This window comes from Coenobita brevimanus, chromosome 46 (assembly GCF_032717465.1).
Source record: "Coenobita brevimanus isolate Jiangsu-jjx chromosome 46, ASM3271746v2, whole genome shotgun sequence".
Lineage (NCBI taxonomy): Eukaryota > Metazoa > Arthropoda > Malacostraca > Decapoda > Coenobitidae > Coenobita > Coenobita brevimanus.
The window spans coordinates 45,171,981-45,244,069 of record NC_136999.1 but is presented as its reverse complement, the minus strand read 5'-3'; positions in this window follow the sequence as shown (position 1 = coordinate 45,244,069).

The window sequence follows — 72,089 nt, the reverse complement described above, 5'->3', positions numbered from 1 at the left end:
TTCTCATTCAGTAAAATACATAGAGAGCCAAGGTTTCACGTTCACTGTCATAAGTTCAAGTATTTGTACTCATATTCTTATATTACTAATTATTTACATTTCTGTTTACATTTTCTATTGTGATTTCAATATTTGCACTTCTATTTTACTTACACTATGTTATGCACTGTCACTTGCAGTAACTTATAAAACTATATTACTCTGTTCCATCATATTTACATCCATTGCTTTCACTTGCTATTTACACGTTATTAACACATTATTTACATTTTTCACTTGCACTTTTAGAACTGCTTCAGGCTGTGGTAATCAAAAAAGCAGGTAACGCAGAGGGGAACCTAACCATCAGCGCACTGCCAAGAGGTGCGTTAGTGCTCAGGTGTGCGTGGGGTGGTATGTGCACACATCTGGCACCTGAAGATCGCAGCCTTCCTCTTGGTTGTGGCAGGCATTTGCACCAATCTGTGCAGATCCATGTACGCCCTCTGCTCAAGTCTGTCAGGAAGTCTTACAGCATGGCGCCTTGGAGCTGCTGCTGTCACCCTACCATATCTCTCAGGCAGCTGCTGAACACAAGTCCTGGCAAACAACCTCAGGGAGAAGAACTTGGGTGGCTTTACCTTCATCTTGTACAGGATAAAGGTGTTCAGCATCGTCATGTCAATGAGATGCAGAAAAACTTTCCTGTACCACCTAGTATTCTTTCTGAGGCAGTCGATCTCTTCAATCATCATGTCGGACTTGTCCACCAGCTGCATGTTGAACTGTGCTTCTGTGGTTACACCCTTCCTAGGCAAACTCTTTCGCCTTTGTCTATCCACTTGTACCTTTCCTTCTTGCTGGAAGGTTGCTCTCATTCAGCCAGTCCCAAACACGGGTGACCACTCCCAACCCTCCAACTATCGTCCAATTGATTTAACGTCCTGTATTTCAAAAGTTTTCGAGTCAATTCTCAATAGAAAAATTTTAAGGCATCTTTCCTATCACAAGCTTCTTTCAGACCATCAGTACGGGTTCCGTCAGGGACGTTCCACTGGCGATCTTCTCACCTACCTTTCAGACTCCTGGTCATCCTTCTTTCGGGACTTTGGCGAAAGCTTTGCCATTGCACTTGACATCTCAAAGGCTTTCGATCTAGTCTGGCATAAATCTTTAATTTCCTAACTGCCCTCTTACGGTTTCTATCCTTCTATCTGTGCCTTTATCACTGGCTTCCTTTTTGGTCGTTCTATAGCCGTTGTTGTAGACAGCAATCGTTCTTCTCCTAGATCTATCAACAGTGGTGTTCCTCAGGGCTGTGTCCTATCACCAACTCTCTTCCTTTTATTCATCAGTGACCTAAGCTGTACACATAACCCTATCCACTCATACGCTGATGACTCCACCCTTCACCTTTCCATTCGGTTCCCGCAATGCCCATCTCAGCAGTTACTTCAACAAACAAGGGATGAGGCTATGGGACACCTAATGTCTGACTTGGCTCGTATCTCTGACTGGGGTAAAAATAATCTGGTTGTTTTTCATTCATCTAAGACTCAGTTCTTACACCTATCAACCCAACAAAATCTTCCACAGGTATACCCACTAACATTTAATAATATTCAGCTTAATCCTGCATCATCCTTGAATATGCCTGGGATTTCAATTACTCGGGACTTATCTTGGAAAGATCATATTACATTTCTTGTAAAATCTGCTTCCAAGAGATTGGGTGTGCTAAGCCGACTCTGTTCTTTCTATACTCCTGCACAATTGTTGACTCTATACAGAGGATTTATCCGCCCCTGTGTAGAGTACAACTCTCATGTCTGAGGAGGCTCCCCACATACAGCTCTTCTCAATAGGGTGGAGACAAAGGGTTTTCGTCTCATTAACTTTCCTCCTCTTACTGACTCCCTTCAACCTCTGTGTCTTCACTGCACTGTTGCATCTTTATCTCTTTTCTATCGCTACTTCAATGGTCACTGCTTCTCTGAACTGTCTGCATGCATTCCTCCACTTCTACGACGGGCGGTACCACCCGTCTAGCAACAAACTCTCATCCCTTTTCTGTCCAACTCTCTAATGCATGAGTTAACTGTTACTCCCAGTCCTTCATTTATGCAACAAGTCAACTCGGGAACTATCTCCCTCTGTCTGTATTTCCTGCTGCCTATGATCTCCAGTCTTTCAAACGCAGTGTGTCCAGGCATCTCGTAATGATCGGATCTTGAATTTGGCTCTCTATTGTATTTTTTTTTTCTCTTGGGCTCATGGCCTTTGGTTCCTTCTTCCTCACATAAAAAAAAATATATAGTCTATGACAGCATCAGGTTTCCTCACAGGTTTGCCTGTCCTACGGTCGACCTTCCCACTGTCTTTCAGTTCCCCCTTGTGTATGGTGGTGAGCATGTGCACGACCCTCTTGTCATGCCACCGTATTGCCAGCATCTTCTCAGACTTGCGTAGGTGCACATCTCCTCGCTGCGAGTTTCCTGCCTCTGGGAATTTGGGGAAGTGAGCACGATTGCTCATCACAGTGCCGCAGGAGCTGATGCCGTGCTCTGAAAGGTATTTAGCAAGTTTCGGTGCTGTATAATAGTTGTCAGTGTACAGCACATGATTCCCACCAAAATACCTTTCAAGGAGCACTTTCACTACACAGCCTGAGAGGCCAAGGGGGTGTGTTTTGTCCAGATCGACAGTTCTGGCTGAATAGATGACGAAGTCAAGGATGTACCCCGTCTTACAGTCGCACAGTACAAAGAACTTGATTCCAAAGCGATGGTGTTTGCTTGGAATGTACTGTACAAACCTAAGACGTCCTCTGAACAAAACCAAGGATTCGTCTATGACAACCTTCTGAAAGGGGTGGAAGAATGACATAAACTTATCCTTCATTCTGCTCGGAATCTCCCGGATCTTCCTGAGTGGGTCGGTCTGGGAAGGTACATCGTTGTTGGCGAAGTGCAGGTTTCCCATGATGTTCCGGAAGTGATCTCTGGTCATGTACTTATTGAAGGTGGGTGAGGGTAATAAGGGGTCCATGGACCAGTATTCTTCCAACTAATGCTTCTTTGAGTGTGGCATGAGAAGCATGAGGGCGAAGAACACATACAGCTCCTGCACTCCCAGCACGGTCCACTGTTGCATCTTCATTGCACCTGCACCACTTGCAGCACGTTGTGATTCGTACCTGTTTGTCTCATCACATATGTGCTGCATGACTTCGTCATCAAGGAGGGCAAAAGGAAGTCCACATACTTAGCATTCTCGTCAAGAGTGAAGGCAGGCTGTATCCCTGAGGAACTCTCGTCGAAATGAAGATGTTCAGGGACGAAATCGGAATTCCACACGAAGGCGTCCAGGATTCCCTGTCGTGGCGGTGTAGCTTATGAAAAAACGAAAAGAAATGAAAGTGAAGACAAAGAAAGACGAAATAGAACGAGCAGAATTAAATAAGCTTATCAACAACAGACAAAGAGAAGAAAAAAGAAAAAGAAACATGGATCAGATCAAAGAAACCATCAAAAATGTAAAAAGCCTGAAACAGCTCCGAAGTAAAATGGCACTAGGAAAGCAACAAATGACATCACTGAAAGAAAAAAAATGGTGAAATCATTAAATGCAGAGATAAGATGGTGAAGAAAGTTGAAGAATTTTACAAAGAATTGTAAGCATCAAAGACAGTAGTACCAATAGCTAACTTTTCAGTTGACACAAGTGAAATACCTGAGGTAACACCAGACGAAGTAAATATTTGTCTTAAAAATATGAAAAGAGGGAAGGCTCCAGGAGAAGATGGAATAGTAACAGATTTACCTTTGGATGCCGGAGTAGAATTACAAATAGCTTGCTCACGTATTTACTCACTGCATAAAACAGAAGAAAATTCCCAAAACATGGTGTAATGCAATAGTTATTTTACTCTACAAAAAAGGTGACTCAAAAGATCTTAGTAACTATCGACCCATTAGCCTATTATCAGTCATTTACAAACTCTTCACTAAAGTCCTTACGAACAGAATAACAACAATTTTGGAGGAAAACCAACCTCGTGAACAGGCAGGATTCCGAAGCGGGTATTCGACCATTGATCATCTACATACAATGAACCAGCTAATTGAGAAAACTGTAGAATATAATAAAACACTGTGCTTAGGTTTTGTTGATTACGAAAAGGCTTTCGACTCAGTGGAGCACATAGCAATTATAAAGTCATTGCGAGAACAAGGAGTGAATGAGAACATTGTAAACCTGCTCAAAAACATATATAAAGAGGGAACTGCTACAGTTAAATTACATAAGGGCTCAGAAAAAATTAACATTAAGAAAGGCGTGGGTCAGGCAGATTAAATTTCACCAAAATTATTTACAGCATGCCTAGAAAGTATTTTCAAAAAGCTAGACTGGGAAAACAAAGGAGTGAACATTGATGAAGAAAAGCTAAACCATTTAAGATTTGCAGATGACATTGTCCTAATCTCAGAAACAGCGGATGCATTGCAAGAAATGTTAAATGACCTGTACAGAGAAAGTCTGAAAGTAGGACTGAAGATGAACCGAAGTAAAACTAAAGTAATGTTTAATCCACAAACACCAAAGAGCGTCATTAGAATAAGCGATGAAATTCTTGAAGAAGTTGAGTAGTACAACTACTTGGGACAAGTACTAAAACTGACCAAAGATCATGTTAGCAATATAAAAAGACGCATTACAATTGGATGGAAAGCTTTTTGTAAATATAGAGACATTATGAAAGGCAGCTTGCCAGTTTGTATGAAACGAAAAGTATATAACAAATGCATAATTCCAGCTGTGACGTATGGTTGTGAGACCTGGAAACTGACAAAATCAATGGAAAATAAATTAATTCGTTCTCAGAGAGCAATGGAAAGGTCAATTTTGGGAATATCTTTAAGAGACAGGAAAAGATCAACTTGGGTGAGAGAGTAGACTAAAGTCAAAGATTTTGTGGGGGTTATAAAGGAACAGAAATGGAGATGGGCAGGCCATATAGCAAGAATAAAGGATAACCGATGGAGCAAGAGGCTTACTGACTGGACACCAAGAGAATGTAAGCGTAGCAGAAAAAGGCCAGACAGGAGATTGAGAGATGAGATAGAGAACTTTGCAGGGAAAACGTGGCAAAGATTGGCTCAGTCAAGCAATTCGTGGAAAAGGTTGGGGGAGGCCTTTGTTCAGCAGTGTACTAGTTATGGCTGCTGCTGCTGTTGCTGTTGATATATATATATATATATATATATATATATATATATATATATATATATATATATATATATATATATATATATATATATATATATATATATATATATATATATATATGTTTGCCTTACAGTATTGCTGAAGGAGGTGTGGCTATCAAAAGTGCCCTTTGTCTTTTCCACCTGTATTTTTATTGTTCTGCTTGACCACAAGATATTGATTGACTAATCTTTCATATTTCTTCCACACGTTTGTCAAATATGCAGCAAATCTTCTCTTAGCAACTTAAATATAATGTTTTCTCTTTTTTTGTATATATTGTTATATATTCAAATACCATTTCTGTTGCTGTTGTTGTTGTTGCTGATTTTTCTCCATCATTGTACTCCTGGTCGCAGGTAAACAGTTTCACCTTTGAGGTCGTCCCACAGGTTCCTGTACATCGTTTACATTGTGTCTGCGTCTTAATGTGACATGTGCTGTGTTATGTTCCATTATGTGTGCAATGTTGTGTAAGCGTATTCTTCAAGTTGGGCGTGTGTCTTCTGTGATTCTGCCCAACCCAGATCTAAGCTGATAATTGAAGAGGGCTGCATGATACCCTGTACTAAGCCTAGCTAACTGTTCTCGATCACCTCATTTTAAGGATACCTGTGATCGGTGGATGACGGGATTGGAGCATATATTAGTGTCCGGACAGAGGTGTTCTACTGCCTTGCGTGTATAGTGAGAATATAGATGTTTCTTCGTTGCTAGTGTAGGAACTTCTGGAAATGAGACATCCTGTCCCATTGTTTTACAAATATATTCCTCGTAACCTAATAGGATTTCCTCATGTACAGCCGAATGCTCAACCACTTTTCATATCTTAACGTCAAGCTAGAGAATCACATTTTATCTCAACTGTTCTGAATTTTACAGGAAAATATTAACTAGGCCATTTACTAAACTGACACTGGCGTATTTATTCCTTCCAAAATTTATAAAGCGATATACTGACATTTCTATTCACGTACTTTGCCTCTGTCATTCTTAATTACATCTAGAAGATTAATATACTTTAATAGCCAAATACAGATTCAAAAATTGTCCATACAAATACGTGCAATGGCAGTAAGAATTATTGTCCTCGATGGAAGAAAAGGAAAATAGCACATCACCAGTAACATAGTATGTATCCCAGTTATATTGTTATAAAATTATATCCCAACGTTGAGATGCCTTGCCACAAAACTGGCAAGAAAATGTGTACTAGCACTGTCTCACATGACTGAGAATAAACTATGTGGAAACACGACATAAACAGATTTATAACAGAGTATGCAGTGGCACAGTGTCACATGACTAACAATAACGTGTATAGTAACAGGGTGCCGCTTGACTGACAATAAAGTGTGTTGTAACATGGAGCCACATGACTGACCACAAAGTGTGTAGTAATACAGTGCCACATGACTGACAACAAAGTGTGTAGTAACACGATGCTACATGACTCACGATAAAAGGTGTGGGGGCAGGTGAGGCCGGAGCGGGACCCTCACAGCCCGGAGCAGGAGATGAGTACTAAGTACTGACTCGCCCCCCTCCGCCTTTATATGAGCACACCCAGCCAGCTAACGCCTCCCCTCTCACCACACGACCCAGTGAACGCCTCCCCTTTCACCACTAGCCAGTGAACACCTCCCCTATTACCATACCACCCAGAGAACACTAATCTCACCACACCAGCCAATTAACACCTCCCCTATCTCCACACCAGCCAATGACCACCTTCCCTCTCTCCGCACCGACCAGTGAACACCTTCCCTCTCATCACACTAATCAGTGAGCACCTCCCCTTTCACCACTGGATCCAGTCACCACCAGCTTCTCCACAAACGCTCGTTGTTTCCACTCATGGTATGGTATGTCATGTGCCCCAGTGATCAAATGTAGGAAATACTCTAAATAAGCTTACATCGACAGAGAGGCAGAATGAGGCCTATAAGAACAAGAGGATGCATTGATATGGAAGTTCTAGGACCCATGAAGTTAACAGAAGACAAAAATGAAGCAGAGATGATGGAAAACAGAACTACATAAAAAAAAAAAAAAAAAAAAAAAGTGTTTCATTCCTATTTTATTCATGAAAAGTTACCTGCAAGTTTCGAATATAGGTTAGCAATACGATTTTAGCTTCTTTTCCTCTCAGTTTTATTTACATAGAACTCGCCATGGCTCTAGTTAATTAGAAGGCATCTAGGCAGTAAACACCACTAGCTACATGTCGGGCCTCAAGTATTTAGAGGACGAAAACCTCAGTGCTCCTTGACGTGTACCGCAGCTTTGTTTTCATGCGTTGATTTTAGATTCTGGAACTCCCCTGCAAGGCTATTTGATCCTTTCCCTGAGACATTAAGGTGAATATTAATCCTTTAGCATCTTAATAATTTACTGGCAATTCTTGTCGCTAATCCCAATCTAATATATCTTGTCAACTCCCAACCTACTCACCGTCCTTTTTGTTTTCAAGCTATTCTCAAGTGTCAGTGTTAATGTGACACACCTGTTACTGGCCAATGTCCGTATTCTCGTCCGTTAAGGAAGCTAGCTAACATCTCTTCCTTAGCGATTTATTTTTGGATATGGCTGGTTAATATCATTTTATACTTTATTTATGCAGAGTTTGGCGAAATTGGAGGGATATAGGTAACATGAAAGAGAACAGTAATGTGTAATAAATATAATAAAAAGCTTAGGAAAAGTGTTAGAGAGCTTCATTACCGAAGAGACTACGGACCTTAGTGTTTGTGGTGCCCTTACCAGCAGCGTCTGACCATGTCATACTCGTCACTGCACAGTCACCCCATCATTCACACATCCCATGTTTTCCCCATCTCATCTCCACCTTTCCTCCTCCCTCACCTCCTCTCTACTTTTCCTTCCTCACCTCCACTCCACCTCTCCTTTCTCAGCTCCTCTTCCACCTCCTCCTACCTCGCTTCTCCACCTCTCCTCCTCTTCCTTCACCTTCTCTCCACTTCTCCCGTTCACCTTCCTCTTCTCTCCTTTCTCTCAAGCTCAGCAGTGAATAACAGTTACCTAAATATTGTACACCCCTTAAAAGACTTAGGAGTTATAATACCAATTTTTTAAAGATAGTTATTAAATTAATCGGATTCACTGGTAGAACATTTGAATGTATATCTGAAAATTTCATCCTCATCTTGTGAAAATCTCTAGTATGACCACATTTAGAGTACTGCATCCACTTCTCGCCGTCTTAAGAAGGTAGGGAGAAATTTGAGAATACAACAGAGAGAAAAAAATCTTGTTTGAGAAATATACCAACCGCATACATCGAGGGGATTTAATGATATTCCCACAGAAAAAAAAAAAAAAACACGGAATAAGACAATATGGCTGTTAAAAAATTAGATCAACAATAGTAAAATCATCTTTCCCTCTCCAATTGCAGAATCTTCTCTACCGGAAATCTTAGTGCAAATAACTTATCAACATATTCTCTGCCCTCCCTGAATTCACCCTGCTCCCCACACATTTTTATGTATTGAAACTTAGGATCATGCCAGCTTCTGCCTCATTACAATATGCAAGACTTCTGTTCACGAAGAGCTGGCCCCTTAGTCACCTGCATAATCATTTGGCAGATTCATCTCTGTCACAGAGTCCACTTCCAAGACATTGGATGTACTAAGCAGTCTCCAGACTTTCTTTTTTTCTGCAAGACTATTAACTTCATTCAATGGACTTTTTTGTCCGTGTGTGTGGGGTATACTTCTCATGTGTGGAGGAGCTTGCCACATACAACTCCTCTCAGTAGATGGAATCAATCACGTACCTGGGGGGGGGGGGAAGGCTAGCAGGGTAACTACCCCAAGTGACACTTCATAGGGGGCAGCGAAATTGCATCAAGGTATTGTTAAAAATCGTTCCACATCACTCTTTGCCGTCAGGTTATTGGCAACTATTTAAAATGATGGAAAAAAACTAACACGAGAAGTACTTTTTTTATGCAAGGAAGAAGGAACCAAAGGCCAGGAGCCTGCAAACTGTTCCTTCCAAGAAAAAACAAAAACAATACAGCAGAGAGCCAAGAGTGAGAGAAGAGTTCTGGACAAATGTAGAAGTGTGCATGGAAAAGTTTGGAAGGAATGAGAGAGTGTTTTTGATCGGTGATATGAATGGTAAAGTTGGGAATGTGAAGGTGGATGGAATAGTTGGTGAGTGGGGTGTGCCTGCTGAGATAGATGAGAATGGGAGTGCGTTAGTGGACATTTGTGCTGGGAGGGGGTTGGTGATAGCCAATACCCTCTTGAGGCATAAAATGATCCACAGGTATACATGGCGAGTGATGAGAAGGGTGGGTGGTGAACTGAATGAAAGGAAGGCAATGATTGACTATGTGTGTGTGGATGAAAGGATGCAAAGAAGTGTAATGGATGCAAGAGTTTATAGAGGTTGGGGGAGTGGACTTTCTTACCACTACTTGGTGGTGGCCAGAATTAGAATTCAAGTAAGATGGAGGAATAGAAGAAGGGAAAGACGAGAGGAATGGGTAGTTGCAAGGAGAGTGGAAAGGTTACAAGAAGATGAGAAAAAGGCAGAGTATAAGAGAGAAGTGGTGGAACGATTGGGCAAATATGAATTGGAGCAGATGGGAGACGTGGAAGGTGTGTGTAGGATAATTACAGAAGAAATATGTGCAGCATGTGATGTGGTGTGTGGAAGGAAGAGAAGACGGAGGGGGGTGCAAGGAACAGCGTGGTGGACTGAAGAGGTGAAACAGGCTGTGGCACAAAAGAAGAAAGCATACAATGAATGGATGAGAAATAGGGGCGTGGAAGAAGTTGAGAGGCGGAAGAGAGAGTTATATGTAGAAAGAAAAAGAGAGGTGAAAAGATTAGTAAAAGAGAGTAAGAAGAGAGTGGATGAGGAATTTGGAAGGAATTTGAGTGTAAAGTGGAAGGCCTGTAAGAAAATGTTCTGGAAAGAGGTGAAAAAAGTAAGACAGGGTGGAAGTGAAGTTAGCAGGGGAGTGAAAGATAAAAATGGTACATTACTAGTGGAGAAGGGAGAAAAAGTGAGCAGATGGAGAGAACACTTTAAGGAATTGTTGAACATAGAGGATGGAAGTAATGCGAGTATAAGTGGCTGGGGAATGGCTGGGAGAAGGAGGGAGGTGAGACGACAGGAAGAAATCTGTAGGATAGAAGTTTTGGAAGCAATAAAGAAAGTTAAATCGGGGAAAGCCCCAGGAATTGATGGAGTGTGTGGTGAAATGCTGAAGCATAGGGGAGAGACAGTAGTAGAATGGATGTCGAAGATGTGCAGATTGGCCTGGGAGGAAGGTAGAGTCCCGGAGGATTGGAAGTCAGGTATAATTATTCCCTTGTACAAAGGAAAAGGGGAAAAAGAAGTGTGTGGTAATCATAGGGGCATTTGTCTTCTTAGTATAATAGGAAAAGTGTATGGTAGGATACTTATTGACAGAGTTAGAGAAAGAACAGAGAAATTAGTTGGAGAAGAACAGGGAGGCTTTAGGAAGGGAAGAGGTTGTGTAGATCAGATATTCATTCTTAGATCTTTAGTGGAAAAGTTTCTAGAGAAGGGAAAGAAGTTGTATGCGGCTTTCATGGATCTGGAGAAAGCATATGACAGGGTGGATAGACAAGGATTGTGGAAAGTGTTAAGAATATATGGAGTAGATGGGGAGTTGTTGAATGCTGTGAAGAGTATGTACGATGGTGCGAAGGCTGCAGTGCGTGTGGGTGGTGAACTAAGTGAATTTTTCTCTTTGAAAGTTGGGTTGAAACAGGGATGTGTCATGTCTCCATGGTTGTTCAATCTGTACATGGATGGGGTAATAAAAGAGGTAGATGGTAGAGTAGTGGATGTTGGAGTGGCCCTGGTGAGAGAGGATAGTGTTTGGAAACTCCCTGTACTGTTGTTTGCAGATGATACTGTGTTGTTGAGTGAAGACGAAGGGGAGCTGGAAGGCTTGGTGGATGAGTTTGGGAGAGTGTGTAGGAAACGGAATCTAAAGGTGAATGTAGGGAAGAGTAAAGTGATGGTCTTTGAGAGAGGTGAAGTCAGTGAATGTACAGCGAGGTTGGATGGTGAGGAATTGGAAAATGTGAGTACACTTAAGTACTTGGGTTAGTGTGATGAGTAAGGATGGAGGTTTGGAGGGTGAAGTGCTTGAAAGGGTACAGCAGGGAAGAAAGGTTGCTGGTTCTTTGAAAGCAGTGATAAGAAACAGGGAAGTGAGCATGGAAGTGAAAAAGTTACTACATGACAGTATTGTGATACCAACTCTAACGTACGGAAGTGAAGCTTGGACGTTATTGGAAGGACACAAGTCAAGAGTGAGAGCAGTGGAAATGAGTTATTTAAGAGGAGCCTGTGGAGTCACATGGAAAGACAAGCTGACGAATGAGGATATAAAGAAGCATTGTGGTGTGGATGTGGATGTGATAGGAAGCGTTACGAGGAACACACTGAGGTGGTTTGGCCATGTGGAGAGGATGGAGGGTGAAAGACTGACGAAGAGAGTGTATATGAGTGAGGTGGAGGGGGGAAGAGGGAGGGGGAGGCCGAGGATGAGATGAAGGGATGGGGTGAAGAGGTATATGAGAAAGGGGTGTGTGAGTTGGAAGCAGGGCAGTGAAATGGCGTGGGACAGGGCGACTTGGAGGCAATTTGTTTGTGGCCACCCCAAACGGGATTGAGGCGTCTGGCAATAGATAGATAGATAGAGAGCCAAATTTAAGATCCGTCCATTTCTAGATGCCTGGACATACTGCGTTTGAAAGGAAGACAGTTCCAAAGTTGACCTGCTGCATACATAGAGGACTGGGAGTAATGGTTAGCTTTTGCATGAGAGAATCTGACAGAAAACGAGAGTTTGTTGCTAGATTGGTGCTACGGGCACATCATAGTGGTGGAGGGATGCAAGCAGACAGTTCAGAGGAGCAGTTACCATTGAAGTAGCGATAGGAAAGAGATAAAGATGCAACAGTTTGGCAGAGACAGAGGTTGCAGGGAGCCAATAAAAGAAGTAGAGTTAATGAGACGAAAGGCTTTGACTCCACCTTGTTGAGAAAAACTGCGTGGGAAGCCTTCACACACCTAAGAGTTGTACTCTACATGGGTGAATAAAACCCGTATATAAAGTCAGCAACTGTGCAGGGGTAATGAAGGTGCGGAGTTGGCTTAGCACATGTAATCTCTTGGAAGCAAATTTTACAACAGATATAATATGATCTTTCCAAGATAAATCCCAAGAGAATGATACCTCAAGTATGTTTACGGATGATGCAGGATTGAGCTGGATATTATTATAGCAGTTCCACGTCCTGTCCTGTCTCATTGTAGGAACTAAAAAACAGGGGAGGTGGCCCCTAGTCCCCTCACCCCGTCCCTTTAAGTCGCCTTTTATGGTAAACAGGGAATACGGTGGCAAAATTCTTCCTAACACAACCTGGATGCAGAGTGGTAGTACCACCACATTGCACGGCCAGACTGTGTTCCCCCCGCCACAGGGGGGACACAATCTCCCCTTGGAGCTAAGATACGAGTAAATGTGTATGTGTGTGTGGATGAGTAAATTGGGAGTGTGTCGTCCTGTCACGGCTACCCACCTTTCCTTAGGGGAAGCAGCCTAGGTATATTGATACACGTCCAGTCATCCAGTGCCTCAACGATAGACAAGGGTTGAGAGGGCCGACAGGGGACAACTTGTTCTCGGGTGAGCTGTGGTGGCCATTCGATACAAAATAGTACTGTTGTCCGTGTTAGTCCTCTGATCACATTGATTTAATGAGCAATACTGATAGCCATACCTCGACTGTATACTGGTGTTTATTCGAGGGCTGGCAATTTTAAACGCTTGCGATATTTATTTGCAGCCATATGTAGTCCACTGTCGAAAGTGACTGACAGTGCGAAACATGGTCAGTCTGTCCATGATCTTGTAGTATTTTTATCATTAACTTTTGTCTCCAGTACGGCACTTGGTCTATGGATTATCCCTAAAACATTGTGTAAACTGAGATGCTAAATCAACGGCTAATGGAAGATTTGTGTCCAGATTCAGAAAATATGCGTAATCTATGCAGTGTTACCAATCGTAGGGCAATTCAGACTTTATTTTTAACCTGTCTTTTGCTGTTGTAAAAGTAATGAGCATGCCGTTTGGTCGTCCGCAAGTAAGAATTTATGACAACATCACTTAAAATTGCTAATGGTCCCTTAGATGATATACCAGGTTCAGGAAACATGTCATTTTTTATCTTTATTAAGGCTCGGTTTAGCTGTACAAATCATCACAGGTCTATTTCTTGCCATAACGGTTGTGTTATTTTAGTAAAATAGCACGAACTGTGGGGTAATCTTGAACATCTTTCAGAAACATGAGGCTAAATTTGTCAATGCAGTAAAAATTATAGAACCACCCATAGATTAAATAAGAATATTATAATTTTTTATCATTTCATATTATTACAGAATGATTTACAATGGACATGATTAAACTTGACATAATTGTTTTTATGTGTGCGTGGTCTCAACTTCATAATCTCCTGTTCGACTTAAATTTTCACACACACACACACACACAGACACACACTCTCTCTCTCTCTCTCTCTCTCTCTCTCTCATACATACATACATACATACATACATACATACACGCACACACACAGACACAGACACACACACACACACACAGTGCAGTACTAGCACAGGGGTCGGAAGTGTATCACTGAGCTCCGCTCTGAGGATACCTAAATTGTATCTGTTTATGGCTCAAGCTCGTATCAGGCAAATTAAGGTGATGCTCCAACATAGTAAAACAAGAAATAACAAAGACGTGTTGCTTAAAGCAAGTAAACATTTGTATCAGTGACTGTGATGAATTTCCTTACCGCAGCTGGACAACATTAAGGCTAGCAGACGACAGAGTGATGCAGAAACTGTAGAGATTTTTAACCCGCCACGTCCCGACAACGTATAGATACGTCACCACGTTTTGTCACGCCAACACCCGACGACATATCCATACGTTTTGCAATTGCGAGGTCTGTCATTTGCACATTTTTCAAGTTTCACGGGTGATTTTTGGTAGGCATATGTGGGAGACTTTCCTTTACCCAACATCAGGAAGGGATAATGCCTGGCCCCACCTGACCCTTTCTTCCCCTTGCATGCCATTTTCTTGGCAACTCACCTGTTAGCAGTGACCTGACCAGTAAAGACATGTCGCACCACGGTCTCTCCAATAACGAAATTCAAGGCAAAATTGATTCCTGAGGTCAGGGACAAAGGAAGAAATAAGCCAGAGGAAGAAACAAGCAGAAATGATGAGGCGGTAATGTCATAAAAGAAGGTGCCATATGTTGATGTTTTTGGTGAGTGAACAACGCTTATATCACCTATATTATTGTCTGAAAACCAATATACTCTTGTACTACATATAAATTTGTACCAAATAAATATTTACATAAAATGAGTGATTTGAAAGTGTTACACTTCCCAAGATGTCGTTTTCTCTGGAGCCTGGCATGAGGCAACACGGTACAAAGGTGGGGGCACTGTACCTGTATTTGGTATTTCTAAACTCAACTGAGCACTTTCTCTCTGAATTTTTGATGTTTCTCATAAAAAGTGGAAGTCTTAGCCAAAAAAACACTTCTAAAATCTGCCAGGATTAGGGGGGGGGTCAATGATGGAAAATCGACAGGGACACGGCGGGTTAAGATGGCTTCATATTTTGAAAAGAAGCCTTTAGAAGGTGTTAAGAAAAGAGTCTATCTATCTGTCTATTGCCAGACACCATAATCCCGTAAAGAGTGGCCATTTGACACTGAGTTAGTTGTTTTACAGGGAGGGGCACCAACCCTCCACCAACCCACTTGTTAACACGTAGGGAGCACGTATGGTTTGGTTATATGGTTACCACCCAGCATTGTAAATGGTTTCTTGGCTTACAGGAAACCATTTGGCTTGTCACTCAATGTAAAGCCACCTGTAAAGGAAAGAAAAGGAATAAGAAGTGACAGGAAAGATAGGAGAAATAGGAAGAGAGGAGGGCAGGCACAGAAAAAGAATGATAAAAGCTAAGGAAGTAGGCAGCACTACATCAAGTAAGTGGATGGTGGTCGCCACCACCTACCACAAAAGAAAAGAAACAAAGGTAAAAAAAACAGGATGATGACTTCTACCCAGAACTATTTGAAAAGGAAACTTACGATAAATTAGGTGAAAAAGTGAACAGACTAGAAAGCTCTTTTCAAATGAAAATTGAAGAAATCAAGAACGAGTTACGCAGACAGAAGGGAAAAATGAGGAATTTATAAAGGAATTAAACAGAGAAGCCACAAAAATAAATGAACTGCTAGCTGAGGAAAATTCGCTGAGAACAAAGGCCAGTGAAATGGGATGTACAGTCGCCAAACTTTCCACCTGGGCCACCTAGCCGCGAGAGGTGGGTAACGGGTGCTGGCAACAGTGTATATGTTTGTTCGTGTGTACATGCTTGACGAAAGTTCGGATCATCAACTCTCTTCGTCCATAGTGAACCTCTGTCAGAGTCAGAGTTCATCCCTTAGATGGCTGGGTACGGAGTTAGGTGGTGAGCAAAATGTCTCAAGAGTAAGGCGGCTCTCCCATCGGCTCAGCCAGTTGCATGAAACTGGTCGCATGGAAAATTGTTGTGTGCCACAGGTCGTGCTGACCAAGGCCAAAGATATATGACTATATAAATTTTATAATAAAGTAATATAAATAATATTCTTATATAAATATAAACTTTTATTTATAATACAATAATATATATTATACTATACATATTTGGCCTTGGTCCGTGCAACCTGTGACATGCAACAATTCCATGCGACCGGTTTCCTGCAACTGGTCGAGCCGGTGGGAGAGCTGCTTAAGAGGGGAGCTTGGCATAGTGAAGTCCAGGGCAGGTGCAGGACGTTGAGGGGAGGGGGTTACGTTATTCATACCGCCAGTGACAATAACTGCCGAACTAGTTTTTGAGATCCATTGCAATCTACCAAATATTTACATTTTTAACAATACTAAACATGTTATTTTCTATGTTGTTTTTACATTGTTACAATAACATGTTAATGCACTAAATACTGGAATCACTCCAAGCCTTTCTCTCACACTCTCATTATATCATTAATTCCATTTCATAGGGTTATCACTTGATACCATTATCAGTATAGGTTGAAGATGAATGCATTTACCTAACATCTACGTCCAGTTACAAGTAAGATTGCCTGCCATATTCACATCATGAATGACACTGACCAATAAACATTAGGATGATGTTCAGACACTGTTAACGGTTGCTTATTTCCTCGTCGGTAGTACTTCAGGCAGATGTTTTCAAGTGTTCTGTGGTGCACCACGAAGAGGTAGGAGATTAAAATACTGTCACCTCAGCAGGCAGAGAATTTATGCATACTTTTGCCGAATGTGGTTATTATATCAGCTATGATAATGATTTACCGTACCATTTTTCATATGACTATGATCATTACAGCACATCTTTATAGTCCATTCGTCTAACGTATGACTGAATTACACATTGCAAGGAAAACTGATTGTGAGCGGTGCCGCTTATGTGTGCGGTCACACATTTACATGCTCATCGATTATTCACCAAACAACATTATCTCACATTATAGCAAGATGAAGACACCATCTCTTCACCACAGGATGCAAAAGCTTCCAGTCATTTTAAGCTCAATTTTATTGATTCATGAATTGTTTGGACATTTATATCACCATTGCCTGTGATATTACTTATGTGATTGGAAAATGCAACATAACGAACATGAAATTATCATTACAGGCTGGAACACTTTTTTTTTTTTTTTTTTTTTTTTTTTATAAATCCCGCGAACCTCGCTTTAGCCCCCGTCACCGAGGTCCTGAGTGCGAGGATATGTGATGTTGGTTGTTGACTGGCTGCTACCAAGACCTAGGTCATAAGACAAGGGCTAGGTGTTTAATAGGAGAAACCTATCTCTCCTGACGGGGGTGGAACCACGCCACACGGATCGCCTGGCGGAAGCGTTAACTACCACGTCACCCACAGTACTGTTTCAAATATTTAATATATATCAACTATTAAAACAATTGCCGTGTTTGCACTGCAAGCACAGAGATCCACGTAATAATTAAGTGATGAGATGCTTAGGTTTTCTATTGTTAACGAAAGGTTGACTCATGACTAGCTGACTCAAGGCAGTATTCTGCCTCAACGAACGATTTTCAACCTCCGACATCTACAGCTCCTAACTCTTCTACTTAGTTTAAATTAATATCCTCCCAATGAGTAATCCTGTAACGATTAATGACCTAACTTGTCTAATCATGTCTCGGATCAAGAATGGTATTTCAATAGGTTTAATCGAGACCGGCCCAGGACTGGCTAAATGCAAAACGAACAGTCAGACACAGGTATCTACTTTTCAACCATAAGGGCCGGTCACACGACGGTTCTTCCCCCCCAGTATGCAGTAGACATTTTTTAGCCATGGGTTTATCATGTAATAATGAAAAAGAATACGTTTTTAAATATATAATATGTAAAGATGCGGTCTTTTGAATTAGTTTACTTATTGTTTTCAATACTTGCATTATCCAACACTTTCAAGAAGCTCCTTTGAAATCCTATCGCCTAAAAATTGTCGACTGATTACTGGGATGAACTTTGACTGAAGTTCACTAAGGAAAACGAGAGGTGATGATCCGAACTTTCATCAAGCATGTACACACGAACAAACAGATAGCCTACACTATTGCCAGCACCCCTTACCCACCTCTCGTGGCGGGGTGGCCCAGGTGGAAAGTTTGGCGACTGTACAGTTGTTAACCATGAGAGAATTATGGATGATTTCAGAAATTATACGGAGATAATCTGGCAAGAATGCAGTCTGATAGACCAAAGTAGTAACACTGAAGATAAAATAAGAGGTAAATGAAATGGTGACAAATTATCAAGATGAGGTATAAACTACGTATGCTGAAATGGTGAAAGTTAAGAATGATTTAGATACAAGGGTTGTAGAAAAAGGCACTGGAAAGGAAATGAAAGAAATTATAAAGAATTGCCCAACCTAGCCGGGGAAACTGTAGAGATTAACAAATCCATAGTAATCAGTGGCACAGGTGAAGAAATAAAAACAAGAATCTCAAGGGACAAAAAGGAGATAGAAAATGTTCATAGGAAATATAAAGAACATACTGCAGCAAGTATCAGAGGATATCTGTGAGAAAGATATAGAAGAACATAAAAGGCTAGAGAAATATGAAAGACGTAAGTCAAGGCCCCTGAAATTAACATTCTATAGTGCAGACACTGTAGAGGAAATACTAAAAAATGCCAATAAACTCATGGAAAGAGAGGAATTTAAAAAGTATGGATAAAAAGATGCCTAACTCAAGAGGAATTGAGTACACTAAAGGAGAAGAGGGAGGAAGCAAAAACAAAAAAAACGAGGAAAGATAGAGGAAAATAATTTTTTTTTTATTACAGAGTAATTGGATACCAGGTACAAAAGTCGTACATAACCAGAAGGGAATAAAAAAAAAGGAAGGTAATAGACTCAAGCTATGTCAATTATGTACTGTAAACAAGATGATTAAGCTGATGTACTCATATGTAGATGGAATGGTATCTAAATTATTAGAGATGAACGATTATACCAAAGAAAAGGAACCCTACATTATTTGCCTAACTGAAACAAAATTAACCCCAAGGATATCAAACAATACTCTAAACTTAGAGGAATACAATATATGGAGAAGAGATAGGAACTTAAAAAAAAGGAGGAGGAATTATTAACAAAGAAAAATCTGCAAGTCAAGGAAATAGAACTAGATTTATCCTCACAAGTAGAACTGATGGCAGTAAAGATTACTATATCTGCAGGGAAATTCATTGTGGCAAATTTATACATGCCTCCCAGAACAAACACTTGGGAAAGAGGCGAATATGAAGAGCTGGCAGAGGGTACAATTCAGAGTTTAAGAGCATTACTACATAGAATGGGAGAGAAATCTGAGAGAATTATATTAACCGGAGATTTCAATGCAAATATAAATTGGAATACTCTAGATGTAAGAAGCCATGAAAGTTGTTGGGACCAAAAGTTCCTACAGTTTCTCCTAACACATCATGTAAAACAAAAGACCAGAAAAAGAGGACTTGATGATCCATCGGTACTAGATCTTACATTTACTAGGCAAGAAAATGATATTGACAATATAATGTATCACCCTCTATTCAACAAAAACGTCCATGCAGTATTAAATTGCAACTTCGGGATTCCATATGACATGCTTAACAGTAATGAAAGTTACAAAAAGAGCCTAACTACAAAAATGGAAACAACCATGACCTAAAGATGTACTTCTTAGAAATATATTGGGAAAAGGATCTTAGAGGACAAGATTTAAATGTTATATATAGAAAACTCTGTGAACTTTATGAAATAGGAGTCCATTTTTTTTTATATATGAGGAAGAAGGAACCAAAGGCAACGAGCCAGCAAATCTGTTCCCTCCAAGAGAAAAACAAAATACAAGAGAGAGCCAAATTCAAGATTCATTCATTTCAAGATGCCTGGACACACTGTGTTTGAAAGACTGGAGATCATAGGAAGCAGGAAATACAGACAGAGGGAGACAGTTCCAGAGCTGACCTGTTGCATAAATGAAGGGCTGGGAGTAACGGTTAGCTCTTGCATTAGAGAGCTGGACAGAAAAGAAGTGAGTTTGCTGCTAGACGGGTGCTAGGCACCCGTCGTAGAGATAGAGGAAAGCATGCAGTTCAGAGGAACAGTGACCATTGAAGTAGTGATAAAAAAGAGATGCAGATGCAACAGTGCGACAAAGAGACAGAGGTTGAAGGGAGTCAGTAAGAGGGGGAGAGTTAATGAGACAAAAAGCCTTTGACTCCACTCTATTGAGAAGAGCTGTATGTGGGGAGCCTCCCCACACATGAGAGTTGTACTCCATGCAGGGACGGATAAAACCACTGCATAGAGTCAACAATTGTGCAGGGGTAAAAAAGGAACGAAGTCGGCTTAGCACACCCAATCTCTTGGAAGCAGATTTTACAAGAGATGTAATATGATCTTTCCAAGATAAGTCCCGAGTAAATGAAACCCCAAGCAGGTTCAACGATGATGTAGGATGAAGCTGAATATTATTAAACATTAGTGTGTATACCTGTGGAAGATTTTGTCGGGTTGATAGGTGTAAAACCTAAGTCTTTGAAGAATTAAAAACAACCAGATTATTGTTACCCCAGTCAGAGATACGAGCCAAGTCAGACATTAGGTGTGCCATAGCCTCATCCCTTGTTTGTTGAAGTAACTGCTGAGATGGACGTTGTGGGAATCGAATGGAAAGGTGAAGGGTGGAGTCATCAATGTATGAGTGGATAGGGTTAGATGTACAGCTTAGAAGGTCATTGATGAATAAAAGGAAGAGAGTTGGTGATAGGACAGAGCCCTGAGGAACACCACTGTTAATAGATCTAGGAGAAGAACGATGGCCGTCTACAACAGCGGCTATAGAACGACCAGAAAGGGAGCTAGAGATGAAGGCACAGAGAGAAGGATAGAAACCGTAAGAGGGCAGTTTGGAAATTAAAGATGCCAGACTCGATCGAAAGCCTTTGAGATGTCAAGTGCAATGGCAAAGCTTTCTCCAAAGTCCCGAAACGAGGATGACCAGGTGTCTGAAAGGTAGGTGAGAAGATAGCCTGTGGAGCGTCCCTGACGGAAATCATACCAACGATCAGAAAGAAGGTTGTGATAGGAAAGATTATTTAAAATTTTTCTATTAAGAATAGACTGGAAAACTTTTGAGATACAGGATTTTAAAGCATTGGACGATAGTTAGAGGGTTGGGAATGGTCACTCTTCTTTGGGACTGGCTGAATGAGAGCAAACTTCCAGCAAGAAGGAAAGGTACAAGTTGATAGACAAAGGCGAAGAGTTTGCCTAGACAGGGTGTAAGCACAGAAGCATAGTTCTTGAGAACAACAGGAGGGAATCCCACAGCACAAACAAGCAGAATAGAAAATAAAGAAATGATTTATTACAGAGTGTTTAAAAAATCCAAGGAAAAAAAAAAAAACTTGTTGTGGTATAGATACAGAAGACAAAATAGTGAGAGGGCATGAAAAGAGTATACAAGGATAAGAAGGGAAGCCCAAAGACAGTTTGAGGAAGACATTATAAATAAAAGTACTGATCAACCGATGCTATATTACAGCTACATCCGAAGCAAAACCAAAGTTAAGATAAAATATAGCCAATTACGGAGGAGGGGATCATCTATACACAAGAGAAAGATATTTGTGAAGCACTGAACAATAATTTCCAGTCAGTTTTTACAGAAGAAAATAATTTTGAGAGAGATGATATGGACCAAGCATGCCCACATATTTAACCAGATATACAAATATCAGAAAAAAAGATATACAGGAGTGCTTCATGAATGTGCAAAAGAGTTAAGTAGACCAATATATCTAATATTCAAGGAATCCTTGGATCGAGGAAAATTATCTTATATTTGGAAGAAAGCAAACATTGTTCCCTTATTCAAGACAGATAACAGAGAAAATCCACTCAGCTATAGACCACTATTATTAACAAGTGTTGTAAGATACTAGAAAAGCTGATAAGAAAAGTTTGGGTAAACCATCGAAAAGAGCACAATATGATAACAGAAAGTTAGTCTGGTTTTAGAAAGGGAAAATCATGTGTTACTTACCTATTAAGCTACTGTGATAGAGTTGCAGAAACATTAGAGAAAAGAGAAGGATGGGTGGACAGTATCTGTCTAGATTTCAAGAAAGCATTTGACACAGTACCACACCAAAGACTTTTATGAAAACTGTACCATCTAGGAGGAATTCAAGGCAACCTATACTGTTGGATGCAAGACATTCTCAGAAAAAGGAGACGAGAAGAGTACTAACGGGAAATTTCTTATCATGGAGGGAAGTGACCAGCAGATTTCCACAGGGCTCAATGCTGGCACCAATTAGGATTTTAGTGTATATAAATGATATAGTAAAATTGGCAATGAAAGTTATCTCAATATGTTTGCTGATGATGCAAAAAATACAGAGAAGAATTACTAACACAGACTCTTGTAGAGAGCTACAAAAAGAATTAAATAAACTTCATGAGTGGGGCGATAAATGGCAACTGGAATTCAATGTGGACAAGGTGTCATGCATTTAAGTTTGGTAAAAGTGGAAAAGAATAGATTTGGATTATAAGTTAGGAAGTAAAACCCTACACGTATCAGAAAAAGAGAAGGACCTACGAGTCATTATCAATAACAGACTATCTCTGGCTGACCACATCACTGAAATGGAATGGAACAAGTATACACTGCTTCTTAACATAAGAATAGCATTCACATACATAGGAAGATAAACATCATTTTTCAGACCAACTCTGGAGTATGCATCAGTAAATTGGAATCCTCATCTCAAGAAACACATAGATAATACTGAAAAAGTTCAAAGGGCTGCTGCAAGATGGGTACCAAGCCTAAGGGATCTAAGCTACGAAGAAAGACCAGAAAAACTGAATCTACCAACACTACATGAGAGAAAGAAAAGAAGAGACATGATTATGCAATGTAAATGTGTCTCAGGGAAAGAGAAAATAAACATAAATGAGTATATAATCTATGGGGAAGCATCACCAAGAGGACTTTGCAAAAAAAAAAAAACACTGCTTAAAAAGAGATGTGATAAAGATGTAAGGAAATTCAGTTTCCCTAATAGGGCAATTGATCTGTGGAATGCACTACCTAATGAAATAATGTGTGCCAAAGCAATTAATAAATTTAAGGATATTTATGATAAAAGTGATTTAATACAAGGGACAGCATGAGCTTGACTTATTCCTGTTAAGATACATTTAGGTAAGAACAATTAGGTAAGAATCTCTCTTTCTCTCTCTCTCTCACACAGCTGAGGCGCCGGAGAGGCAACACATACACCACATCGCTCCGTGCTCGGCCAACCTTAGCCACAACTGGCCATACCTAAAGATTATCTTTATGTGGGTCAGGCTCTGTACTAAATGGTGTTCTAAAATAAAAGATGAATTCTAAAAGTGTTGGTCAAATAACGAAATATAGCGAATTAGTACAGGAATGTGCTGAGTGCTCCAAGCAATGCATGCTTGTAAATAGAATTTTCTTTCTCTTAGTACCACAGGATGACCACCATCTTTAGTAAAGTGAATCTGGAAGGAGTCAAGAAACAGGATAAAGGCAGAAAAGAAGATGATGATTTCTACTAGAATCTGGTTGAAACGGAGACGTACAACAAGCTAATAGAGCGGGTACACAGATTAGAGAAAGCATTCCAGAGTGAAATGGATGAAATTAAGCAGCAATTGCATATGCAGAAGAATGAAAATGAAAAATTTGTAAAGGAAGTAAACAAGAAAGACACAACAATAGATGCTGTCAGTTGAGGTGGATTCACTTAGAAGGAAGATTACTGAAATGTCAGGCACAGATGTCAACCATGAGAGTATTATGAAAGAGTTCAGAAACAATACAGAGACAATTAGGCAAGCAAGCAGTCTGATAGATCAGAGCAGTGATATTCAGGAGAAGCTAACACAGGTGAATGAAGCGATGAAAAGCTACAAAAATATGAAAACTTCTTTATGCTGAAATGGTGAAAGTAAAGAAAGACTTAGAAACAAGAGTCGAAGAAAAAAACATTAAAGCAGAAGTGAAAATAACAATCCAAAATAATCCAAAATTGGTCAAAGACCCAGCAGATATCAACAGATCTACAGTATAGTAATCACTGGTATAGATAAGAAAGAAATAAAAAACAAGATTTCGAGAGACAAAAGGGAGATGGCAAATATAATGAGCATATTGAAGGAAGTATCAGAGGAAATCTGTAATAAAGACACAGAGGGACAGAAAATGCTGGGGAAATTTGAGAGAAATGTCAAGGCCCCTGAATGTAACCTTCCAGAATATAACCACCGTGGAGGAGATACTAAAAAATGCAAACTTATGTAAAAAGAGGAACTCAAAAACGTATGGATAAAAAGATGCTTAACTCAAGATGAACTCGGATTACTAAAAGGGAGGAGGGAGGAGGCAAAAACAAAGAACAAGGGAAGATCAGAGGTAAAGAAGAATACATTTTGTTACAAAGTAAATGGATTGAAGGTACGAAAGGAGTACATAACCAGAAGGGAATAAAATGGAGGAAGGTAGCAGACCCAACTCATGACAAGTATGTAAACAAGATGATTAAGTTGATGTACTCAAATGTAGATGGAATGGTATCTAAATTATTAGAGATGAATGATTATATCAAAGAAAAGGAACCACATATTATTATCCTAAATGAAACAAAAATAACACCAAGGATATCATATGTTACCCTAAACCTAGGGGAATACAATATATGGAGAAAAGATATGAACTTAAAAAACTGACGAGGAATTAAAATATTAACAAAGAAAAAACTACAAGTCACAGAAACAGACCTAGATATACCCTCACAAGCAGAACTGATTGCAGAAGAGATTAATATATCTGAAGGGAAGGTAATTGTGGCACATGGCTCAAACACTTGGGAAAGAGGAGAATATGAAGACCTGGCAGAAAGCACAATTCAGAGTTTAAGAGCATTACTACATAGAATGGAGGAGGAATTATATTAACTGGAGATTTCAGTGCAAATATAAACTGGAAAACTCTAGATATAAAAAGCCAGGAAAGCTGTTGGGATCAAAAGCTTTGGATCTTGTGCAGGAGTTTTTCCTAACACAACATGTAAAGGGAAACATCAGAAAAAGAGGACTTGATGTACAATCAGTATAATATCTTATATTTACTAGTCAAGAAAATGATATTGACAGGATAATATATCACCCTCCATTGGACAAAAGCGACCATGCAGTATTAAATTGCAACTGCAGGATTCCATATGGCATAGTTAACAGTAATGAAAGTTACAAAAAGAGCCTAAACTACGGAAAGGACAACTATCATGCCCTAAAGAAGTACTTCTTAGAAATAGATTGGGAGAAAGTGCTTAGAGGACAGGATTTAAATATTGTGTAAATAGAAAATTCTGTGAACTTTATGAAATAGGAGTCTGAAATTACATCCCACAGCACAAAGAAGCAGAAATGAAAATAAATAAACGGTTTAATAAAGAATGTAAAAAACAAAATAAACAAGAGACTTGTTGTGGAATAGATACAGAAGACACGATAGTGAGAGGGCATTGAATAACTATAAACAAGCAAAAACCAATTATACAAGAATAAGGAGAGAAACCCAAGAGTTTGAGGAAGACACTATAAATAAAAGCAGTGATCAACCGAAGCAATTTTACAGCTAAATCCGAAGCAAAACCAAAGTAAAAGATGAAGTACAATCCATTACGGACGAGGGGATCATCTATACACAAGAGAAAAATATTTCTGAAGCACTGAATAAAAATTTCCAATAGTTTTTACAGAAGAAAATAATTTTGAGAGGGATGATATGAAACATGCATGCCCACACATATTACCAGATATACAAATATCAGAAAAAGAAGTACAGGAGGAGTTAATTAAATCAGACAAAGGAAAAGCAAATGATCATGGGGAAATTTCATGCTGGGTACTACATGAATGTGCAAAGAAGTTAAGTAGACCAATATCTTTAATACTCAAGGAATCCTTGGGTCAAGGTAAACTATCTGATATTTGGAAGAAAGCAAACATTGTTTCTCTGTTCAAGAAAGGGATTCAAAATCCATTCAACTACCGACCAGTATCACTAACCAGTGTTGTTAGTAAGATACTGGAAAAGCTGATAAGAAAAGTTTGGCTAAACCGTCTAAAACACAATATGATAACAGAAAAGCAGTTTGATTTCAGAATATCATGTGTTTCTAATGTAATAAGCTGTTATGACAGAGTTGCAGAAACAATACAGATAAGAGAAGGGTTGGTGGACAGTACTGTATCTACGTACATTTCAAGAAAGCACTTGACAGACTACCGCACCAGAGACTTTTATGGAAACTGCACCATCAAGGAGGAATCCGAGGCAGACTGTACCGCTGTATGCAAGATTTTCTCAGAAAAAGGGAAGTGAGAACAGTACTAAGGGGAAATTACTCATCATGGAGGGAAGTGACCAGCAGAGCTCCACAGGGCTCAGTACTGGCGCCAATTATGTTTTCAGTCTATAAAAATGACAGTACCACGGGAATTAAAAGCTATCTAAATATGTTTGCTGGTGATGCAAAAAATACAAAGGAGGATTACTAACACAGACTCTTGTAAAGAGCTACAAGAAGTAATCGATTAAATAACCTTCATGAATGTAGTAATATTTGGCAAATGGAATTCAATGTGGGCAAGTGTCATGTAATTATGTTTCGTAAAAGTGGAAAAAGATCAGATTGCGTTTATAACTTAGGAAGTAAAACCCTACACATATCAGAAGGAGAGAAGGACATAGGTTTGATTATCAATAACAGACTATCTCCGGCTGACCACATCAGTGAGAAGGAACAGAACATGTATACACTGCTTGGTAATATGAGAACAACATTCAGATACATAAATGAAGACATGCTGAAAAAGATAATAACATCATTCATCAGATCAACCTTTGAGTGTCAGTAGTCTGGAATCCTCATCTCAAGAAACACATGGATAAGATCGAAAAAGTTTAAAGGGCCGCTACAAGATGGGTACCAAGCTTAAAGTATCTAAGCTATGAAGAATGACTTTAAAAACTGAATCTGCCAACTCTACAGGAGAGAAAGAAAAATGGAGACATGATTATGCAATATAAATGCATATCAGGGAAGGAGATGATAGACATAAATGAGTATATAACCTATGGGGAAACATCAGCAAGAGGACACTACAAAAAACTGCATAAAAGGAGAGGTTATATAGACCTAAGAAAATTTTGTTTCCCAAATTGGGCAACTGATCAGTGGAATGCTCTATCAAAGGAAATAGCGTGTGCCAAAACAATTCATAAATTTAAGGATATGTATGGTATAAATGGTGTAATACATGGGACAGTACAAGCGTGACTCATTCCTGTAAAGATGCAATATACATACACACATACACACTCTCTCTCTCTCTCTCTCTCTCTCTCTCTCTCTCACACACACACACACACTTTTCCCAAGTAGTCAGACACACCCCAAATGCTTACATGTTATCTTAGCAGGTATAATGTAACTAGTTAACCTGCAGCATCCCATCGATGTGAATTAACGTCCACACGTTTTGTCACTGCCAATCCCGTCGATGTACATAAACGCGAATCAATTGCAAGATCCCTAATTTGCACAATTTTCAGTTTTCGCAAGTGATTTTTGGCACGTATACACGGGACACCTTCTACAAGATGCCAGGCAGGGACAATGCCTTACCCAGCATGACCTCCTCCCCCCCCTGCATGCCCTTTTCTCAGCATTTCACCTGTTATTAGTGACCTGGCCAGTAAAGCCATGTCATGCCACGGTACGAACTTCAGGGCCAGAGTGATTCCCCAGTTGATGACAATGTGGAGGACAAACATTAGAGGAAGAAACAGTCAGAAATGATGATCAGGTAATGTGGCAAAAAAAGGTCAAGTATGGTGATGAGTTAGTGAGTGAAACAACACTTATAATGCCTATATTACAATTTGAAAACCAATATACTGTTGTACTACATATAAATTCGTACGAAATAAATAAATAAATACCGTTTATGAGTGGTGTGGAATAGTTATCCTCCCATAGAACTCGTTTTCTTTGCAGCCAGCCTGATAGAAAACCCTGTAAGGTAAGGAGGTACTCCTACCTGTATCGAGTATTTTAAACCTCAGGTGAGCGATTTCTCTATGAATTTTCGATGTTTCTCACCAAAAGCGGAGGTTTGAGCCAAAACAAATTTTTTCCAAAAATGGTCGGGATTGGGGGAGTCAGTGGTGGAAAAGTGGTCGGGATGGGGCGGGTTAAGGAGCGATGTCCTTGGAAGCTTAGGTAATTTCAGACACAATTAATGCCACCCAGAAACAGAAGAATAGTCCGACAGTGGTAGATCAAGTAATGACATCAGCTAAGGGTATCAGTGTACAATCAAATGCAAATGATGTTCACTTTTATCGCCACTCTCATCCCTGGAATCACTGATGCTTGAATGATACATAGCTGACAAAGATATATATTATCACCCATAGATGGATGATGATATGCAGCTCTGTCCACGGTGTCACATTAAAACTTCATTAATCCGGCCATGAAAGAGGAGTTGGACAGGCTTACGTACTTTGCATTTAACTGCACATCGTGTTGCTGCTGGTATACCTGGGCGGCTGCACTGCCTGGTTATACAAGCATTCTTTATCTCCTTCCCTCATCCTGAAAGGAGGGTGGTGGACTGCAGGAGGGCGGTAACGTAAACCTAACGTCCATCGGGTCACGTTTCAGACAAGCCTGAGGCAGCAGCAACAGCAACAGCAACATCATCTATATCAGCATCAATATCTTGATCATCATTTACAGCATCACCATCATGAATACCATCGACATAAACGTAGCCATCAGCAACAACAACCTTGACATAGCTGGTTATAAAAATGGCCTGATGTCACGGGTCACCAATTCCCACCCACCTCTCAAAACAGAAGGTTAATCTCTTCAATGGTCACTGTTCCTCTGAACTGTCTGCATGCTTTCCTCCACCTCTACGACGGGTGCGTAGCACCCGTCTAGCAGCAAACTCTCACCTCTTTTCTGTCAAGCTCTCTAATGCAAGAGTTAACCGTTACTCCCAGCCCTTCATTTATGCAACAGGTCAGCTCTGGAACTGTCTCCCTCTGTCTGTATTTCCTGCTTCCTATGATCTCCAGTCTTTCAAACACAGTGTGTCCAGGCATCTTGAAATAAATGGATCTTGAATTTGGCTATCTCTTGTATTTTGTTTTTCTCTTGGAGGGAACAGTTTTGCGGGCTCGTTGTCTTTGGTTCCTTCTTCCTCATCAAAAAAAAAAAAAAATGGACTTCTATTTCATAAAGTTCACAGAGTTTTCTATAAATAACATTTAAATCTTGTCCTCCAAGATCCTTTTCCCAATATATTTCTAAGAAGTACATCTTTAGGTCATGGTTGTTTCCATTTTTGTAGTTAGGCTCTTTTTGTAACTTTCATTACTGTTAAGTATGTCATATGGAATCCCGAAGTTGCAATTTAATACTGCATGGACGCTTTTGATGAATAGAGGGTGATACATTATATTGTCAATATCATTTTCTTGCCTAGTAAATGTAAGATCTAGTACCGATGGATCATCAAGTCCTCTTTTTCTGGTCTTTTGTTTTACATGATGTGTTAGGAGAAACTGTAGGAACTTTTGGTCCCAACAACTTTCATCGCTTCTTACATCTAGAGTATTCCAATTTCTATTTGTATTGAAATCTCCGGTTAATATAATTCTCTCAGATTTCTCTCCCATTCTATGTAGTAATGCTCTTAAACTCTGAATTGTACCCTCTGCCAGCTCTTCATATTCGCCTCTTTCCCAAGTCTTTGTTCTGGGAGGCATGTATAAATTAGCCACAATGAATTTCCCTGCAGATATAGTAATCTTTACTGCCATCAGTTCTACTTGTGAGGATAAATCTAGTTCTATTTCCTTGACTTGCAGATTTTTCTTTGTTAATAATTCCTCCTCCTTTTTTTTTAAGTTCCTATCTCTTCTCCATATATTGTATTCCTCTAAGTTTAGAGTATTGTTTGATATCCTTGGGGTTAATTTTCTTTCAGTTAGGCAAATAATGTAGGGTTCCTTTTCTTTGGTATAATCGTTCATCTCTAATAATTTAGATACCATTCCATCTACATATGAGTACATCAGCTTAATCATCTTGTTTACAGTACATAATTGACATAGCTTGAGTCTATTACCTTCCCTTTTTTTTTATTCCCTTCTGGTTATGTACGACTTTTGTACATGGTATCCAATTACTCTGAAAAAAAAAAAAAAAAAATTCTCTTCCTCTATCTTTCCCCTTTTTTTTGTTTTTGCTTCCTCCTTCTTCTCCTTTAGTGTACTCAATTCCTCTTGAGTTAGGCATCTTTTTATCCATACCTTTTAAATTCCTCTCTTTCCATGAGTTTATTGGCATTTTTTAGTATTTCCTCTACAGCGTCTGCACTATAGAATGTTACTTTCAGGGGCCTTGACTTACGTCTTTCATATTTCCCTAGCCTTTTATGTTCTTCTATATCTTTCTCACAGATATCCTCTGATACTTGCTGCAGTATGTTCTTTATAATATTTTCAATGAACATTTTCTATCTCCTTTTTGTCCCTTGAGATTCTTGTTTTTATTTCTTCACCTGTGCCACTGATTACTATGGATTTGTTAATCTCTACAGTTTCCTCGGCTAGGTTGGGCAATTCTTTATAATTTCTTTCATTTCCTTTCCAGTGCTTTTTTCTACAACCCTTGTATCTAAATCATTCTTTACTTTCACCATTTCAGCATACGTAGTTTATACTTCATCTTGATAATTTGTCACCATTTCATTTACCTCTTATTTTATCTTCAGTGTTACTACTTTGGTCTATCAGACTGCATTTTTGCCAGATTTTCTCCGTATAATTTCTGAAATCATCCAGAATTCTCTCATGGTTAACAACTGTACATCCCATTTCACTGGCCTTTGTTCTCAGCGAATTTTCCTCAGCTAGCAGTTCATTTATTTTTGTGGCTTCTCTGTTTAATTCCTTTATTAATTCCTCATTTTTTCCCTTCTGTCTGCGTAACTTGTTCTTGATTTCTTCCATTTTCATTTGAAAAGAGCTTTCTAGTCTGTTCACTTTTTCACCTAATTTATCGTAAGTTTCCTTTTCAAATAGTTCTGGGTAGAAGTCATCATCATGTTTTTTTTACCTTTGTTTCTTTTCTTTTGTGGTAGGTGGTGGCGACCACCATCCACTTACTTGATGTAGTGCTGCCTACTTCCTTAGCTTTTATCATTCTATTTCTGTGCCTGCCCTCCTCTCTTCCTATTTCTCATATCTTTCCTGTCACTTCTTATTCCTTTTCTTTCCTTTACGGGTGGCTTTACATTGAGTGGCAAGCCAAATGGTTTCCTGTAAGCCAAGAAACCATTTACAACGCTGGGTGGTAACTATATAACCAAACCATACGTGTCAACAAGTGGGTTGGTGGAGGGTTGGTGCCCCTCCCTATAAAACAACTAACTCAGTTTCAAATGGCCACCCTTTACGGGATTATGGTGTCTGGCAATAGATAGATAGATAGACTCTTTTCTTAACACCTTCTAAAGGCATCTTTTCAAAATATGAAGCCATCTTAACCCGCCGTGTCCCTGTCGATATTCCATCATTGACCCCCCCCCCTAATCCTGGCAGATTTTAGAAAAGTGTTTTTTTGGCTAAGACCTCCACTTTTTATGAGAAACATCGAAAAGTCAGAGAGAAAATGCTCAGTTGAGTTTAGAAATACCAAATACAGGTACAGTGCCCCCACCTTGGTACCGCATTGCCTCATGCCAGGCTCCAGAGAAAACGACATCTTGGGAGGGGTAACACTTTCAAATCACTCATTTTATGTAAATATTTATTTGGTACAAATTTATATGTAGTACAAGAGTATATTGGTTTTCGGACAATAATATAGGTGATATAAGCGTTGTTCACTCACCAAAAACATCAACATATGGCACCTTCTTTTATGACATTACCACCTCATCATTTCTGCTTGTTTCTTCCTCTGGCTTATTTCTTCCTTTGTCCTGACCTCAGGAATCAATTTTGCCTTGAATTTCGTCATTGGAGAGACGATGATGCGACATGTCTTTTCTGGTCAGGTCACTGCTAACAGGTGAGTTGCCAAGACAATGGCGTGCAGGGGGAAGGAGGGGTCAGGTGGGGCCAGGCATTATCCCTTCCTGGCGTTGGGTAAAGGAAAGTCTCCCACATATGCCTACCAAAAAGCACCCGTGAAACTTGAAAAATGTGCAAATGACTGACCTTGCAATTGCAAAACATATGGATACGTCGTCGGGTGTTGGCATGACAAAACATGGTGACGTATCTCTCATCACCTACCAGGTCTCATCATCAGCGATTCCTTCCCCCCCAGTGCCCCTCCCCTATCTTCGCCTCCCTCTACTCCCACCTCCACCAGGCTCATGCTCTTGGTCTCAGGGTTTATTTTATTTGGATACCAGCCCATGTTGGTCACATTCGCCACGACAAGGCAGATCACCTGGCCTGAGCTGCCTGTAGCCTTCCTCTAGCTGCCATCTGCCTCTCTGGGTCCACGTCAATTGTCCGGAGAATCCTTCTTGAGGAGTCCAGGTAGGATGTAGCCCTGTGTACCGATGCTGAACATCCCATTAGTGTCACCATCCAGCACAATGACACCTACCGTGGTCTGAGAGACGCCTATGGCAAGCACCCCACCCTCACCCGCTGCCGTGATGTGGTCGATGCCCGCATTCGCCTGGGGTATTGCTCCCCAGGGTTAATCTCCAGACAACCGACTGCCAACAGGTCATATCAACTCTGGCACAATCCCATGGGTAAAGTATTATCCCATCTCATCGTTAACTGTTCAGTTATTGTCCCCTTCAGAACCCCGGGACTCTTCTTTTCAGCTTTGTGTACCTATTTCATAATCCATCTTGATGTACTAGAAGATATTCTCACCTTTCACCCTGACTTCCTCTCACTGTAATGACCTAGCACTAGGACAATGATTGGACAATTTGGTATATTCTCGTGTTTATATATATATATATATATATATATATATATATATATATATATATATATATATATATATATATATATATGTGTGTGTGTGTGTGTGTGTGTGTGTGTGTGTGTGTATGTATATATGTAAATGTATGTATATTTGTATAGATGTATATGTGCCTGTATATATCACATACATACAAGCCCGTGTGTGTGTGTGTGTGTGTGTGTGTGTGTGTGTGTGTGTGTGTGTGTGTTCTTACCTCTTACCTAATCGTATCTTTACAGGAATGAGTCATGCTCGTACTGTCCCGTGTCTTAAATCATGTTTATCGTACATATCCTTAAATTTGTGAATTGTTTTGGCACACACTATTTCATTCGGTAGTGCATTCCATTGATCAATTGCTCTGTTTGGAAAACTGAATTTCCTTACGTCTTTATCACCTCTCTTCTTATGCAGTTTTTTGCAGTGTCCTCTTGCTGATGTTTCTCCATATGTTAAGTAATCATTTATGTCTATTTTCTCCTTCCCTGATATGGTCTTATATAGCATTATCATGTCACCTGTTTTCCATCTCTCCTGTAGTGTTGGTAGATTCAGTTTATTTAGTCTTTCTTCGTAGCTTAGGCCCCTTAAGCTTGGTATCCATCTTGTAGCGGCCCTTTGAACTTTTTCAATCTTGTCTATGTGTTTTTTGAGATGAGGACTCCAGACTACTGATGCATATTCCAGGGTTGGCCTGATGAATGATGTTATTATCCTTCTTAGCATGTCTTCATTTATGTATGTGAATGCTATTCTCATATTTGCAAGCAGTGTATACGTGTTCCATACCTTCTCGCTGATGTGGTCAGCCGGACATAGTCTGTTATTGATAATCACACCTAGGTGTCCTTCTCTCTTTCCGATCTGTATAGAGTTTTATTTCCTAACTTATAATCCCAATCAGGTCTTTTTCCACTTTTACCAAACTTGATTACATGACACTTGTCCACATTGAATTCCATTTGCCATGTATTACTCCACTCATGAAGTTTATTTAATTCTTCTTGTAGCTCTTTACAAGAGTCTGTGTTAGTAATTCTCCTTTGTATTTTTGCATCATCTGCAAACATATTCAGATAGCTCTCATTTCCAGTGTTACTGTCTATATCATTTATATACACTAAAAACATGATTGGTGCCAGCACTGAACCCTGTGGTACTCCACTAGTCACTTCTTTCCATGATAAGTAGTTTCCTCTTAGTACTGTTCTCATTTCTCTTTTTATGAGAAAATCTTGCATCCAACACAACAGTTTGCCTCGAATTCCTCCTTGATGGTACAGTTTCCACAAAAGTCTTTGGTGTGGTACTGTGTCAAAAGCTTTCTTGAAATCTAAATAGATACTGTCCACCCATCCTTCTCTCCTGTATTGTGTTTGTTACTCTGTCATAGTAGCTCAACAGATTAGTTACACATGATTTTCCTTTTCTGAAACCAAACTGTCTTTCTGTTATCATACTGTGTTCTAGATGATTTACCCAAGCTTTTCTTACAAGCTTTTCTAATACCTTGCTTACAACACTGATCAGTGATACTGGTCGGTAGTTGAGTGGATTTTGTCTATTTCCTTTCTTGAATAAGGGGACAATATTTGCCTTCTTCCAAATATCAGGTAGTTTACCTTGACTCAAGGATTTCTTGAAAATTAAAAATAATGGTTTACTTAACTCCTTTGCACATTCTCGTAGTACCCAACATGAAATTTCATCAGGACCACTTGCTTTTCCTCTGTCTAATCTACTTAACTCCTCCTGTATTACTTTTTCTGCTATTTGTATATCTGGTAGTATGTGTGGACATGCATGTTCCACATAGCCCCTCTCAAAATTTTTTTCTTCTGTAAAAACTAATTGGAAATTCTTATTTAGTGCTTCACAAATATCTTCCTCTTGTGTATAAGTGATTCCCTCGTCCGTAATGGATTGTATTATATCTTTTACTTTGGTTTTGCTTCTGATGTAGCTGTAAAACAGCTTTGGTTGATCACTACTTTTATTTATTATATCCTCCTCAAACTGTTTTTGGGCTTCCTTCCTTATTCGTGTATAATCGTTTCTTGCCTGTTTGTAATTATTATACGCCCTTTCACTATTGCGTCTTCTGTATCTATTCCACAACAAATCTCTTCGTTCCTTTGATTTTTTACATTCTGTATTGAACCATTTCTGTATTTTCTTATCTGCTTCTTTGTGCTGTGGAACTTACTTCTGGACTCCTATTTCATAAAATTCAGAATTTTTTATATACAGCATTTAAATCTTGTCCTCTAAGCTCATTTTCCCAATCAACTTCTAAGAAATACTTCTTTAGGTCATGATAATTTCCCTTTTTATAGTTTATGCTCTTTTTGTAACTTTCATTGCTGTTAACTATGTCATATGCTATCCTGAAATTGTAATTTAGTACTGCATGATCGCTTTTGCCGAGTGGAGGGTGATATATTAAACTGTCAATATCATTTTCTTGCCTAGTAAATATTAGATCTAGCACTGAAGGTACATCGAGTCCTCTTTTTCTGGTGGTTTCCCTCACATGTTGCGTTAGGAAAAACTCTTGCACGAGGTCCAGGAGCTTTTGGTCCGAACAGCTTTCTTGGCTAATTATATCTAGAGTATTTCAATTTATATTTGTATTTAAATCTCCAGTTAGTATAATTCTTTCCGATTTCTCTTCTATTTTATGTAGTAATGATCTTAAACTCTGAATTGTACTCTCTGCCAGTTCCTCATATTCGTCTCTTTCCCATGTGTTTGATCTGGGTGGCATGTACAAATTGGCTACAATTACCTTCCCTTCAGATGTGTTGATCTCTACTGCAATCAGTTCTACTTGTGATGGTATATCTAGTTTTATTTCATTGACTTTTAGATTTTTCTTAGTTAATATTATAATTCCTCCTCCTCTTTTTTAAATTTCTGTCTCTTCTCCATATATCGTATTCCTCTAAGTTTAGTATGTAATTGGATATCCTTGGTGTTAATTCTGTTTCAGTTAGGCATATTATTTGTGGTTCATTTTCTCTAACATAGTCATTCATCTCTAGTAATTTAGATACCATTCCATCCACATTTGAGTACATCAACTTTATCATTTTGTTTATATACTTGTCATGACATGGTTTTACTATCTTCCTCCTTTTTATTCCATCCTGTTTGTGTACCACTTTCGTACCTGCAATCCTATTACTTTGTAAAAAATATTCTTCTTCTCCTCTTCTGATCTTCCCTCATTTTTTTTTTTTTTTTGCTTCCTCCCTTTTCTCTTTCAGTAATTCCAGTTCCTCTTGTGGTAGGCATCTTTTTATCCATACATTTTTGAATTCCTCTTTTTCCATAAGATTCTTTGCATTTTTTAGTATCTCCTCCACAGTGTTTACACTCTGGAAAGTTACCTTTAGAGGTCTTGTCCTGCTTTTCTCGTATTTCCCTAACCTTTTGTGTTCCTCTATGTCTTTACTACAGATTTCCTCCGATACTTCTTTCAGTCAGATTTCCTCCGATACTTCTTTCAGTAAGCTCATTACACTTGCCATCTCCTTTTTGTCTCTTGTGATCTTGTTTTTTTTACTTCTTCCTCTTCTATACCAATGATTGCTGTAGATTTGTTTATATCTACTGAATCTCTGACTAACTTTGGATTGTTTGGATTATTCTTTTCACTTCCTGTTTGATGCTTTTTTCCTCCACCCTTGTTTCTAAGTCTTTCTTTACTTTCACCATTTCAGCATACGTGGTTTCCACATCATTTTTGTAGGTTTGTACAGCTTCATTCACCTGTGTTATCTTCTCCTCAGTATCATTGCTTTGGTCTATCAGACTGCTTACTTGCCTAATTGTCTCTGTGTCATTTTTGAATTCTTCCATAACACTCTCGTGATTAATTACTGTACTTGCCATTTCACTCATTTTCTTCCTAAATGTACTCAATTCCACTGTTAGTTCACTGATAGTTGTGTCTTTCTTGTTGGCCTCCCTTCCTAGTTTTTCAATTTCTTCCTTTTGCAAGTGCATCTGCTTCTTTATTTCATCAATTTCATTTTTGAAAGCCATTTCTAGTTTGTGTACACGTTCAACCAGTCTGTTGTGAGTCTCCACTTCAACGAGTTCTTGGTAGAAATCATCATTTTGCTTTCTACCTGTATCCCTTTTCTTTTCCAGATTTGCTTTACTAAAGTATGTATCCATTTTGCAATACTAGAAGTACAGAGTATGTGCTTACATTCCCCGTGCTGCTGTAAACAAATCTCAGCTGACTGAGTATGTGTGTGTTTGTGTGTGTGTGTGTATGTGTGTGTGTGCATGCGTGTGTGTGTGTGTTTGTATGTGTGTGTGTGTGTTGCGCACACACGCACACATTAGGTGCATGTGCATGTATTGTCCTAATGCTTGGATTTTGAATCGAGAGGTAATTATATAAAGCATATCGTTTATGTCTATCTATCTAGCTGTGTATGTGAAGATGTATATGTATCTGCTTAGGGTGTAGATGTACATATGTGTCTCCTTTTCTTTGTATATTTGAATATATCAGATATATATGTGCATATTGCATATGTATCTGTATGCACGCCTGTATACATACCCATATCTTTATACATGTATATCTATCCTATGCATGCAGTATGTCTATGGCTACATGTGTCTGAATATACACATATATGTATAGATATATACGTATATGTATGTGTGCCGTGCCTCTCTCTTCATACATATATACATACGTGTGTATCTATGTACCACTGTTCTCATCTCAGAACATGTAATGATAATTACTATAACATCTTTGTACCATGTATGTGCCATTGTATGTCTTTCTTCATTATTGTGAGTGTAATGATAATTACTTCTGTACCTTCTATGCCCTAGGATACCGATTTACTTTCTTTTCACATGCTCTCATGCACCCCTCCCTGCTTGGCCTTCAGGGACAGTGTTCCCAGAGTGTTGAGGCTTGTACTGAATGGTAAATAAAGAACCTAAATAGAAAAAATAATGAAAATGGTCATGTTTTAAAACAAAAAATTTCCTGCCACATCTGCAGACTCCAGCATTGTGGCATGGAATTTAACTGGTGGGAAGCTTAACGATTCAACAACTGCTTTCTAATTCACCTATAATTCCCCCCCCCCTTTTTTTTTCTTTTTTGCATTTTCGGAAGACTCTCAAGACCTTGCTTGCATTTGTATGTGTTCCTAGCAACTGTATTAAAAAATCACCCAAATGTATTTCACAAAAGAGTTATTAGTTGTAATAATCGTAATGAAGATTTTTAATAATACGATTGAAGACTGAGGATCGTATTATATTGTTTTTTTCGAGGTTAATTAATTATAAATTACTCCATGTCATTGCAGAAAACAAATATTTAAAACTTTACTTCAGAGAAAATTTAATGGATACAAAATTTTGGGGTAAGCCTAAAAATAAATACAGGTATATTGTCACACCAGTGCCACAGTTGTACCTCAGCATGAAGACCTAATGTAGAATCGACAGTTGTGCAAAGAATATTTTTTAAGCTTACGACCGATATTGTGGTCACATCTTTATAAATTTTGGTGGAACATGGGCAGACAGGTTTAATAAAGTCATCCTTGTTCTCTTTTTATGTGAAAGGTACTGTAGTAAACAGTGCAGGTTTTGGCGTACCCTGTTTTATAAGGATATAACAATATATAGATAATATGGAGCCTCTGTGGTACAGTGATACAGTGTGTGTTTTCGTACACTCAAGAACGAGGGTTTGCGCCCCGGCAGGGTAATAAATTTTGTGAGCATTCTTCTGGCTACATACTGCTTGGCAGACATAAGGGGTGTTGTGGTTGAACCAGTGTCACATACTACAGTATAAAATATGCTTGCACCCAGTCGGCTTGTGCGGGCCAATTACACTTGGATCACAGACTATACACACATCCAAAGTCACTCCAACATTACAATTACACTTTCATGCACTTCCCACCCTTACATACAATCTCAATCAGACAGCCTAAGCCACTTGGTAGAGATACATTGGCTGTATCGTCCCCACTTCTGTTGGGATAGGCCGGTCCTGCGGTGGATACTCAAACGGCTGATGAGATGAGATGAGATGTATATATATACAGTATATATATATATATATATATATATATATATATATATATATATATATATATATATATATGCTTAATATTTCAGTTCAATGATATATTTTGTACTTTGTTCTTAAAACCACTAGATTCTTTTGTTTCTGATCAGAGAAAAGCTGTTAAATTGAAAGCTGAAACAAAAACAATAACCTCTATTGCGAAGGTATTTACCATGAGCTAAATAAAATTAAGTCGTATTAAAACTAATACAGTGGTCCCTCACATTCAGCGATGTTTGTGTTTAGCGATAGGTGAGAAATGGTACCAATCACGCACATTTAGCGATTGTCTTACGGATTTAGTGATGTGGGGCGTGAAAAACCTTGCCCGTCCGCCACCGGACCACCATTGTTATCATTATTGTGAGCGTCTGGCGACCTTGGGTGCTTTCTTTCAAAGTGTCGAGCATTTGGCGTTTTTAGCTGGTTAGTAAAATATAACCATACAGTACTGTATCCAGATAATGTATTGCTAATACACCGTGTTTCATTTTCAGCACTTAAAGTAGTAAATCATGGGTCAAAAGGATGACTTGGAAGATGGGTGCGGACTAATTGATATTTTTCCCATATAAAGTACACGTCGCATTTGGCGATTTCGCGTTTAATGATGGTTTCGCCGGAAGAATTAAATCACTAAACGTGAGGGACCACTGTATACTCACACCATCTTCGTAGCCAAAAGGCAAAAGGAATAATCACATTATACCCTAATCCTCTGCCAACAAAAGAAAAAAACACACACAAATATGTTGATAATTTTATTGACATCTGGCCTGCTACAATAAAAAAAATACATCAGATAAAACAAGAGTGTATATATATATATATATATATAGATAGATAGATAGATAGATACATACATACATAGATATATGTACACTAATAACTGCAATAACTTCTATTCTACTGTCATGATCTTTTTATTTCAGTCTGATAACTGTAAAAAAAAAAAAAAAAAAATGGCAGCAAAAGATATTTTTAATAATATTGAAAGATAACTGAGCCTCGTATCGAATCTATAAATGCAAAACGGTGCAAGAACAGTGTAAGAGAGAGAGAGAGAGAGAGAGAGAGAGAGAGAGAGAGAGAGAGAGGGAGAGGGAGAGCATATCTCACAATTACTGATGCATCGTCTTTAAATACCTCAGTCTATTTCTGTCAACAGCTTTGTACTGGACACAATCTTCTCGAAGAGGAAAACAAGGCATGATATCCCACAGCCTAAGCCAAGCACCACGAACGTGCCCTGTGTAATACTAGATGAAAAAGGCCCGACTACTCGGTCCTAGAACTCCTAACGTGTAGCGGGGTCCTCTTTCAAGACCGGGGCTTAGTGCAAATAAGAGAGAGGCAGGACACAAAAACTCCAGGCAATAACCTTTACACGTGTATTCCTTCAGTCAGACACAAGACAAACTGCAGATAATACAACACAGTACTTGATGAATTATAATCCTTAACTACATAGTCAGTATCTCGCAGGATACTAGTTCAACAGGCACTGAAGATAACACTCTAGGTTTAGTGTACAGGTTTACTCAGAACACAGGGTCTCGGTGCACGTGGGGGAGTTGGGGGGGAGTCTCACACTGGGGGGGGGGGGAGAGGGGCGACACGCTGAGGAACTGACTATAATTATAGTAATATAAAGTGGGAGTTAATGTTAGAGGGTTTGACTTGTTATATTCTGGTAGCAAGAGGGTTTTGGTAATTTATTATAACACGATTCTACGTTTTCACGTACGTGGGGAAAACCGAGAGAAGATTCAAGAAGGGAGGGCGTAAGGCACTGAGAGTCTTGTTATATTTATAGCAATATGAGGGGGAAGGTATTACTAACACTTTCTCTTCACTATTTTTTGGTAGCAAGGGGCATTTGGGTATTTTACTAATATGAATCCCTCGGGTTGAATGTCTTACTGATTTCATATAAGGGCGTCACTCCGTGAGTCTGGTTCACCAACACTTAGACTTTGCACTTGTTACTATTATTCTGCCCCTTAGTATAATTCATTCCCCTTGTAACTTATCGTGAACTCTTGATCTGTTATTCGGGGTGCACTATGTCACTACAGGACTGGTACACTAACTTGGGGCAATATCACACTTAACATGAGTCACTTATACGGTGGGGGTGGCGGGGAGACATGCCGGCGCAATTCTGCTGGGACTGGGACACCGCCAGGGGAGGACGTGCCGAGAGGGCACGGGACGACTCACAGGGGCGTCTTCTCTCGTCTGGGTCTGCAGGTGGCAGAGGGGTCCGTATTCTCCAGGTTGGGTACAGGGGTGTGGCCCTCAGGACTGGGGCCAAACGGGTCCAGAAATCTCTGGCTCAGGTTTCGGCCGGAGGTGGAGGTCTTCCACCGTCAGGGAGTAGGGAGGTCTAGCCCGGGCATCCTGGGGAGGGCCTGGAGTGCCCTAGGTCTGCGGTCCCCAGAATCAAGTGGTGCTGTCAGGGAGGGACAGCGGCAATGATGCAAATCAGGGTCCATCAGGTGGGTCTTCTCCAGGGCCAGGCATAGGGAGCAGAGGCCAGGGTAGGCGTTAGGGCCTCTCTGGAATTCTCCTGCATCCTCTGCGTCGGGAGTCTGGACCCTCGTCTCACGCTGGGACGGGGGGACTGCTCTCGCCTGTCTCCGGCCGTGAGGCTCAGCTACTGGCCGTGGCTTCCCAATGGCATGACTATGAGGCATCAAGGCCCGTCTACTGGCCGTGGCCTGGGAGTTCACACTCGATTCTTGTAGTAGGTATTAAAGATGAATACAGTGAGTTGATCTTAATTTATTATCTTCAGAAAAAATCTAAGTTGAGCAGGGTATGTCTTACAGAGACTTAATATAATGAGTAAATCTAGTTGGGCCTCTCTTCTTGTTCACTCTCTCCACTACCTGCCAGTTCTATAGCCAGCCTCCTTCTGAGCTCTGCTTCCTAAATTCTGGTGTAGCAGGGGTCGTGTCACGTGTGTTACACTGTGGTTGGAAAGTTCTAGAAACCTGTGTATGAGTATGTGTGTGCATGGTCACTAGGCTTTGTTTGTATGCTATCTCGCTGACACTCTACCTATATCATCCCCTGACTTGCTACTTCCTGTGTATTGTCAACATTTCCTCAGTTAACTTGCAAGATCATTTCCCTTTCCCAGGCTTGCCTGGAGCTTTGTCTATCTATCTATTTATCTATCTATTATGATTTGTAATTATAATATGGAGTCCTGACATTGCTCGGCCGCACTGCTGAAGGTCCTCCAACAGCAATCATCATTGACATATGCTAATCTATTAGTACATAATATTGACTATAATATTGTATACATATAATATTCATAGTAAATTGCAATGATCCAGTAATATTACATTTTACACAAGTTGTATACATATTTGAATAAATGCAATGGTTGTTGTATGACATATTGTAAGATGTGTATGTATATCAGACATTCGCATGTAATTGTACAATGGTAATACTGCTAGGTTATTACATTACATATTGAGTTATCCCTTTAGTAATGTCTAATATTTCACCTAACTTGTATGATGATTCTGGTAATACAGAATTGTGGTAAAATTGTATGACTTTACATAATATTGTAGTAACATTGTGGTAATACATAATTGTAACATTGTGAATTGTTACATAATATTGTGGTAATGCATAATTGTGTTGGCCTTATAACTGTAGTTACATTTTGTTAATGCAATTGTTACATAACTGTGTTGGCCTTATAATTGTAGTTAAAGTTACATAAAAGTTACGTCTTGTTAATGCAACTGTTACATAATTGTTATATATTGTTTGTAGTTACATATCGTTTGTAGTTACATAATTGAAATAATTGCAGTCCTGACACTGAATCCGGTCATGCTGCGGTCGATAATAGTGATGATGTGACATGCCACTGGCTCGTGGAGACAACAATTTGCTTTTTATTTCACTTATAGAAGGAGTTTATGTGATGATGTGCCATGCCACATCCTTGTGGAGACAACAATTTCCTTTTTTTTGTTTCACTTATAGAAGGAGTTTATGTGGTATTTTGGCATTTGTAGGAACACTTACGTTTATTTTCATTTGTTTGTAATGTGATCTTACTCTATTTCTTTTTCTTTCTTTCTTTTTTTTTTGTGTGTGTGTATGTACTGATTTTCTATAGTTTGTTTTTCTTCGTTTGTCTACGCTTTTTCTGTGTTGTTCATGGTTGCATAATTGCTGGTTAAAACCCTTGGGACCCTTTTCTAAGGTTTAGTTTATCTTGCATAGATATTACTGAAAATGATATTATATAGCCCCATATTTTTTTATTTTGTATATAAAAAAAATATATATATACATTATATACAGGATTAACTATATACACTGACTTGTTGTTCACTTGCACCTATCGTGGGCAACGTATGTGTCAGCACTGTGTGGAAATCTTTGTCTTCACGATTGTGTGGAAGATCTTCATTCTTGCAAACGTCATTTGTGTTGGCCATTTTTTTTTTCCTTGTAACTTAATTTATCTGTTTCCACAAGGTAGCTTTAATTAATAAATGTTTATTACAGTTCTTTTAATCGATCACTGAGTAACTGTGATGGTATATTTTCTTTATTACTTTGTAGATGTAATAATGCATAGCTGTATGTATACAACACGTATTTTCTGTAGGTATAAATGGTAACACTCGTTGGTAGTAAATAAACGCTATAATAAATGAATGAATATACACAGTGTAGAATATTTATTGTTGGTGCAAGTATTTAATGATTGAATTATGAAGATAATTGAAGTAGGTATATGTATTTAAGTTGTAACTATACAGCATGTCTTATATGTTTGTGCAGAAGTTTTTTGTCTATCACTGTGTATTGTATAAATGAAGTAACTATGTAACTCACTAATTTTTACCGTGGTGGAAATGGTGTGAGAGGTGTTGCACGTGGTGATAGCGTTGTTCTTCACGGGTTGATTGACATGTTGTGGGGTGTCAGACACACGGCTTGGCGTCGTCTCAGCACACGTGTGGTGACGTCGACTTCCCACACTGGTAGCTGTGGTGAGTAAATGAGTAGTGATGAGTAACTTGAGTGAAGATGAGTGAGTAAGATGAGTTGTGAATATGGGCTTGGTATTTGCTTTGTCGTCTTGACCTCTTCACTCCTGCGTCAGCGGTGGAGGTTGGGTGGATGTAGCAGCGAGAGGAGGGTAAGGTCTGGTGGTTGTGAGTTGTGAGTCGTGTCTCATTCTTCGCTTGTTTTTGTTTTTCTTTCTCGATGCATTCACGGTCCTTTTTTCTTGTGATTTACTGGTTGTGGGATGAAGACTGCCACTACATGTAGGTGCGTGTAGAAGATTATACAGATGACTCGTGGAGTTGTTACTTGTAGTTGATTGTAGATGGTTGTAGTTCGTTGGTTCGTCGTAGAAATTGCAAGATTGTTTGTATCAATATTATGTTAAACTACTGGCAAGACGTCGTGTGATCACTTCTAAATCAGCGTGATGATCGTGGAGACCGAGGGGGGGTTGGTTGGATAGAATACTGTCAGGAGCTGGTTGTGAGTTGTTGCTTGTGACAGGTATTTTTTGTTTTCAATCTTGATATTTTGTAGGAATTCACTGTAGATTCGTAGACGAGGTTCGTATCCCACCGCTGCCACCAAATGTCACACTCAATTCTTGTAGTAGGAATTAAAGATGAATACAGTGAGTTGATCTTAATTTATTATCTTCAGAGGAAATCTAAGTTAAGCAGGGTATGTCTTACAGAGACTTAATATAATAAGTAAGTCTAGTTGGGCCCCTCTTCTTGGTCACTCTCTCCACTACCTGCCGGTTCTATAGCCAGCCTCCTTCTGAGCTCTGCTTCCTAAATTCTGGTGTAGCAGGGGTCGTGTCACATGTATTACACTGTGGTTGGAAAGTTCTAGAAACCTGTGTGTGAGTATGTGTGTGTATGGTCACTAGGCTTTGTTCGTATGCTATCTCGCTGACACACTACTTATATCATCCCCTGACTTGCTACTTCCTGTGTATTGTCAACATTTCCTCAGTTAACTTGCAAGATCATTTCCCTTTTCGTAATTATAATATGAAGTCCTGACATTCTCCAGGGCCAGGCATAGGGAGCAGAGGCCAGGGGAGGCGTTAGGGCCTCTCTGGAATTCTCCTGCATCCTCTGCGTCGGGAGTCTGGACCCTCGTCTCACGCTGGGGCGGCGGGACTGCTCTCGCCTGTCTCCGGCCGTGAGGCTCAGCTACTGGCCGTGGCTTCCCAATGGCACGACTATGAGGCATCAAGGCCCGTCTACTGGCCGTGGCCTGGGAGTTCACACTCGATTCTTGTAGTAGAAATTAAAGATGAATACAGTGAGTTGATCTTAATTTATCATCTTCAGAGAAAATCTAAGTTGAGCAGGGTATGTCTTAAAGAGACTTAATATAATGAGTAAGTCTAGTTGGGCCTCTCTTCTTGTTCACTCTCTCCACTACCTGCCAGTTCTATAGCCAGCCTCCTTCTGAGCTCTGCTTCCTAAATTCTGGTGTAGCAGGGGTCGTGTCATGTGTGTTACACTGTGTTTGGAAAGTTCTAGAAACCTGTGTGTGAGTATGTGTGTGTATGGTCACTAGGCTTTGTTCGTATGCTATCTCGCTGACACACTACCTATATCATCCCCTGACTTGCTACTTCCTGTGTATTGTCAACATTTCCTCAGTTAACTTGCAAGATCATTTCCCTTTCCCAGGCTTGCCTGGAGCTCTGTCTATCTATCTATTTATCTATCTATCTATTATGATTTGTAATTATAATATGGAGTCCTGACATTCTCCAGGGCCAGGCGTAGGGAGCAGAGGCCAGGGGAGGCGTTAGGGCCTCTCTGGAATTCTCCTGCATCCTCTGCGTCGGGAGTCTGGACCCTCGTCTCACACTGGGGCAACAGGACTGCTCTCGCCTGTCTCCAGCCGTGGGGCCCAGCTACTGGCCGTGGCTTCCCAAGGGCACAACTATGAGGCATCAAGGCCCGGCTACTGGTCGTGGCCTGGGAGAGGGAATCAGCAAGCCTCTGGACACCTTTGGAGTGGCTACCGGCCATCTGACGAAGGCAGGAGTGGCTACAGGCCGACTCCTGCGGGAGGGGTGGGGAGCAGCTACAGGCCGACTCCTGCGGGAGGGGTGGGGAGCAGCTACAGGCCGACTCCTGCGGGAGGGGTGGGGAGCAGCTACAGGCCGACTTGAGGGCAGCACCTTCGGAGCGGCTACCGGCCGTCTGACGAAGGCAGGAGTGACTACAGGCTGTCTCCTTTTGCCGGAGGGAGGAGCGGCTACAGGCTGACTCAGGGGCAATGCCTTCGGACTGGCTACCGGCCGTCTGGCGAAGGTGGGAGCGGCTACAGACTGACTTCTGCAGGAGGGGGTGTAGGGCAGCTACCGGCCGTCCCTGGAAGGACATCTTCTGACAAAGGTGGGAGCGACTACAGGCCGTCTCCTGACTACCCTCAGGTTGGTTGTTTACTGATTCCCTTACAAGGGGAGGGTGGCTACCGGCTGTCCCAAAGAGGAAGACACCTTCGGAGAGGCTGCAGGCACACTCCTGTTGAAGGTGGGAGTGGCTACAGGCCAACTCCTGAGGGGCGCTGTTTGGAGCTGGAGAGGCAGCTCCACCCCAATCTGATCTGGCAGTACCTCTCCCTGAAGGTAGTTTCAGATTCCTGCTAAGACGACGGTGAGGTGGCTGCATTTCATAGAGGCGCACGGCCCGGGCTGTCTTGTGCCGTTGTCACACTGAGTCTCGCGGTTCGGCTGCAGCTCCTCTGTGGGGTCCTGGCAGGGGTGTCGGGGAGTTTCCGAGGGCAGTATGCTGCAGTTCATGCATTTTACCACCTTCCTCCTGGAAAAAGTCACGTCCCCATGACTGGAGGTGATACATGTGAGTGTCATGGGTGGCAAAAAATGATTGGAGGTCCTTGAGAAGGGCCTGCCAGGCAGTGGTGGCGTGGTTCACCTCTTGCTCCACATCACAGGTGAGGAAGAGTGTGGAGGTGGTGGGGGAAGAGCGAAGGAGATGGAGTAGGTGGTGTGGCCCTCGGAGCCAGCGGTTTCTGCCGAGGGTAGGTGCCCATAATGCCCGTCGTACTTTCATCTTGGTAGTTGTTGCTGCTAGTGTGGTGTGGTGCTGTATGCAGGACACCGAGGGTAGGAGCCGGGTTTTGTGTCGTGGTAATGCGGCGTAGGGTCTCTGGGGAGTATAGGTGGTGGGGATCTGGGCCTGATGTAGCATGACAATGTGAAGTTCGGGGGAGACGGGTGGCGTGGGGGAATGGATGTATAGGGTGGGTGGGCGCGAGAGGCGGCCTGAGTGGGTGGTTGTGGTCTTGAGGGTGGGAGTGGGTGGGGAGGTGGGCATGCGAGGTGGGTGCAGTTGGGCAGTATGTGCCTTTCGGCATGGGGTGGGCGTGGTTGAGTGTGATGACGTTGGAGTGGGTGTAGGTAAGGGTGGTGGGCGGGAGGTGGTGGTAGTTGGGTGTGGTGCTGGAGTGGTGGTGTGGGCGGGACACATGGGGCTGGGCAGCAAGGATGGGGTGGCGGGAGGAAGTGGTGAGGGAGAGCGGTGGGAGGTTGGTGTGGCTGGTGAGATGTCATGAGAGGTGCGGGGTGGGGTGGCGGCTGGGGAGGCTGAGGTGGTAAGGGGGGTGGAGGGGGAGGGGGAGGAGGAAATGCAGCACTCATATGCGGAAGTGAGGGGTGGCGCCGGGACAGGAGGAGGGCTGGGGTGTGGGGCTGGGGCAGCAGGGGTAGGGCACGGAAGGGACGCACATGGCGTTTCTGGAGGTGCTGGGGCACCGTGATAGTTGATGACAACTTGATAGGGGTCGGGGACGCGGGTGATTGTGTGGGGCCCCGTGAAGCGGGGGGCGAGTTTGTGTGGGGTGGGGAGTTGGGCGATTACGACAGTGTTGCCAAGGCAGAAAGGGTTGGGTGCTGTGTCGGGGCTGAGGTCTAGGTTTTTCTGTACGTGGACCAGTCGGCCCTTCAGGTGGTGTAATGGGTGTGTGGTTGGAGCAGAGGTGGGTGGCTGTAGGTGTTGGCGGAGGGGCAGTAGGAGGGGGGCCTCACCGAATATCCTCTCATAGGGGGAAACCCTGTCTTCTCGGGGGCAGGAATTTATGCCCCACTGGACAATTTTCACATGAGCAGGCCAGTCATCGACTTTTGTGGCCTCGATGCGTATATGCAATTGATTCATGTGCGATGGCTACGTTCGCACACTGCATTTCCCTGTGGCCAGTAAGGAGAGGAGTGGGAGATCCTGTATCCAAATATTTTGGCCAGTTCTTCCCAGACTTTTCCAGTAAACTCTGGGGCATTATCCGATTGGATGGCCTGGGGAATGCCAAAATAAGAGAACACGTGTCGGAGGAGGGTGTCGGTGATAGCAACGGCATGACAAATTCTGAATATGTGTCCACGAATGTGATCACGTACTTGTACCCTGATTTTGGAGGGAGGGGTCCCACTGCATCAATTGCTAAGAGTTGCCAGGGTTTGTGGGCGGTGATGTGGCCCGAGGGTCCTGCGGTTCGTGTGATGTCTTTCCCCAGTGCACAGGTGCGACAACTTTGAATGATTTCCTTGGCGAGGGTGGAGGGGTTTGGTGCCCAGTATGTGTCATTGAACACCAGTAGCAGTTTCTTGGTGCCCAGATGGATGCTGTAATGGGCATGAAGGTGGCGTAAGGTGTCAAGCGCAGTTTCGGGGGCCAGGAGGATATGACCGGTTGGGGTTAGGAGGTGGTCGCCCTGCCGGTATAGCTTGTTGAACAGGTGGGAAGGGATCCAAAGGGGTCGCTCCTTGCGGAGCCATTGCTGCAGGAGGTCTGTCTCCAGCTGAAGGGTGTGGATGGGGAGGCGGGAAAGGGCAACCGCGTTGGTGTGGAGTTATCTGGGCCTGTAGGATATCTCGTAATTAAATTCCTCCAAGGTCTCGCGCCACCTGATGAGTTGGGCATTATGGGAATCAGATTAGCGTAACCACTGGAGAGACTGGTGGTCCGTGATGATAGTAACCTGAGTCCCGGAAAGGTATGCCCTGAAGTGCTGGAGAGCCCATACTATGCTGAGGCATTCCCACTTGGTTGCGGCATAGTTCTTTCTGGCTTGATTCAGGGTGCGGCTGGTGCAGACGATGATGTGTTCCTGGCCTGCCTGAATCTGGGCTAACATGGCGCCTATGGCGGAGAGGGAAACATCGGTGTAGAGGCGGAAGGGAAGGGCGTAATCGGGAAAGGCCACAATGGGGGCAGAGACGAGCTTGTCGTTGAGTTGTTGAAAAGCAGCTCGCCTTTCTTCCGTCCAGAGGAACGGTTCCCCCTTCCTGGTCAAATCGTGAAGGGGCTTTGTGATGTGGGCAAATCCCTTCACAAAGCGGTGGTAATAGGACGTTAGTCCTAGGAAGGCACGGATGCCATGGACGTCCTGTGGTGGAGGTATGTCTGCTATGGCGCAGAGCTTGTCGGTGTCGGGGGAGATTCCTGCCTGGGAAATAACGTGTCCCAGGAATGAGACAGTCTGAGCGACCAGGATGCACTTAGAGTTTGAGGCCTGCCTGGCGAATCCTGGTGAAGACTCGGTGGAGGACTGCAGATGGTCTGCCCAGGTCTAGCTAAAGATGATGACATCGTCTAAGTACGCCAGGCATATTTCCCAGGCGAGACCGCTAAGGACAGATTCCATTAACCTGGAGAAGGTGGCGGGGGCATTGGAGAGTCCGAACGGCAGGACATTAAATTCGTGATGTCTGCCATTACTTGTCGAAAAGGCCGTTTTGCCTGGGTCTTCTTGGCACACGGGGACCTGCCAATATCCTGACTGGAGGTCGAGGGTGGAAAACCAAGACGCCCCATAAAGGAAATCTAAGGAATCGTCGATTCGTGGGAGGGGGGAGGCATCTTTGATGGTGACGTCGTTCAGGCGGCGGTAATCGATGCCGAATCACATCGTGCCATCCTTCTTTTTCACTCTTTTTCACTAGAACGACGGGGGAGGACCAGGGGCTGGTGGAGAAATGACGCCAGCCTGTATCATTTCTTGTACTTGGCGGTCCTCTTCCTCCCACTGTCTGGGGGTTTTCCATCAGGATGGTTGTCTAATGGGTGGGCCTGTCATATGAATTTCGTGCGACAGGTATGTGGTGTGTCCTATGTCTGCCGGTCCTGCCACGAACAGATCCTGAAAATCCAAGAGAAGGCGGCGTAGGGTGTCTGACTGCTGGGCGGAGAGATGGTCAGGGATGGGTGGCAGGGGGACGGGGGAGTGGGAGGAGGGTGGGGCACAGGTCTCGGTTTCCTCCATCTCTCCGATGATGAGCCCTTTTGGGAGAGTGAGGGGGGAAAAGGCAAGGTTAGTGATGCGGACAGCGGTGTGATGTGGGGGAAGGAAAGTGGGAGATAAAAGGCAGGCAGAGAGGACTCCTGGCAGGAGGAGAGGGGAGAACAAGACAGAGGGACCAGAGGGCCGGTTGAGGGGCACCCAGGCCTCATGATGGGGGGGGATGGTAACAGCCGCAGAGATGGTGGTGGGGAAAGAGGGAGGAGGGGTGGTGAGGGGAGGGACGGGGGCAGAAGGAGGGGGGTGAGGAAGGGGAGGAGGGGGCGAATCTTCCAGCCGGGGCTGTGGCTTACAGGTGCAAACAGCCTGGATGGGGTTGGGTGGGGTACGGAACTGGAGCTGCCGGTAGCGGTAGTCTATGGTAGCTCCGAGCTTCTGGAGTAGGTCCAGTCCCAAGTACCCATCATAGCTCTGGCAGGAGGAGTGAAAAATAATGAATTGGTGTTGAGTTGACACCGGCTGGTGGGTGTCGACCCGTAGGGCCCGTATCTCCCCCCGGATGGGTAGGGGGCAATCCCCCGCATCCACAAGGTGAGTGGCAGTGGGGCAGAACGGGCCAAAGGTCGATTTATGGTGGGAGAAATAGTGGCTGTAAAGGCAGGATCTGGCCGCTCCCATATCAACTAATAGTCTGGCCTTCATGCTGTTCAATTTCATCTTGTGGTACACTGGGGGGCAATATTTTGGGGTGATGGCCCCCGCCACCGTGGGTTGGTGCGGGGGCGAGCCAAAAAATCCAGCTGTCTGGGGCTTCCATCTTCCTGCTCATGCCCCTGTTTCCCAGGATGGGGCTCCTCTATGGGTGCCAGTTCGTCCTCCGGGGCCTCGTCCTCCAGAGAGGACATCTTACGCGAACTGGGGCTGTGGGCTTGTGGCGTGCAGCCTTAAGCTGGTCCTGTATGTCATGTAGGGGACACCGGGAGCTGCAGGCTGTGAATTCCCATGAATTCACTAGGATCAGGTTAGGGTTTTCCCGGGGGGCGGGGCGCCGGCCGGAGTGTGCCCTAGGTGGTCTCGGCGCCGGGGTGGGGTTGGTGTGAGGCAAGGGTGGACGTGGCATGATCAGGGGAGCCGGTGGGTTGAGTGGGAAATTTCTTCAACACATTAATTTGCTGGGGTGTAGGGCAGGGGGTCAGGAGGCGCCGTATGAGCTGGATATCTCAATCCATGTCTCCAGTCGGGTCATGGATGGTAGTGTAGTATGACAACACTCAGAAGCACTCTGAGATGAGTGTTGAAAGTGTGCTGATCCCGGGTTTCCTCATCTGCCTCCGGGTAGGCAGCAGTAACTAGGCGTCTTGCCTGTATCAGGGTATTATATAGATCCCCGTCAAATGAAAAACTATCCAATTGGGATAGAGCCACCACTTTCCCTAATGATGGGGTGATGGCCTGAACAACGAACTTCGTAAAGTTCAGGTGAGCTCCGGGATGACTTTCGGTGCTATGTTCGCCGCCACATTGCCCAATAGTGGAAGTGTGACTGCGACTTTTTGCTGCTTATTATGAAAGCCAATATCCAGTAAGGGTTTAATAATTGCCAGATTTGTGTGTATATCGTACTGGTCGGGGTCAAACTTGAGTAATTGCATGTGTGGTTTTGTTGCCATTTTGCCAAATATTTCTTCACTACCTCCCTAGTATGCCCGGGTCAAGAACCACTGCTGTCCACCAGTGTAATGCTAGGTGAAAATGGCCCAACTACTCGATCCTAGAACACTTAACGTGTAGCGGGGTCCTCTTTCGAGACTGGGGCTTAGTGGAAATAAGAGAGAGGAAGGACACAAAAACTCCAGGCAATAACCTTTACACGTGTATTCCTTCAGTCAGACACAAGCCAAACTGCATATAATACAACACAGTATTTGGTGAATTATAATCCTTAACTACATAGTCAGTATCTCGCAGGATAGTAGTTCAACAGGCACTGAGGATTAAACTCTAAGTTTAGTGTACAGGTTTACTCAGAACACAGGGTCTCGGTGCACGTGGGGGAGTTGGGGGTGAGTCTCACACAGAGGGGGGGAGAGGGGCGACACGCTGAGGAACTGATTATAGTTATAGTAATATAAAGTGGGAGTTAATGTTAGAGAATTTGACTTGTTATATTCTGGTAGCAAGAGGATTTTGGTAATTTATTATAACACGATTCTAGGTTTTCACGTACGTGGGGAATACCGAGAGGAGATTCAAGAAGGGAGGGCGTAAGGCACTGAGGGTCTCGTTATATAGTAATATGAGGGGGGGGTATTACTAACACTTTCTCTTCACTATTTTTTGGTAGCAAGGGGCATTTGGGTATTTTACTAATATGAATCCCTCGGGTTGAGTGTCCTACTGATTTCATATAAGGGCGTCACTCCGTGAGTCTGGTTTACCAACACTTAGACTCTGCACTTGTTACTATTATTCCGCCCCGTGGTATAATTCATTCCCCTTGTAACTTATCGTGAATGCTTGACCAGTTATTCGGGGTGCACTATGTCACTACAGCACTGGTACACTAACTTGGGGCAATATCACAATTAACATGAGTCACTTATATGGCTGGGGCAGTGAGGAGACATGCTGGCGACAATTCTGCCGGGACTGGGGCACCGCCAGGGGGGGGCATGCCGAGAGGGCACGGGACGACTCGCAGGGGCGTCTTCTCTCCTCTGGGGCTGCAGGTGGTGGAGAGGCCCGTATTCTCTGGGTTGGGGACAGGGATGTGGCCCTCAGGACTGGGGCCAAACAGGTCCAGAAATCTCTGGCTCAGGTTTCGGCCGGAGGTGGAGGTCTTCCGCCATTGGGGCGTCGGGAGGTCTCGCCCAGGTGTCCTGGGGAGGGCCTGGAGTGCCCTAGGGCTGCGGTCCCCAGAACCAAGTGGCGCCGTCAGGGAGGGACTGCTGCACCAACCCAAATCAGAGTCCGTCAGGTGGGTCTTCTCCAGGGTGAGGTGTGGGGAGCAGAGGCCAGGGGAGGCGTTGGGGCCTCTCTGGAAATCTCCTGCATCAGGAGTCTGGCCCCTCATCTCATGCTGGGGCGGCGGGACTGCTCTCACCTGTCTCCAGCCGTGGGGCCCAGCTACTGGTCATGGCTTCCTAAGGGCGCGACTATGAGGCGCCAAGGCCCGGCTACTGGCCATGGCCTGGGAGGGGGAATCAGCGCCCCTCTAGACACATTCGGAGTGGCTACCGGCCGTCTGACGAAGGCAGGAGCGGCTACAGGCCGACTCCTGCAGGAGGGGTGGGGAGCAGCTACAGGCCGACTCGAGTGCAGCACCATCAGAGTGGCTATCGGCCATCTGACGAAGGCAGGACTAACTACAGGCCGTCTCCTTCTGCCGGAGGGAGGAGCGGCTACAGGCCAACTCGGAGGGCAATGCCTTCAGAGCGGCTACCAGCTGTCTGGCGAAGGTGGGAGCGGCTACAGGCCGACTCCTGCAGGAGGGGGTATAGGGCGGCTACCGGCCGTCCCTGGAAGGACACCTTCTGACAAAGGTGGGAGCGACTACAGGCCGTCTCCTGATTACCCTCAGGTCGGTGGTTTACCGATTCCCTTACGAGGGGCGGGCGGCTACAGGCCGTCCTAAAGAGGAAGACACCTTCGGAGAGGCTACAGGCACGCTCCTGTTGAAGGCGGGATAGGTTACAGACCAACTCCTTAGGGGCGCTGTTTGGAGCTGGATAGGCAGCTCCACCCCGATCTCGTCCGGCAGTAACTCTCCCCAAAGGTAGTATCGGATTCCTGCTAAGGCGACGGTGAAGCGGCTGCATGTCATAGGGGCTCACGGTCCAGGCTGTCCTGTGCTGTTGTCACAATGAGTCTTGCGGTTCAGCTGCGGCTCCTCTGTGGTGTCCTGGTGGGGGTGTTGGGGAGTTTCCGGGGGCATTATGCTGCAGTTCACACATTTTAATAATAATAATAATAATATTGTCACTCGACAGAAGACATTCTCAAATTTCCTTGCCCTTCCCAACATTTGCCAAAAAATCTTCGATCCTCCCCTTACTCCCAAAGGGGGTATTTTTGACACCCCCACCTTATAGTAAGTCATTTTAATTAACTCTAGATTTTGGCCTTTTTTACCTAAGTTCAGAAGGATTGTTTGATGTGTAACAGTAAGAAAACCAGTAGTACTATTTATGTTTGTTTAAAAGTTTTAGGAATATTTTAGAGTTTTTGTAATTTTATGTGCCATGCTAGTTATATGAGGACTAAAATTCTCACCGTAGGTAGGCGGACTGATAGAAAGATATCTGTAGATAACCCATTTGCACTGAAACATTTTATGAACGTTGTATATATTTCATTAATATAATCTTTTGAAGACTGCAAACATAAATTTCTGTGATGTCTCCACATTAAATTTTGTCCAGCAAGTATACTAGGTAAGTATGGTAGGTGGAGGTGCCCATCATCCATCCACTTAGTGTAGCAGTACTCTTGTTTTTAGGGTAGATCTACATTGAGTGGCAAGCCAAATGATTTCCTGTAAACCAGAAAATCATTTACCCTCTCAGGCACAGGTGGTTTGAGTCGTTAGATTGTTTAACATCCTGTAAAGTGCACCATGACACGAAATGAGTAAAAAAAATATATATATGACACACATTGGCAGGAGACTTGTGTCCTCCTTTCTTTGACATGATGTGCATTATGGTGAGTTGTACAGGATAGTATTTAATGACTTTGGAGTCCGTGCACGAAAAGGTTTATAACGCTGGGTAGTAACCTTGTAACTAACCAACACGCATTCCCTGCGTAACAAGAAGTGAGTTGGCGGAGGGTTAGTGCCCATCCATGTAAAACAGTAAACTAAAAATACAAACCAGAATCCTCGTACAAGGACTGACCAAAAGGTGATGACTAAGGACCATTCAAAGGAGATAGTACGGATTGCAATATGGAATGGAAGGGGTGCAAATGACGAGGTGATAGAGAGGGAGAATGACCAGTTGCTTGAAGGTGCAAAAGTTGATTTATAAGGATTAACTGAAAATAAATGGTGGGGTGAGTGTGACAGAATGGGAGTATGGATGGGGTGTATGTGTGAAGGAGGAGTGTGTATCCTTATATGTAAAAGATGGAAGGAGAATATAGGAGAGTTTCACGGGGTTTTTGAGAATTAATATATTAAATAATATTTTAAAATGTTACTTGAAAATATGGACAATGAATTGACTTGTGAAAATCAAGCAAAAAGTTTACTTTATGCCGGCTTACTTCAACGATTTTATAAACTTTCTCAACAGTAAACAGCAGAGACCAATTATTCACACGTGCTGTTTGTTAGTACTGTTAGCCTCTAGAGAAAGTGACTCCACCCCTGACAATCAATAACTAATGCTATTAATGATAACGGATTCTTGCCGGTGCATTAACTCCGAGCTGGCACAAAGGATTTAAGCTTAATACAAGAGGACTGGCCTAAGTACCAGTTATGAATAATACAAAGCGTTTATGCGAACTAGGAGCAGCAAGTAAGATAAGCTTAACGTGGAGAAATAAAACACGAGTTTATATTACATTAAGCTCAAGAGAAAAGAACTGTAAATTTATTATTTACAATGGGATAAATTTATGTTACATGTTTCAAAATGAATTCAAAATAACAAAGAGAATACACTCACTCGCTCACTCACAAGCTAAACTAAACTCTTAAGCCTAGGAAAAATGAAAAGAAATACTGGTCAGAAAAGGGGGGCTAGGCAGGATGAACTGGGTGTTGTTACGTAGGATGGACGCTGCTACCATGCTGAACCTCTATGCAGGATCACACTGAGTGGAGATTTTAGGAACTCACTGAGGAACGACCTGCTCTCACAGCGCACAAAGTCTGACTGACTTCAAATTATGAGAGGCGAGTGCCGGCCACTCTTGCTAACGGCCAACAGAATTAGTGTGAGCGATACACACCCACAATAAATCACTCAGCAGAGGTGCTAACATCGCGCACAAGGACGATCACTTATGAAACAATGAAAAATGTTCTGAAAAGACTCCCGATCGGGTCAATACTGGGACGGTTAAACTGAGTGATAAACAGTGGAAATTCCACTAGAATTAGTGGTTTTCCACCAAAGTTCAATATCACGAGTTTGTTTAGATACAGAATCACACCAATTCGTGACATTATGCCCCATCAAAATCATAGTTTTTTTTCCCTCGGGAAAAAAACAAATTTCAATTTACATACATATAAATCCTAACTAAGTCACACAAGATTCACACTGTGGTGTGTGTGTTATCCTGCTACAGGAGAAAGTCACAGTCGCCAGTAAGTGAAAAAACCTCGTATTTACGTTAATAGAAGCAAGCTTGAGGAAAAAATTCCATGACGATGGTGGAAAATCCTGTACTCAGGTCAAACTGAGCGAAAAGTTCGCTACATTTACATTGACAACTAATTGTTATGTAGTGTGATGTATGTAATACATGGTGTGGGTGTGACAGTTGTGGTGTAACTGTACCTACGTGTAATATTATGTAGTACAATAGTAAATAATGACGACAAGGCAGAAGAGAAGAAGTGGCAGCATGTGACAGGGACGACCAGCTGATCTGCACAACAATGCTGCACTATGCCAACTGCACCTGCAAAAGGAATCAAGGTGGAGCATCAACAGTGTCATTTCTCTCTCTCTCTCTGCCTAACAATCAGTACTTATGTTTATTATTAACCAGGAAACATAGTCATTGGATTTACAAATCTCTCAGAAAGCTTGTAGTTTACTGGTTAACCTAGCATTATTAACCAGGAAACGTAGTCTTTGAATTTACAAATCTCTCAGAACCCTTGTAGTTTACTGGTTAACCTGACTTATTAACCAGGAAACATGCCAGTTCTTGAATTACTCAAATTTCTCAGAACGGACAGTTTACTGGTTAACCTAACTCTACACTTACAATTAACATTAGGAAGCTGAGAATCCCTATGTAATTTCGGGCAGGTCACATTTTAACACCCACCGTGGGTGTGAACACTCATGTGGATAATGTGCATTCTCTGGGAATCCTATCGAGAAGGCCCACAGCTCAAGACACCACAAGGTAATTCATACGCAGCCTCAGATTGTCCTTACTGGGGTCTCAAATTTTGCCTTAACCTATGGTATACATGTATATACAGATCCTGGACGTAACGTGTCCTGTGGGACCAACGGGCGAGACGTCAGCAATTACTGGTACACTTTTAACTGGGAACCAGGCTGGTCATTGGATTGCTCAAATCTCTGAGGACACCTGTCTTACAGAACCCAGCATACAACAGTTGCCCGTGTTAGTCAGAAGTCAGCAGGCGAGACATCAGGTCTGTGCCTACATTATCACTTCCCTTGATGTATCTCACAACAAGGTTAAACTGCTGCAAATTCAGTGTCCAGTGTGTCAATCTTGCATTAGCTGTCTTAGTCGTGCTGAGACTAGTGAGTAGCATATGATCAGTTTCCAGAGTGAATGGTGCTCCATATAAATAATAGTAATATTTCTTAACATTATCAACCATGGCCAAGAGTTCCTTCTAAACAGTACTGTAATTCCTCTCGGCGGGTTTTAGCTTACAGCTGTGGTATGCCATTGGGAAGATTCCACCTTCCGATTCCTGCATTAATACGGCAGCTACTCTATCTTGTGAAGCATCAGTGTGCAATATGAAAGGTTTGTTGGAATCAGGCAACTGCAAGATAGGCTTCTTACACAGCATATTCTTAAGGGCGACAAAAGATCTGTCTTGCGCTTCTCCCCATTCAGCGGTGTTTGGAGCATATTTCCGTAGCACCTTGTACAACGGTTGGGCAATGAGAGCAAAGTTGGGGATAAAACTCCTTAAATACCCGACTAGGTCAAGGAATGGAGGTTTGGAGGGTGAAGTGCTTGAAAGGGTACAGCAGGGAAGAAAGGTTGCTGGTTCTTTGAAAGCAGTGATAAGAAACAGGGAAGTGAGCATGGAAGTGAAAAAGTTACTACATGACAGTATTGTGATACCAACTCTAACGTATGGAAGTAAAGCTTGGACGTTGCTGGAAGGACACAAGTCAAGAGTGAGAGCAGTGGAAATGAGTTATTTAGTAGGAGCCTGTGGAGTCACATGGAGAGACAGGCTGAAGAATGAGGATATAAAGGAGCGTTGTGGTGTGGATGTGGATGTGATAGGAAGCGTTATGAGGAACACACTGAGGTGGTTTGGCCATGTGGAGAGGATGGAGGGTGAAAGACTGACGAAGAGAGTGTATGTGAGTGAGGTGGAGGGGGGAAGAGGGAAAGGGAGGCCGAGGATGAGATGGAGGGATGGGGTGGAGAGGTATATGAGAGAGGGGGGTGTTAGTTGGGAGCAGGGCAGTGAAATGGCGGGAGACAGGGCGACTTGGAGGCGATTTGTTTGTGGCCACCCCAAACGGGATTGAGGCGTCTGGCAATAGATAGATAGATAGCCTTTAAGGGCCATTGTTCCTTCAGGGAATATGTCCCCAACAAACCAGCCAAGTATGCCATCAAAATACTTGCATTGTCTGGTCCAAAAACTTTCTATGTATCTAATATGGAATACAGCCAGATGGGCCATACAAGGCTGACAAGAAATACAGTTCAGTTCAGGCCGTGGTCACAAGGCTTATCTCTGAGGTCTCTGGATCTGGCAGAAATGTAACATTTGACACTTGGTATACCACCTTTCCACTAGTCGTATCACTACTTCACGACCACAAATTGACTGCTGTAGGGACACTCCGAAAGAGCAGACGTGAGATTCCCCAGCAGTTCTTGGTGACAAAGAGTAGACCTTCTTGTGATGGTATGTTTGGATTTAGAGAGAACCTTACATTAGTCTCATACAAACCAAAGAGGAAGAGTAAGAACAAGAAGAAAAATGTTTTACTTGTGAGCAGCATGCACCATGATGACAATATACTGTAGACCCAAGAACTGATGATGATAAGAAGCCTGAAATCATCACTCTCTACAGTTCAACCAAAGGAGGGGTTGATGTGGTCGACATGATGGTAGGGAAGTATGACACCTCTAGAAACAGCCGTCATTGGGTACTGTGTTCTTCGCTCTCCTCAACATCTCCACAGTAAATTCGCATGTCCTATATGCTCACAACCCACAGAATAAGCTGAGGCGCCGCAAATTCAACAGGAAGGTATGTCTGGTGGTTATTGAGGACAGTCTAAAGAGGAGACTGCAGACCATGCATCTCCAAAGAGATCTCAGTACAGGAATTAGAAGAGTGTTGCCTGCAGCTATTGGATCTTCAACAACCCGTCAGCCGCAGTCATCATAGAGGACAAAGCGATGTGCATTTTGTGCCAGGTCTCAGGACCGAAAGGTGAAAACAGTGTGTAGCACTTGTGGTAAACATGTTTGCAGTCATCACAGCAAGGGATAGGAAGCGTTATGAGGAACACACTGAGGTGGTTTGGCCATGTGGAGAGGATGGAGGGTGAAAGACTGACGAAGAGAGTGTATGTGAGTGAGATGGAGGGGGGAAGAGGGAGGGGAAGGCCGAGGATGAGATGGAGGGATGGGGTGGAGAGGTATATGAGAGAGGGGGGTGTGAGTTGGGAGCAGGGCAGTGAAATGGCGGGGGACAGGGCGACTTGGAGGCGATTTGTTTGTGGCCACCCCAAACGGGATTGAGGCGTCTGGCAAAATATATATATATATATATATATATATATATATATATATATATAAAATGTGTGTGTGTGTGTGTGTGTGTGTGCGTGTATGTATATATGTAAATGTATGTATATTTGTCTATACTGTATGTGCATGTATATATCATATACATACAGTACAAGCCAGTGTGTGTGTGTGTGTGTGTGTGTGTGTGTGTGTGTGTTGTCCACACACGCACATATTGGGTGCATGTGCATGTAATGTCCTACTGCTGGGATTTGGAATCGAGAGGTAATTATATAAAGTATATCGTTTTTTTTTTCTATTTATTTAGCTGTGTATGTGAATATGTATATGTATCTGCTTAGGGTGTATATGTATATGTCTGTCTCTCTGTTTATGTCTATACTATATGAATATATCATATATATATGTGCATATTTCATATGTATCTGTATGCACGCCTGTACACATACCCATATCTTTATACATTTTTTTTTTATTCGAGGAAGAAGGAACCAAAGGCCATGAGCCCGCAGTAACAGTACCCTCCAAGTGAAAAACAAAATACAAGGGAGAGCCAAATTCAAGACCCGATCATTTTGAAATGCCTGGACACACCGCGTTTGAAAGACTGGAGATCATAGGCAGCAGGAAATACAGACAGAGGGAGACAGTTCCAGAGTTGACCTGTTGCATAAATGAAAGACTGGGAGTAACGGTTAACTCTTGCATTAGAGAGTTGGACAGAAAAGGGATGAGAGTTTGCTGCCAGACGGGTGCTACGCGCCCGTCGTAGAGGTGGAGGAATGCAAGCAGACAGTTCAGAGGACCAGTGACCATTAAAGTAGCGATAGAAAAGAGATAAAGATGCAACAGTGCGGCGAAGAGACAGGTTGAAGGGAGTCAGTAAGAGGAGGAGTGTTAATGAGATGAAAAGCCTTTGACTCCATCCTACTGAGAAGAGCTGTAATTGGGGGAGCCTCCCCACACATGAGAGTTGTACTCCACACAGGGGCAGATAAAACCCCTGTATAGAGTCAACAATTGTGCAGGGGTAAAGAAAGAGCGGAGTCGGCTTAGCACACCCAATCTCTTGCAAGCAGATTTTACAAGAGATGTAATATGATCTTTCCAAGATAAGTCCCGAGTAAATGAAACCCCAAGCATGTTGAAGGATGATGCAGGATTAAGCTGAATATTATTAAACATTAGTGGGTATACCTGTTGAAGATTTTGTCGAGTTGATAGATGTAAGAACTGAGTCTTAGATGCATTAAAAACAACCATATTATTTTTACCCCAGTCAGAGATACGAGCCAAGTCAGACATCAGGTGTGCCATAGCCTCATCCCTTGTTTGTTGAAGTAACTGTTGAGATAGGCGTTGCGGGAACCGAACGGAAAGGTGAAGGGTGGAGTCATCAGCGTATGAGTGGATAGGGTTAGATGAACAGCTTAGAAGATCAATGATGAATAAAAGGAAGAGAGTTGGTGATAGGACAGAGCCCTGAGGAACACCACTGTTGATAGATCTAGGAGAAGAACGATGGCCGTCTACAACAGCGGCTATAGAACGACCAAAAAGGAAGGTAGCGATGAAGGCACAGATAGAAGGATAGAAACCGTAGGAGGGCAGTTTGGAAATTAAAGATTTATACCGGACTCGATCGAAAGCCTTTGAGATGTCAAGTGCAATGGCAAAGCTTTCGCCAAAGTCCCGAAAGAAGGATGACCAGGAGACTGAAAGGTAGGTGAGAAGATCGCCAGTGGAGCGTCCCTGATGGAACCCGTACTGACGATTGGAAAGAAGGTTGTGATAGGAAAGATGCCTTAAAATTTTTCTATTGAGAATTGACTCGAAAACGTTTGAAATACAGGACGTTAAAGCAATTGGACGATAGTTGGAGGGTTGGGAGTGGTCACCCTTCCTTGGGACTGGCTGAATGAGAGCAAACTTCCAGCAAGAAGGAAAGGTACAAGTTGACAGACAAAGGCGAAAGAGTTTGCCTAGGCAGGGTGTAAGCATAGAAGCACAGTTCTTGACAACATACCTGTCCTGTGCATGCATTCTGTCTATCACTACATGTGTCTGAATATATACAGATATGTATAAATATATACACATATGTATGTGTGCATGTGTGCCTCTCTCATCATATGTATGTACATAGGTGTGTCTCTATGTACCACTGTTCTCATCTCAGAACATGTAATTATAATTACTATAAGAACTTTGTACTATGTATGTGCCATTGTATGTCTTTCTTAATTATTGTGCTTGTAATGATAATTACTTCTGTACCTTCTATGCCCTAGGATACCGATTTACTTTTTTTTCCCCTTGCTCTCATGCACTCTTCCCTGCTTGGCCTTCAGGGACAGTGTTCCCTGAGTGGTGAGGCTTGTACTGAATGGTAAATAAAGAACCTAAATAGAAAAAATAATGGATATGGTCATGTTTAAAAAAAAAAATTTCCTGCCTCATCTGCAGACTCCAGCATTGTGGCAAGGTATTTAACTGGTGGCAAGCTTAACGATTCAACAACTCCTTTCTAATTCACCTCTAATTCACTTTTTTTTTTCTGATTCACCTATAATTCACCCTTTTTTTTTTTTTGCATTTTCGGAAGATTCTCAAGAACTTGCTTGCATTTGTATGTTTTCCTAGCAATTGTATTAAAAAATCACCCAAATGTATTTCACAAGAGTTGTTAGTTGTAATAATCGTAATGAAGATTTTTAACCCCTACACCGCGGGCTTGTTTACCAATGACTTGTGTGTCCCGCGGGGTTATTTGGGCTCCGACAGACTCTCAAAAAATATTTGCCAAAAATCAGTTATTAGTCCTAGAATAATAAAGTTACATATGCTTATTGCACATACCTTCAGCTTTCTCCTGGAATGATTGTTGAGCCTTCGTCGGTTACCGTAGGACTTGTGGAGACCTCTGAATTAGGGTAACTAAGTCTCCACTTTACACTTCCCGACAACCCGTAATATGATTACCACAGCCAGATACAAACACTATAAACACTATTCTACAATTTTCAAGTAGTTTGGGATCCATACTAAAAAAACAACACTGTGAAAGCAATGGAAATTACGAGCGCGTCTGATCGTCGCACTTGCGCTAGTTCGCTCTAGGCACTCTGTCATTTATTATTCATAAAACCCCTCACACTTTATGTTTCTATTACTATATCACACTTATATATATCTGGAGTCTTTCTTCATAAGTTTCCTTCAGTCGTATTAGTTTATTGTCACTGAAGTTATTCAATTTTTCAGTCAGTAAAATACCTAGAGAGCCACGGATTCACTTTCACTGTTATAACATAAATTATTTGTACTCATATTCTTATATTACTAATTACTTACATTACTATTTACATTTTCTATTCTATTCTCAATATTTACCCTGCTATTTTACTTACACTATGTTATTCACTGTCACTTTCAGTAAGATAAAACTATAATACACTGTTCAATCATATGAACTGAACATCCATTGCTTTCACCTGATATTTACACATTATTTACACATTATTTACACATTATTTCCAAATAATTCTGCTTCCACACTTGCGCTGTTGGAACTGCTTCTGGCTGTGATAATCGAAGAAGCAGGTTACACAGAGGGGAACCTGGCATTCAGCGCACTGCCAAGAGGTGCGTTTATGCTCAGGTGTGCGGCGTGTGGTATGCAATACCTGACACCTGCGAATCGCAGCCTTCCTTTTCCCTGTGGCAGGCATTAGCTCAAGTCTGTGCCGATCCATATACGCCCTCTGCTCAAGTCGGTCGGGAAGTGTAACTGGATGGCGCCTTGGAGTTGCTGCTTGCACCCTACCATATCTTTCCAGCAGCTGCTGGACACAAGTCCTGGCGAACAACCTCAGGGAGAAGGACTTGGGTGGCTTTACCTTCATCTTGTACAGGATGAAGGCGTTCAGCATCGTCATATCTATGAGATGCAGAAAAACTTTCCTGTACCACCTAGTATTCTCCTGAGGCAGTCGATCTCGCCAACCATCATGTCGGACTTGTCCACCAGACGCATGTTGATATTATAGTCCAACACAGCATCAGGTTTCATCACAGGTTCGCCTGTCCTATGGTCGACCTTCCCACTGTCTCTCATCTCCCCCTTATGTACGGTGGTGAGCATGTGCACGACTCTCTTGTCATGCCACCGTATTGCCAGCATCTTCTCACACTTGCGCAGGTGCACGTCTCCTCTCTGCGAGTTTCCCGCCTCTGGGAATTTGGGGAAGTTGGCACGATTACTTTTCACAGTGCCGCAGGAGCCAATGCCGTGCTCAGAAAGGTATTTGGCAAGTTTCAGTGCCGTATAGTAGTTGTCTGTATACAGCACATGATTCCCACCAAAATACTTTTCTAGGAGCACTTTCACTACACAGCCTGAGAAGCCAAGGGGGTGAGTTTTATCGAGATCGACAGTGCTGGCTGAATATATGACGAAATCAAGGATGTACCCCGTCTTACAGTCACACAGTACAAAGAACTTAATTCCAAAGCGATGGCGTTTGCTTGGAATGTACTGAACAAACCGAAGACGTCTTCTGAACAAAACCAAGGATTCATCAATGACAACCTTCTGAAATGGGTGGAAGAATGACATGAACTTATCCTTCATTCTGTTCAGAATCTCCCGGATCTTCCAGAGTGGGTCGGTTTGGGAAGGTACATCATTGTCGGCAAAGTGCAGGTTTCCCATGACGTTCCGGAAGCGATCTCTGGCCATGTACTTATTGAAGGTCGGTGAGGGTAGTAAGGGGTCCATGGACCAGTATTCTTCCAACTCATGCTTCTTGGAGTGTGGCATAAGAAGCATGAGGGCAAAGAACACATACAGCTCCTGCACTCCCAGCATGGTCCACTGTTGCATCCTGGCTGCACCTGTACCACTAGCAGCACGTTGTGATTCGTACCTGTTGGTCTCATCACATATGTGCTGCATGACTTCGTCATCTAGGAAGGCCAAAAGGTAATCGACACACTCAGCAATTTCGTCCATAGTGAAGGCAGGCTGAACTCCTGACGAGCTCTCATTGAAAACCAGGTTTTCGGGGACAAAATCTGACCCTTCCGTCCACGCGAAGGCGTCCAGGATTCCCTGGCGTGGCGGTGGTGGTGGTGGAGGTTGGCTGTGAGGGAGGCTTATCTCTGTCAAGGTCACTCTCACTGACCCTAGGTTGCCGTACAGCACTAGCAGCCCTTACCCTACTAGCTACACTACTTTTCACTCTCTTAGATCTACCTCTACCTCTACGGCCTGCCTTCACTGTTGATGCTGGTGGTGACTCCAACGACGAAGACTCTGGAGATAACTCAGCCGACGATGATGACGAGATGAGTAAAGCGGGGCTTGGGGAACGGGGAGGTGAATGCACTCGTGACTCATGGCGGGCTGGGTCACGTGGGGGCAATGTTCTGGGGCTAACACGCCGCCTTTTCACTCCCTTCCCAAATTCTTGTCCTTCCTGCACTAAAGGCTCCTTTCCTTTGGAGCTAGACACTAATTCACTTGTAGAAGCACTTGTTTTTGTTTCTGGCGCGATAACCTCACCCGGCTCATCACACGATTCACCCGAATCGTCATAGTCACTGTCCATCATTATCATGGACAATTCTGCAAGTTCTCGTGCCACTGCAGAGTCACTGAGGCCTTTCCTGCTTGCCTCAACACTTTTCTTTGGCGTAGAGGTCACGGGGCCCTTTGCAATGGGCACAGAAGCGGTAGGAATGGCAGGGCGCGAGTGCGACATGTTGTCTCTACAGTGGAGGACAAGGAACTAAATGCCGCGGCTTATCTGAGAAGGGAAGGGTAACACAATGACACTTTAGGCTGAGTGCTGCTAACTTACAGGCTAATTTTTTATAGGTAGAGAATCTCGGCAATAAATAAAGAAATAGGTAGTTCCAGGTGAATGTAAATGTCAATTAGGATTTTCCCTTCCTTTCTGATATATATTTTTATTACAGACATCGATTACAAGGCATAAATCAAAGGGGAAATTACAGTGGTAATGTAGCGAATGAATGCACGTGAGGTTTTGTCAGGTGATAATTAGCCAATTTCTGGAGTATAACACTTTCACTTACCTGTTTTTTTTTTTTTTGTATATATTATTTGGTAAAAATATAGGGCATAGGGCTTATTTCAATGGATGAAATCTGTGGAAAAAGAAGGGGGAAATTTCCGTAGCGCAGTGCGGCGTGGGAGGTGAGAGGAGAGGGTAATGGAGGGCAGGTAGGGAGGGGAGTCACGAAGGGGGTAAAATAGCTAAAATGTCAACAATGGATGGGAGTACAGATGAGATTTGGAGTGCTGACTAGTGTTGGACATTGGCAGTACAGATAGATGATACAAGCCACCGCTTGAGAGCCCGGGATAATTCAAAATAACACAGAATCACAAAAGTGACGCCCCGCGGTATGATCCATTGTAGCCGAGCGTCACGAAAGTGACGCCCCGAGGTTAAGGGGTTAATAATACGATTAAAGACTGAGGATCATATTTAACGTTTTTTTTCGAAGTTAATAAATTATAAATTACTCCACGTCATTGCAGAAAACAAATATTTAAATCTTTACTTCATAGAAAATTTAATGGATACAAAATTTCGGGGTAAGTCTAAAAATAAATACATGTATATTGCCACACCAGTGCCACAGTTGTACCTCAGCATACAGACTAAATGTAGAATCGATAGATGTGCAAAGACTATTTTTTAAGCATACGACTGATATTGTGATCACATCTCTATAAATTTTGGTGAAACATGGGCCGACAGGTTTAATGAAGTCATCCTTGTTCTTTTTTATATGAAAGGTACTGCAGTAAACAGTGCAGGTTTTGGCGTACCCTGTTTTATAAGGATATAACAACTGGGTTTATATATATATATATATATATATATATATATATATATATATATATATATATATACATATATATATATATACTGTGTTTATATATATATATATATATATATATATATATATATATATATATATATATATATATATATGAGAAAAAGGCAGAGTATAAGAGAGATGTGGAGGAACGATTGGGCAAATATGAATTGGAGCAGATGGGGCACGTGGAAGGTGTGTGCAGGATATTTACAGAAGAAATATGTGCAGCATGTGATGTGGTGTGTGGGAGGAAGAGAAGACAGAGGGGGATGCAAGGAACAGCGTGGTGGAATGAAGAGGTGAGACAGGCTGTGGCACAAAAGAAGAAAGCATTCAATGAATGGATGAGAAATAGGGGCGTGGAAGAAGCTGAGAGGCGGGAGAGAGAGAGTTATATGTAGAAAGAAAGAGGTGAAAAGATTAGTAAGAGAGAGTAAGAAGAGAGTGAATGAGGAATTTGGAAGGAATTTGAGTGTAAAGTGGAGGGACTGTCAGAAAATGTTCTGGAAAGAGGTGAAGAGAGTAAGACAGGGTGGAAGTGAGGTTAGCAGGGGAGTGAAAGTAAAAAATGGTAGATTACTAGTGGAGAAGGGAGAAAAAGTGAGCAGATGGAGAGAACACTTTAACCCCTACACCGCGGGCATGTTTACTAATGTTTTGCGTGTGCCGCAGGGTTATTCGGGCTCCGACAGACTCTCAAAAAATATTTGCCAAAAATCAGTTATTAGTCCTAGAATATTAAAATTATATACGCTTATGGCACATACCTTCAGCTTTCTCCTGGAATGTTTGTTGAACCTTCGTCGGTTACTGTAGGACTTGTGGAGACCTCTAAAGCTGGGTAACGAAGTCTCCACTTTACACTTCCCGACAACCCGTAATATGATTACCACAGCCAGATATTAACACTATAAACACTACTCTATGATTTTCAAGTAGTTTGGGATCCATACTCCAAAAAAAAGAACACTGTGAAAGCAATGAAAATTACAAGCGCGTCTGATCGTCGCACTTGCGCTAGTTCGCTCTTGGTACTCTGTCATTTATTATTCATAAAACCCCTCACACTTTATATTTCTATTACTATATAACACTTATATATATCTACAGTCTTTATCCATAAGTTTCCTTAAGTAGTATTAGTTTATTGTCACTGTAGGGATTCAATTTCTTTCAGTAAAATACGTAGCATTCACTTTCTCGTCCTGTATACTAGCACTGAGAGTGAATGTCACTTTCACCTTCACTCTCATAACTCATAGTATTCAGATATGCTAGAGTGAAACTTTCACTTTCATTACTCCTAGGGTGTATACTCGTATTCTTATAATACTACTCATTTACATTTCTATTAACGTTCTCTATTTTATTTACGTTATTTACATTTCTATTTTATTTACACTGTGTTATACACTGTCACTTGAAGTAACTTATGAAACTATTGTCCACTGTTCACTTATATTTACATTCATTACTTTCACTTGCTGTTTACACATTATTTACACATTATTTACAATTCCACTTGCACTGTTTTACTCAATAGAAAGATCGTAGTCACTCTTTTAACAATTGTCAGCCCTTTACCTCTTTCCACACGAGGTTTAGTAGGGGGTAAAGGTCACAGGGCCCTTTGCATGGGGGTGAAAAGTCCCTGAAGCTAGCAAGAGCAAACAGATGTACCTCCACATTGGAAGATGAGAGTGAACTGATAAGGGTGGGCCGGGGTGGTGGCCTACCTAGGGAAATGCATAAACTGCCAAGGTTAGCCTCTTGACACAGCTAATATATAGCAGTGAAATGATTGGCAGGGAATCTAGACAATACATTATAAATTAGGTAGTTCCAGGTGAATGTAAATATCACTTAGGCTTCTCCCTTCCCTCCTTATTGTAAATTTATTAAGAAAATAGATTATACGGCATATTTCAAGGGGAAACAAACAGCGAAAATTAGCGAACGAGTGCACGTGAGGTGTTGTCAGGTGATAATTACCCAATTCCTGCTGTATGGCACTCTCACTTACCTTATTTCTTTCTTGTATATATTATTTGGTATAAGAATAGGATATAGGGCTTATTTCAATGGATGAAATCAGTGAAAAATTCCAGGGAAGATTTACTTAGCATAGCACGGCTGGGCAGGCGAGAGGATAGGGAAATGGAGGGGGGGGTAGGGAGGGGAGTCAAGAACGAGGAGAAATGGCTAAATTGTCAACAATGGATGGGAGTACAGTTGAGATTAGGAGTGCTGACTAGTGTTGGACATTGGCAGTATTGATAGATGATACAAGCCCCCACTTGGAAGCCCGGGTGAATTCAAAATAACACAGAATCAGAAAAGCGATGCCCCGCGGTATGATCCCTTGCTCCCAAGCGTCACGAAACTGACGCTCTGCGGTTAAGGGGTTAACCCGCCCCATCCTGACGTTTTCTGGGCAGTGGTACGCCCCAGTCCCGACATTTTTGGACCTTTTTTTTTTTTGGCTCAAACATCCGCTTTTGGTGAGAAAATTCATAGAGAAATCGCCCACCTGAGGTTTAAAATGCTCAATCCAGGTACGAGTTCCTCCTTACCTGACTGGGTTTTCTAACAGGCTGGCACCAAAGAAAACGAGTTCCATGGGAGGGTAGCTATTTTATCCACTCATAAACAGTATTTATTTATTTACTTGGTACGAATTTATATGTAGTACAAGAGTATATTGGTTTTCAAACAGTAATATAGGCATTATAAGCATTGTTTCACTCACTAACTCATCACCATTCATGACCTTTTTTTTCCCACGTTACTTGATCATTTCTGACTGTTTCTTCCTCTAATGCTATGTAAACTTTGTCCTCCACATTGTCATTGATTGGGGAATCACTCACGCCCTGAATGTCTTTATTAGCCAGGTCACTGGTAATAGGTGAATTGCCGAGACAATGGTGTGCAGGGGGGGGGGAGGTCATGCATTGTAAGGCATTGTCCCTGCTTGGCATTTTGTACAGGAATAGAGGAAGGTGTCCTGTGTATACATGCCAAAAATCACTTGCGAAATCACTCGTGAAAATTGAAAATTGTGCCAATTAGGGACCCTGCAATGTTGCCGCGTTAATTTATGTCTCCGAGATATGAGTGCACATCATGTGAGGACGTGAATTCACGTCTCCGGAACGCAGCGGGTTAAGGAATTGTTGAACATACAGGATGGAAGTAATGCGAGTATAAGTGGCTGGGGAATGGCTGGGAGAAGGAGGGAGGTGAGAAGACAGGAAGAAATCAGTAGGATAGAAGTTGTGGAAGCAATGAAGAAAGTTAAATTGGGGAAAGCCCCAGGAATTGATGGAGTGTGTGGTGAAATGCTGAAGCATTGGGGAGAGATTGTAGTAGAATGGATGTGGAAGATGTGTTGATTGGCCTGGGAGGAAGGTAGAGTCCTGGAGGATTGAAAGTCAGGTATAATTATTCCCGTGTACAAAGGGAAAAAGGAAAAAGAAGTGTGTGGTAATCATAGGGGCATTTGTCTTCTTAGTATAATAGGAAAAGTGTATGGTAGGATACTTATTGACAGAGTTAGAGAAAGAACAGAGGAATTAGTTGGAGAAGAACAGGGAGGCTTTAGGAAGGGAAGAGGTTGTGTAGATCAGATATTCATTCTTAGATCTTTAGTGGAAAAGTTTCTTGAGAAGGGAACGAAGTTGTATGCGGCTTTCATGGATTTGGAGAAAGCATATGACAGGGTAGATAGACAAGGATTGTGGAAAGTATTAAGAATGTATGGAGTAGATGGGAAGTTGTTGAATGCTGTGAAGAGTATGTATGATAGTGCTAAGGCTGCAGTGCATGTGGACGGTGAACTAAGTGAATTTTTCTCTTTGAAGGTTGGGTTGAAACAGGGATGTGTCATGTCTCCATGGTTGTTCAATCTGTATATGGATGGGGTAATAAAAGAGGTACAAGGTAGGATAGTGGATGTTGGAGTGGCCCTGGTGTGAGAGGATAGTGTTTGGAAACTCCCTGTACTGTGTGTTCCTCATAATATATATATATATACAGTGTATATATATATATATATATATATATATATATATATATATATATATATATATATATATATTCGCCATTATCATTAGCCATTGCAAGTCCGCTGATGAACAGAAGCCTCCCCCAGTCTTCTCCACGAATTTCTTGACTGAGCCAATCTCTGTTACGTTTTTCATACAAACTTCTCTACCTCATCTCTCCAACTCTTGTCTGTCCTTTTTTCTGCCATGCTTGAAACTTCTGTGAGTAGTCAGTCAGCCTCATGCTCCATCGATTATCCCTTATTCAGGCTACATGACCTGCCCATATCCATTTCGGTTGTTATTTGTATATATATATATATATATATATATATATATATATATATATATATATATATATATATATATATATATATATATATATATATATATATATATATATATATATATATATATATATATATATATATATATATATATATATATATATATATATATATATATATATATATATATATATATATATATATATATATATATATATATATATATATAGGTATAAATATCCACTTAACATTTCAGTTCAATCATATATTTTGTACTTTGGTCTTAAAACCACTAGATTCTATTTTTTCTGATCAGAGGAAAGCTGTGAAACTGATGAAGGTAGAAACAAAAACCAATAACCTCTATTACGAAGATATTTACCATGAGGTAAATAAAATTGAATCGTATTAAAACTAATAGTGGTCCCTCATATTCAGCGATGTTTGTGTTTAGCGATAGGTGAGAAATGGTACCAATCACGCACATTTAGCGATTGTCTTACGGATTTAGTGATGTGGGGCGTGAAATACCTTGCCCGTCCGCCACCGGACCACCATTGTTATTGTTGTGAGCGTCTTGCGACCTCGGGTGCTTTCTTTCA